At 43.9% G+C, this 72,089-nt stretch overlaps 1 protein-coding gene across 1 annotated transcript; it reads left to right on the top strand.

Moving 5' to 3' along the window:
• The first annotated feature begins 30,177 nt into the window (after window positions 1–30,177).
• On the top strand, window positions 30,178–64,182 carry LOC141105618 (killer cell lectin-like receptor subfamily B member 1B allele C). The gene is made up of 6 exons (XM_073595573.1): window positions 30,178–30,238; window positions 45,751–45,861; window positions 51,578–51,682; window positions 52,543–52,688; window positions 57,016–57,125; window positions 63,099–64,182. The coding sequence occupies exons 1-6, from the start codon at window positions 30,226–30,228 to the stop codon at window positions 63,217–63,219; spliced, it is 606 nt and encodes a 201-aa protein (XP_073451674.1). The 5' UTR covers window positions 30,178–30,225; the 3' UTR covers window positions 63,220–64,182.
• Window positions 64,183–72,089: the final 7,907 nt, after the last annotated feature.

The raw sequence follows: 72,089 nt of genomic DNA, 5'->3' as shown, positions 1-72,089 counted from the left end.
AACACAAGGGGTTGTCAAAGGTTCACTGAAGAACAACGAAGTCTTGGTACAAAATCTGAGTGAGCCTCATAAAAGTACTGGCGCTTGCATAATTTTATTTTTTATAATTATTTTCTCCATGGGGACTCTAAACCTTTTATCTGCTGTCAGGGCATCGTGAGTGTACTTGGGAGAATATCATACTAGGGCCGATTTTTGACTGGAGCCAGTTAACCTACCAGCATGTCTTTGGACTGTGGGAGGAAACTCATGAAAGCACAGGGAGAACATGCAAACTTCATGCAGATATTGCCCTGACTTGGATTCAAACTAAGGACCTCAGTGTCTTAAGGCAGTCATGTTAACCACTGAGCTACTATGCTGAACTCCTTTAGCATTTTTGGTTCTAAATTGCAACTTCTTTAGATGGTGTGATCCCCTACAACAGAAGAAATATACAGAAACTGATTGCAGTGGCTGGCAAGAGCAAAAAAAAGTCCCAAGAACAATTTTTAGGCCTTGTTTTCATTCTAGGGAAATACTAGGCATGGAGCCAGGAAAGCATTTGCCCCCATGGTCAGTACAAATAATACATGTTGAGCTGGTGGCCCTGCTTGAAGATCCTCTCTCTCCCTTCAGACCTCAATCAGACATTCAAAAGAAACTATGCTGAAACTATGCTGCCAAGATGAGTCCCACATCCCATATATAGCTAGATTACAGAAAATTCCCCAATGGGGGAATTATAAAGGAGACTTAACTGGTACCACAGGAAGACACATAAAGTTAAAATACAATGAATTTTGTTTAAAGAATATTAAAAAAGCATAATAAAAAGTGGGGGATCATATGTTTCCCCATAATACAATTGCTTCTTCCAAACAAATAATTTATAAAGCTGTATACATATATCTTTTTAACTGGTTCACGTCTATATACTGCGGCACAATGGCACCTCTGGGTGAAACCCCACATGGGTACGTTGTACCCTTTAGGAGCCATTAGGGGTGCCCGTGTGCGCCTGCTACACCGCGGGGGTCCCAATGGGCGCGGCCAGCGGGCACAATCGCCGCCGGCTACCCGCAATCGCGTGCACGAGCGCCATCATGGGGATTTGTGTCCCTGTTCTGTCAGGGGAGAGGAGACATATCGTTTGTTCCTACCAAGTAGGAACAACAATATGTCTCCTCCCCCAGTCAGTCCTATCCCCATACAGTTAGAAACACTAACGAGGGAACTCATTTAACCCCTTGATCCCCCCTAGTGTTAACCCCTTCCCTGTCAGTGACATTTACACAGTAATCAGTGCATTTTTATAGCTCTGATCACTGTATAAATGTCAATGGTCCCAAAAATTTGTCAAAAATGTCCGATCTGTTCGCTGCATGTCGTAGTCCCAATAAAAATCGCAGATCACCGCCATTACTAGTAAAAAAATAAATAAACAAAAATGCCATAAATCTATTCCCTATTTTGTAGACGCTATAACTTTTGCACAAACCAATCAATATACGCTTATTGTTAGTTAAAGCGACGCAGTGCCAAATTGTAAAAAGTGCTCTGGTCAGGGAGGGGGTAAAATCTTCCGGAGCTGAAGCGGTTAACAAGCACATTGATAGGTCAAAATTGCTTCTTCGGGACCCTTCATATGCTTCATAGAAGAGAAAAATTGTTTCAAGATTTTGGTATGCATATCTGATATATATTTTTTTGGTCAGGTTGTTCTTCTATGAAGCTATCAAGGGTACCGAAGAAGCAATTTTGCAGAACGCTGTCACCTATTTATGCGCTTGTTAAGAAGATATATGTATACAGCTTTATAAATTCTTTGTTGTTTGGAAGAAGCAATTGTATTATGGTCCCCTTTCTATTTCCCCTATTAGGGAATTTTCTGTACTTTAGACCTCAATCAGAGTGAGATCTTCGGTCAGCGACAGCTGCTCAGTGTTACATGTCTATCTGCTCCCTGCTCAAACCTGAGATCTTCTGGCATCGGTTCTGAGATATTATGCAAACAAATGCAGAAGGTTGCAAAGGAGGTCGAGCAAAACTGCAAAAATGTGCTGTAGTTATTTGTTAAAGTAAGCTGAATGATAAAATAATTTTTGTGATGATGGTGTAGAGCAGGGATTTTGCCACCCAAGTACCATGTTAAATAATGTGATATTCTTAAGTAAGAGTTTGGCCCCCTCTAGTGTCTCTTTCTTTTAATGCTATTAAGACTTTTGTTTGGTTTCTGTAAAGCCATGTTCCAAAGCATTGTGGGAGATGTAGTTAATGAGGAAGTGACTCATGTGCTTAAACTCAGTCTGGGATCTACTGATCCACAATGCCCAGTTCACCTACCCACAATGCCAGGTCACAGAACAGCCTGCTGGGTAGGCAAATAAAAGGGACAGCGCAGCCATCTTTCGGCCTCTTGGGACGCGATTCAAAACCTGCCTGCAGTGAGGCCTGTGTGTGACCAGGAGACTGCCACCTGTAAGGCACGGAGCGGAATCGTTTGGCCTCTGAGGAGTTCCAGAGCACAGTCAGCTGGACCAGCGTGCGGATGGACCGGAGAACCCAAGATTTCTAGAGGTTTCCTGCATTACAGTCATCAGCCATCAGAAGGAGCGGTGCGTTGTGACAGCGCCAGTTTGGATGGAACTGAGATATCAGGAAAGGAGCCTTGCAAACATCTGGGCCTGTTGTGGTGAGCGGGCACTTGCCCAGATCAATATAGTGTACTGTTGAGTAATTGTGTCAGCTATAGACTGCTGGTGAGACTTGTAGTGCCACAGAAGTGATCTCACTTATCCATAGGCTGCATACAGTGGAACTTCAGGGTTGACTTCCTTGCGCTATAAAGTTAATGCTGCATCACATCCACTGCTAAGGAGAAAATACTACAAGTGCCTTCTGTTTGCAAGTGCACAATTATCAGCGCATCACTTATACTATAGTCTGCTGTCTACTTGTTTCTCTGTTGGATTTACAAATAATGCAGTCTAAGACCATGAGCTAGCTGAAGATCAAGAAGACAAGGGACTTCATTTATCTTCTACAAAGCACCATAGTTCACGTTGCATTGGGAACATTGCATTACAATCTAGGGGGAGCCCTTGAGCACAGGATATTTATATTGTGTTGTACCACTGCATGTTCATAACACAGTGTATTTTCTCAGTAAACTTGTTACGTGGTTAATTGACAATTGGTGTGAGACTCTATCTATTGTTTCAACCGGTGAAGTGACGAGTTCCAAGGCTAGGGTAAATATACTATATAGTGTACCATTACTGTGTTTCTCTTTACCGCTAGGTCTCACACTAACATTAGCAAACAGGTGTGCCAGAGGGGTCAAGACTGTTCTTGGGATTGATAGGCAAAGTACAGGATTAAACATTCATCCGCAGCTCCTACGGGGGTGAGTGCTACAATGGCATGAAAGTTTATTTGGTATTTGATTTAGGTGAGTCCTCATCATTTCAAAATAACTACAGTCATCTAGTTTAGTGTGGGTACTTATTCACTTACAATTCATCCCATGCAATCTCCCTTTTTTGCGTATAATATATATATATATATATATAGGTGAATGTGTTACAGTAAGCCATGCTCTTTATTTTAAAACCCAATTTTCACTATGAACACCAGTCACTGTGGTACACTTCACATCCTGCTCTTAAGGCTTGTAGAAAACCATATCGACAGTGAAGGGTCAGTTTGTAACCAAGGGTATAGTCAACTCTGCGTTGTGTCTCAGATAGGAAACACCACCTCGGTTGTCACAGAGTTCTGCCCAGTTGCAAGCTGCCTAAGGCCTTCTCTTGCAACTCACAAAACACACTTTAACACAGACACGGTCAAAGGAGTTCTCACCCCCAGGATAAGCCTTTGCAGTCCATAGGCTGGCTTCTTCTGGTTTCCTCTACACACAATCCTGGTACCCCTTGGCCCCTAATAATTCAAGAAGAGCCTATGAGTGTAAACTTCAGCACTCAGTTTACCTTTTCCATGGAAAGAACAGACACCAATCATGCAAACCCTTACATTAAGAATGTCCACTTGGGTTTGGTTAAATTAAAGTTTACCTCAACCAGAAAACACATAGACATTCTAGTTGCAAGCACTGAAGCACTCAATAACTTCTCCAACGTAGTGGTAACACAATCCATTTCTAAGTGGCAAAGATTACTTTTACCTTTGAATATCCTGGTGCTCAATCAGTTCCTCTTAATTATAGTGCTTTCTCCTAATTCCTTCTGTCTCTCCCAATCCAAAGGTAATTTCATCCAAAGGGGCATTTACAGCCTGTGGTATAGCATAAATTCCAGCATATTTTACCTGTAAATTGCTATTTGCACCAACCTTGCAATATGACTAAATAACTGTACCCACCTGGTTGACAATCTTCTTCAATATTTATTTGTCATGGAAGTAGAATCAGCTGTTGGGGCTACTAGACCAGCAACCAGAGCAGACCTTTAATGCATTCTAGTGAACTCTACTTTAAGATACCAGTTATCAGTCCAGTTTGCTCCCAACTCTCATCTGCATGGAGGCAGATTGGAAAATCCCCCATAACATGTTGGATACCTTTTTTACTCCAGTGACAAAAAAATGATGTACTGGACTGTCAACCATACATATGGTACTCTCATAGGTGTGCGCAGCCTAGTGCATTAGGGTGTGCACCCCAAATCTCAAATACACATGAACACCACCTGCTATCGCAGAAAGGAGGCTCTGGTGGTGGGAGACAGTTGATTGGTAGCATATTACGTTATGCCCTAAATACGGCTGTAACGTTTTCCTACTATTGAACCTAGCCTTTAATATAATGGGGGCATTTACACTGGCCACTGGCTCCCCCAATTACCCACCTGGTGTTGTCCTTGGATAATGCTAATGCACATGGGGTGATTAGGGTGTGCCCAGGCACACCTGGCACACCCTGTGCGCACGCCTATGGGTACTCTCTTAATTTCTTCCAAACCTGCTGTCAATCCAGGAATCTCAGAGGGAAGACTCCCAACAAAAGCATCAACAGATGTATCTGCAAAACAAGTCTCCACTGTCACATTGACTGCCAAACATTGCCGGTAAATGTGGCCAGAGAGCTGTGGGGGAGGGGTTTTGGGGATTGGGAAAAAGTAAATGGTGTGGTATCTCTCCTCCACCATATTCACACCAGACCTTCTGGTGAGGAAGAGGCTTTTGTCCTCATAAACATAGGGACAATGTGCTTGCCAGGAAGGTGCCTTCATGTTGAGGGCATGTGGCCTGGTATGGTTCAAGAGGGGGGTACATGCTCACCTATTTTCTTTCTTAGCCAGGATTCATGCTTGGATAAGGGTCTGGTATAAATTTTAGTGGGAACTTTTCTCTTTTTTGTGTGGAGCTCCAGTTTAACATTCATACCAGACTTGAAGGATCTGGTATGGAATTTGGGGAAGACCTCAGACCTTTTTTTATCTAGGGTCCTCCATTTACATACTGTATATCTTAAAGTGATTTTAAAGGCAATCCTTTTTTATTTTATAACAAACATGTCATACTTACCTGCTCTGTGCAGAGGTTTTGCACAGAGCCACCCCAAACCTCCTCTTCTTGGGTCCTCCACCAGTTCTCCTGGCCCCTCCCTCCTGTCAAGTTCCCCCACAGCAAGCACCTTGCAATGGGAGCACTGGAGCAGGTTTGTCCATACACACACAGAGCCGTGGCTCAGCCCCCCCTCACTTCTCATTGGCATACTGGCTGTGATTGACAGCAGTGGGAGCCAATGGCTTCCACTGCTGACTCAGCCAACGAGGAGGTTCTTCATGCACATTGCGGGATGGCAATGGGGCTTAGGTAAGTATTCTGCTGAACAGAGTAGAATGAATGAAGTTGAAAAACCTGAAGACTTTAGAACCACTTTATTCTCATATATTTTAAGGGTCTGATATAGATAAAAGCAACCCCAGGCCGTTTGTGTACAAACAGAAGTAAGGGGCCAGGTGCTGTCATTTACTGGCAATTTAACCACTTGACAACTGGGCACTTAAACCCCCCTCGTGACCAGACCAATTTTCAGCTTTCAGCGCTCTCACACTTTGAATGACAATTACTCAGTCATGTAATACTGTACCCAAATGAATTTTGTGTCCTTTTTTTCATACAAATAGAGCTTTCTTTTGGGGGTATTTGATCACCAATGGGCTGTTTATTTTTTGCGCTATAAATGAAAAAAGACCGAAAATTTAGAAAAAAAAACGCATTTTTCTTTGTTTCTGTGATAAAATTTCGCAAATTATTAATTTTTCTCCAGAATCTACAAACTATGGTGCAAATCATAAAAAATTGATCACACCTGATGTACGGACAGCCTATCTCATTTCTTGAGACCCTAACATGTCAGGACAGTACAAATACCCCCCAAATTACCCCTTTTTTGAAAGTAGACATTCCAAGGTATTTAGTAAGATGCATGGTGAGGTTTTTGATGTTGTCATTTTTTCCCACAATTCTTTGAAAAATGAAGATTTTTTTTTTTCCCCCACAAAATTGTCATTATAATAGGTTATTTCTCTCACATGGCATATGTATACCACAAATAACACCCCAAAATACATTCTGCTACTCCTCCTGAGTATTACGATACCAAATGTGTGAGACTTTTTCACAGCCTAGCCACATAGAGAGCCCCAACATGCAGGGAGCACCATCAGGTGTTCTAGGAGCATAAATTACACATCTAATTTGTTGACTACCTATTACACTTTTGAAGGCCCTGGAGCACCAGGACAATGACATGTGACACTGACGTGGCACTGATGACAGATGGCACTGATACGTGGCACTGATACTGATGTGGCACTGATGACAGATGGCACCGATACGTGGCACTGATGACAGATGGCACTAATACATGGCACTGAAAACAGATGGCACTAATACGTGGCACTGACAGATGGCACTAATACGTGGCACTGATGACACGTGACACTGATGACAAATGGCACTAATATGTGGCACTGATGACACGTGGCACTGATGACAGATGGCACTAATATGTGGCACTGATGACAGATGGCACTAATACATGGCACTGATGACAGATGGCACTAATACGTGGCACTGATGACACTGATGACAGATGGCACTGATACGTGGCACTGATGACACGTGACACTGATGACAGATGGCACGTGACACTGACAGGTGGCACTGATGACAGATGGCACTATGTGGCACTGATGACAGATGGCACACATGCGTGGCACTGGGGACAGATGGCAGTGGGGACAGATGGCAGGGACATGACAGCAGGGACAGATGGCAGGGACAGATGGCAGGGACATGACAGCAGGGACAGATGACAGGGACAGATGGCAGGGACATGACAGCAGGGACAGATGGCAGGGACAGATGACAGAGACAGATGGCAGGGACAGATGGCAGGGACAGATGGCAGGGACAGATGTCAGTGAGGACACTTTATTTTTTCATTTTTTTTTTTTTTGTTTCACTTACCGCTGCAGCGGTTCACTCTCCCTTCTCACACGCTGTCTCTGTGTGAGGAGGGAGAGCCGCAGAACACCGGCGATGAGAGATGATCTCATATGTTTACATATGAGATCATCTCTCATTGGCACCGCCGATCACGCTGAAAACGGCCGCTAGGATTGGCCGTTTTCAGCGATCTGTGACTGGCTGTGTCCAAGGGACACGGCCAGCACAGAACTTCCTCGATGCGCGCCCGCGGGAGCGCGCAAAGCGGAAGTAAACAGGAGGCCGTCCAGGGACGGCCTTCCGGCAATTAGCGTCCGCGCTGTAGCCGTCTTTTTCGGCTATAGCACGGATGCCTAGTGGTTAAGTGGCATTTTTTTATTTGCCGATGTTTGTTAGTGTTGCTGTAGGTTGTATACATCGTACAGAGGTGCCACTTAACTGGTTCAGGGCATCCCCCAGGCACACTACTTAAAGTAATTTAGCATTTTTAATGCTGCCCTTTAGTCATGATCAAAATAATTATTATTATTAATATACAGGATTTATATAGTGCCAACAGTTTAGCAGTGCCTTACAAAATGAAAGCAAACAGTACAGTAATGCCGCGTACCCACGATCGGATTTTCCGACGGGAAATGTTGGCTAGAATGCTCTCACATTTTCCGACCAAACAAATGTGTGTTGTCTGACTTTCTGAGCGTGTGTACACAAGTCCGTCGCACAAAAGTCCAAAGTACAAACATGCTCGGAAGCAGAAGCGGTCGGTCTTGTAAACTAGCGTTCGCAATGGAGAATTAACATTCGTGATGCGGCTAATTATGAAATCTCCAAATGCAGCGCACAATTCTCTTCTCCTTTAATGGGATAATAATGAAGCTGCTTTGCTGGTGATACTGATGGAGTTATTGCAAAACATTTTCAAAGGCTTTTTTTTCTAGTGATATCAAGAATAATATTATTATTATTTTTTTTTTTTTTGGACAAGTTACCACAACACCATTATCCGTAGTTTTTAAGAACAAAGATACAACTATGTTGGTGTCCCTTGTTAATTTTACATTGTATTTTTTTAAATGTAACTGCCGACTCCCAAACTGTCATTTGAAGTAAAACACATAGCCAAGTATTATTCTACACAATTTTTTTATTGTGCATTAAAAAAGTAAAACAAATAAAATTAGACATGATATCTGCCAATAGAACTTAACCAAAAAGTGCATTCTATGTATCCAAAAATATAAAAAAATATACCAAATCAAATCATTATTATTCAACCAAAAAAATAATGTCAAAGCAATAACTCCAAGGCCAATTATAAATAACACGTTATCTCCTCCGATTCCCCAACATGTCTGGTTGACGAATGGCCGTTCAGAAACGAACTGAAAAGCACGAATCAACATTCACAAAACTTCTATTCTATTCTAATCTACGCTATTATATTGAGTCCATTCCCGGTATGACTTTGTAAGCATACTGACTCCATATTTTTTCTTCTGTGTTAGACCCAAGTGTCCCAACCTTTTAGGTGATCCTTGTGAGCATTGATATGTTGTGATGCTACTTCCCAATTCATGGCCATTTCATCTCCTTTGTCTGCTGTATTTGGATTTATTTTGAACCAAATTTTGTGAAGCCTTTGCTGGGCCACATGCACAAACGCTTTGAATCCAGAAAATATGTGGTAGAGCGGTACAAGACGTTTTCAGCCTCGCTTTTTGACAATCAATTTTGGCGTGTAAAAAGACACAAACTATGTGACTACCATTCATCTTTTATAACTGTTGATGTTTTGCCATGCTATAAAAACAGCCATTGTGCTATATATATCTTTATTTATTATGAATTATGTATTATTATTCTGATTTTCTTTTTTGTTAATAGAGAAAACCGCATATTTCAACTCAGCCCTTGAAGAAGGAATTAAATACTATACCTATTTTTCCGAAACATGTCGGGTATATTGTAAACACACTTTGGTTGACTTTATGCCTAGACCATGTGTGTATATCAGTAATCTTTCGCTGTTTGCCAATTGTGTCTTATATCACTGATTTTATAGGTACCGTATATACTCGAGTATTAGCCGAGTTTTTCAGCACATTTTTTGTGCTGAAAATGCCCCCGGCTTATACTCGAGTCAAGCCCTTTTCTGCAGCAGAGAATGACATTCTCCGAACCGAATTTGGGGCCCCGTATCTCTGGGCCACTTGGTGCTAGGAACCCCAAGTGTTGTAGTGGTAGTTCCACAGGGTTTGCACACCAAATTTGGGGTTCCTAGCACCAAGTGGCCCCGAGATACAGGACCCCAAAGTCGGTCAACTGTGTCCATCTGCAGCAATGTCATTTCGGGACCCTTTGGGTCCAGAGACCCCAAATTGTGGCTTCAGCTAAGGGGCATCTAGGACCCCCTAACTACCGAGTTTAAAGTTCGGGGGACCTATGGCTGCAAATGGGCACAGTGAGGCTGCAAATGGGCACTGTTGACCCTCTTTTCCACTTACAGTAGGTGCGCATTTCCCACCCTAGGCTTATACTCGAGTCAATACGTTTTCCCAGTTTTTTGTGGTAAAATTAGGTGCCTCGGCTTATATTCGGGTTGGCTTATACTCAAGTATATACAGTATTTTTGTATATCAAGTCTATGACTATATGTACTTTCAATAACAATTTTTTTTTTCTTTTTTCTCGTTCAAAAGTTTTTACTTTAGAAATATTTGTAGCACTGACCCCCGAAGGAGCTGCTGATTCATTTGGGCCTGTACTCTGCTTTCCTTTCCCCTTTGAATATCTCAGTCCCCTTGACACAGCTGTGGTGTAATAGTGTGCAGTCAAGACAAAACCTTAAAGGCAAGTTCACAGTACACAATGTAATATACCTGTTTGTCTTTACCTTGGCCTCCACTTCCTTGATGATGCAGAGGAAAACAACACTCACACAGTTGTACTTGATTAACCTTGTTTACTGTAATTGCTTTAAAAGTTAAACACTACAATGGTTGTACTGTCAGACCCACATAGTCTGACAGTCAACTGAACCCCACCTTACAAAGATATTATACAGATATAAAGTGTCTGAAATAACTTGTGAGTAATGTAATAAAGTAAATAGGATAACTGTGAGAGTGAATTGATCTCACTATGAGCACTATCCTATTCTATGCATGCTTTATAACTATACTAAATCAGAGATTAACTTGATAAAGTATAATACAATATTTACAGGGCTCCCATATTTAGTATCACATTAACCTTAATATGGTAAAGGAACACAAGGCCTTGTGTTTTATTAAATAGTCCTTCTTTTCTTCTTTCTCCTGCTAGCAAAAATAAAGTAAATTTGTAATCCAAGGGTTAATGACTCCTGATCAAAGTAGGCTGAAATATAGAAGCAAAGTTCTGGTGCAACAGCACTGTAACTATCTTTGATGCCAATGACACAGTACTAACTCCTCAATGAGGTACAGGCCCGAAGCCTAATATTAACTCAGTCTAATCCTCTTGACTTTGCTTGTGGGACTATGGGTCCCAGCAACTCTGTCTTGTACAGACGGATGTGTAAAAGTGCATCAAAAAACTTTTGGGCAACAGCCCTCTCACCCAACCAGGACAGTGTTGTCAGAAGGCTCTGCTCTGATGTACAGGGTTCTGTCTCCGGCCGACCGGCACTGCTGCGCTGCTCCGCTCCACACAAAAAGACGCTCCGACACACTCAGATGGCTCCGACAGGCTACTCTGGCACCTTCCCAGTCTTGCTCCGTTGTCAGCCCAGCTCTCTGGTGTGTCGCAGTATTGCTGCTCGGATCTCTCTTCCATGGAGGTAGGCCCTGCTGCGCTGGAGACCTCACACAGATCCTCCCAGGCTGGCCATGCGTGTCCAAGAGAGCTAAGATGGCCGCCCCCAGCCCTTTTATAGTCTTCCCACAATGCAGTTCTGTTCTCCTCATGTTCATGGGAGTTAATGGGCATTGTGGGTAGGTCAAGTTAATGTCCAAATGTAAACAAACAAAGCACTTCCATGTCAACTTCTTAAATGATGGAAAATAAAGATGCAGTCCATATTTTGGCCCTTAGATGGTGCCAGATGCTAAGCTACAACATAACATTAAGGTTTTTTATATATATATATATATATATATATATATATATATATATATATATGACCGCTACATATTGAATATCAACAAATACAGAATATTAGACAAAATTATTAGAGTATAATATTGAAGTACAGATGGTGCAAGAAAAAAATTATAATAGACTTCAGTTTTCATAGTGTTATTAAAAGAAAATGATAAATACTCTGTGTAATGTTAAGATATTAGATAATCTTGAGTGTAAAAATTGTTTATAACTGAAAAGTTAAAAAACTCTCTAAACCGGAGTAGGCATGAATATATCTATTTAGAGATTTTAATTTAACAAAACCTTGACCATAACTTCAAATATATGTTTATAACAAATACTGTATTGTAAGAAAAGACTGAGTTTGAGAAAGATAATAGTCCTTGAAGGAACAAGGAAAAAGAAAATGATAAAAGGAAATAAGGGCAAATGGGAGGGAAAGATGACAGAACTCCGAAGGCAGATTCTGCATATACATTCTGTTGCTATAATCCTTGAAAGAGTATCAATCACCATAACGAGAGTACTCGATTGCCAAAATTGTCTGGCATGTAGTATTTAATCCCATAAATTTTGTACTTTTTTACTGTAATTATACTCTCTGCATGATCTGACTTATTTCCCATGCCCGTACAATCCCTGGGGCATCTCCCTTTTGCAAATTTCTATTATGGGATGTGGCATGGGCTCTCAGCTCTGATTCTCAATAGAGGTTTCTCTTAAATAATTTTTTCTACAAAAATAACAAGCTGCAAATTTTCGGAACCTATTTACATTATGCCGAGGTGCTAACCATGCTGCAATGACACACATAGAGCATGTGAGAATTTTTGCTAATTTGCGTAATATTACCTTAAAGTGGTTGGTACCTTTCAAACCCCTTGGCAGCCCCTCTGTTTTATCCAGGGATAATGCACAGTGTAAGTGTTTTTTTTTATAAACAAAGCCTCTAAATACCATTTTTTCAGCTATATTTAGGCCGGTCACATGACTCCCGGATGCTCTGCTACTCTGATCCAGGGCTACAGTGGGAGGAGCTGAGATCTCCTTCTGACGTCAGCCTGGGAGATCACATGGCCCCTCAGCCCCTCCCGCTGTAGCCCTGGATCAGAGCAGCAGAGCGGCTGTCCTAAATATAGCTGATAAAAAGGTATTTATTTGTTTATTAAAAACCCCCCTGAGGCTAGGTTCACACTTATGTGAATTGGATGCAAGTTTCCCCACATCCAATTCCCATGACAGGAGATTGTGACCAGCTCTCTATGGAGCCGGCCCACATATCCCCGGGATGGCTGCGGAGCAGATTTGTACAGGAGTCCTGTGCGTCTTTGGCTCTGTTTCAGGTCCCAATTCAGGCAAAAATTTGGGCATGACTCGTCCCTGAAATGGAGAAGAGGGACGCACCGGACCCCGGCTGTGAGCCACATCCTGCAAATGTGTGAACCCAGCCTTATACAGTGCATTATTCCTGGATAAAAAAGAGGGGCTGCAAATTATTAAACTTTTTTAACTACGGATAGTGGCAGGAGGTTGGAGGGCGGGCGAGACACAGACACAGAGCTGACAGGCTGGGAGGGAGGGGAGAGGGGGACAGAGGAGAACTGCAAATGATGGAGGCATGTAAAGTGACCACGGCAATCAGGTCTCAGCAGCTATGATAAACCGTGGTCAGGACACAGAGGCGGACACAAAAAAGTTTCAGGATCAGCCAGGTTTTCTACAGCTTAGAGAGGGGCAGGTTGGACAGCACAAGCAAATTGCTGTTTAACCTGCTATAAGGGAACAGGAGATCACTTTTTTTTTAGGGTTACAAACACTTTAACCACTCCCCGCCCAAGGACATCATATGACATCCTGGACTTTCAGTGGGAATATCTGAATGATGCTTGCAGTTACAGGCATTATTCAGATATCCTTGTTTTCAGCCGGAAATTCTGTGCACCATAAGAAAAATCATAGCAGCAGTTTCCCAGCTGGTTGTTCTTACAGGCGACGGGAGGGGACATCCCCCCCCCTCCTGCCGTCATCCGGTGCTTCTCCGGGCTCTCCCGTGCCATCGGGGACCCGGAGAAAGAACCGGCCACTGCCGGATGACGAGCATAGGGATTTCCAGGGACCATATGGTCACCGGTCATCTCTATGACCGTCGGAGGCCCGGGCACGACGTTATGACGTCACGTCCGGGCCGCGAATGTAAACAAAGCCGCGATCGCGGCTGGTAAGCATGAGATTGTGGATTTTTTTTTCCGATCTCATGCTTTCCAGCCTGGAGGAGAGATTGTCTTATTGACCCTGTATCTCTCCATAAAGAGGACCTGTCACGAATGATTCCTATTACAAGGGATGTTTACATTCCTTGTAATAGGAATAAAAGTGATCCAAAAAAAATGTTGTAAAAGAAAAGTAAAAATAAAAAAATAAAGTAAAATAAAAAATATAATAAAAAAAAAAATAGTTTAAAACGCCCCTGTCCCCGGTAGCTCGTGCTCAGAAGCGAACGCACACGTTAGTTTTAAATTTTAAAGCGTCGCCTATGGAGCTTTTTAAGTACTGAAGTTTGGCGTCATTCCATGAGTGTGCGCAATTTTAAAGCGTGACATGTTGGGTATCTATTTACTCGGTGTAACATCATCTTTCACATTATATAAAAAAATTGGGCTAACTTTACTGTTTTGTTATTTTTTAAATCATGAAACTGTTTTTTTTTTTTTCAAAACACGTTTGAAAAATTGTTGCGCAAATACCGTGCGAGATAAAAGTTGCAATGACCGCCATTTTATTCCCTAGGATGTCTGCTAAAAGAATATATATAATGTTTGGGTGTTCTGAGTAATTTTCTAGCAAAAAAAAAAAGATTTTTACATGTTGGAGAGGAGTGCCAGAATAGGCCCGGTATGGAAGTGGTTAAATGTCATATAACAGAACAGAAAGAGGAAATTATTGAAATAAGAAAAGCAGAAGTTATAACCGGTGCATTATGAGAATCATCACACTTTGCACATGTTTAGCATAATGTAGTCAGCCTGTCATAAAAACAGCTTTTCATACAGAATTTTATAGAAACTTTAACAACAGGATATAAGCTTGCCAGTTGGGGAAGAGGTTCGGAATTTGCCACTACGATGGGTTCTTGGTGAATCTTGGGATTTGTGAATTGTGAACTTTTGGCTCAAAGCTTTGCAGGTTTCTCATAAGAAATAAGAGAGATAATACAGTGCATACCTTCGGCTATAACAGTGTGGTCTAATGGTCAGTGTGTGGGAACTGCCAGGACTCTTTCACACAGATCATAGTCCCTTCCACCTCTCTAAAAAAGGGATCCATGTTGGATGACTGTGGCCTCCTAAATGCCTGTTTTTTGTTTTTTTGTTGCTTTTTAGCTGACGTGGATTTTGTATTGAAATACCTCAATACCTCCAGTCAAGCGTTTGGTTCGTGGTTGCAGTGCCGTCCCTACGACTTCAAGTCTGACTGGGGAAACTTGATTTGCTGAGTTAAATTTGCTGCAGCTTGTTTATGCGCACCTTTTGCAGCTGAGTTAGGTTTTGGTGGAGTGCTCTCTGTTTCAAATACCACTTTATACATTGACATAACTCCTTAAGCTGCGTACACACGATCAGACTTTCCGTCTGGAATTGTGTGATGACAGGCTGTTGGCAGTAAATCCGACCGTGTGTACGCTCCATTGGATAACTGTTGTCGGATTTTCCATGGACAAATGTTGGATGGCAGGCTTTAAAATTTTCCGCGGACAAATGTCTGTTGTCAGATTTTCCCAGCGTGTGTACACAAGTCCGTCGGACAAAAGTCCAAAGTACAAACACGCATGCTTGGAAGAAAGGGCAAGCTGGAATCGGTCGGTCTTGTAAACTAGCGTTCGTAATGGAGAATTAACATTCGTGACGCGGCAAATGATGAAATCCGGAAATGCAGCGCACAATTCTCTTCTTCTTTAATGGGATAATAATGAAGCTGCTTTGCTGGTGATACTGATGGAGTTATTGCAAACTAATTTTCAAAGGCTTTTTTTTTCTAGTGATATCAAGAATAATATTATTATGTTTTTTTTTTTTTTTTTATTTGGGCAAGTTACCACAACACCATTATCTCGTAGTTTTTAAGATCAAAGATACAACTATGTTGGTGTCCCTTGTCAATTTTACATTGTATTTTATAATATAACTGCCGACTCCCAAACTGTCATTTGAAGTAAAACACACAGCCAAGTATTATTCTACACAATTTTTTTTATTGTGGATTAAAAAAAGAAGACAAATAAAATTAGACATGATATCTGCCAATAGAACTTAACCAAAAAGTGCATTCTATGCATCCAAAAATATAGAAAATATAACAAATCAAATCATTATTATTCAACCAAAAAATAATGTCAAATCAATTACTCCAAGGCCAATAATAAATAACACGTTATCTCCTCCGATTCCGCAACATGTCTGGTTGACGAACGGCCGTTCAGAAACAAACTGAAAAGCACGAAATGAAAAGCGTGAAATGAAAAGTGCGAATCAACACTCACCAAACTTCTACTAACACGAAATTTGCAGAAGGAGCCCAAAGGGTGGCACTAAAGAGCTGAAAAACCACGTAGTATGTCATTACGTTCATGTTTGTGGGCAAACAATTGTGTTCTGTGTGTATGCAAGACAAGTTTGGGCCAATGCCCTTCGAACAAAAGTCCACGGTTTTGTTGGCGGAAAATCCGATCGTGTTTACGAGGCTTTAGACCCAGTTTGTCCAGACAATATGGTCACCTGCTACCATCCACAGGCAGCTTACCTCTTCTAACACAGAGAAGTTGAATTCTCTAAATTTATACTTCCGCTAATTGTAATCAGTGTTCATTTTGTCGATTAAAATTATTTCCGTTGACTAAATTAACACTATTTTAGTTGACTAAAATACAGCACGACTCAAACTAAAACAATTCAGATGACGACTAAAATACAACTAAAACTAGAATGGCATTTTAGTCAAAACTAAATCTAAAATTGGCATCATAATTAACACTGCTCTGCTGGCCATTTCTAAATCGGCAACACAATTCCATCCAGAGCCTGTAATAGTAGCACATTAAAGTTTAAACATGTATTGCACTACTGCATGAGGATAAGTTGGGGGCATCTACTAAGCTTCTGAAAGAGAAAACAATTAAGAAAAAGGCTTTACTTATATTTTTTCTTAATATTTAAAGCGGACCTTCAGTCATTTTTTCATCTTCCATCTATTAAATCTTCTGCCCTTGTTGTTGTTTTAACTTTGGATAGTAAAACATTTTTTTCTGCCAGTAAATCCCTTATACAGCCCACTTCCTGTTTCTTGTCTGGTCATTAGCCTAGGCTTATGACATTAGTACAGCTCTCTCTCACTCTAGTGAGAGTTATCTAAGAAGGGAGGGGGAGATGAGTCATAAGAGAACCAATGAGGGCTGCAGAGCTGGAGGTGTGCCTCTGTGTGTCTGGGTAAATCCAGGAAGTGAACAGGCAGCAGTTTCCGCTGCCCACAGTTAAAATGGATGCAGCCAGACTTAGTGAAGGGAGATTTCTGCAGCTTATTTGGCAAGTACAGAATCACATTATATATAAAATAATATGCAAAGTGGTTGGAGGGAAGCTTCAGAATGGCAAAGATGGTTTTATTACAAATTAGCAGTTCCTCTTTAATGTTGCTAATATATTCAGGTAATATGTACAATGGCATTACAACCAATAGAGTTTACAGTTTTTTGTATTTTAACCACTTCCCGCCCGGCCTATAGCAGATTGACGGCCGGGCGGTGGTTCTGTTATCCTGACATCGCGTGAACCAGGAAGTGACGATAAATGGCTTTCCTCGGTTCGCGTTGACAGGGAGGGCCGATCGATGGCTCTCCCTGTCAGGGGGGAGGTCTGTGCTGATAATCAGCACAGCCCCCATCAGATGTGCCCATCAGCTGCCAATCAGTGCCCAACAGCTTCCAGTCAGTGCCCTTCAATAAAGTCTCTTAGTGCCAACCACAGTGTCAATCAGAGCCCACAACAGTGCCCAGCAGTAACACCTGTCAGTACCTGTACCTGTCATCTGTCATCAGTGCTGCCCATCAGTGCCATCTATTAGTGTCCAGCAGCGCCATCTGTCAGTGCTGCCTGTCAGTGCCGCCGGTCAGTGCCCATCAGTGCCACCTGTCAGTGCCCATCAGTGCCATCTATTAGTGTCCATTAGTGCCATCTGTCATTGCCAATCAGTGCCACCGATCAGTGCCAGTGCCCACCAGTGCCACCTATCAGTGGCCATCAGTGCCCTTTAGTGCTGCATATCAGTGCCGCCTATCAGTAGTTATCAATTCTCATATCAGTGCCTCCTCATCACTGCCCATCAGTGCCGCCTCATCAGCGCCCGTAAGTGAAGGAAAAAACTAAATTTTATGACAGAAACTAAGAAAACTTTTTTCTTTCAAAAATTTCGGTCATTTTAGTTTGTTTAGCAAAAAATAAAAACCCCAGAGGTGATCAAACACCACCAAAAGAAAGCTCTGTTTGTGGGAAGAAAATGATAAACATTTAGTTTGGGTACAGTGATGGATGACCGCGCAATTGTCATTCAAAGTGCGACAGCGCTGAAAGCTGAAAATTGGTCTGGGCAGGAAGGGGGGAAATCCCTGGTATTGAAGTGGTTCAAGTTGCACTTCTGTTTGTCAAAAATCAATATTTTTGTTACTTTATGAAACTTGGTTTTATTTATAAAGACATTATATATCACAACGGCTAAATCTTTGTCTGTAGAGCATGTTCAACCCTTAATACCAGAATAATCACGTTATTAGATTTTTACTACAGGAGTATAGAATGAGTTTGGAAATTCTAGAGAAATGTTTAAATAATGCATTACAATTTAACTAAACGTATTAGATTGTAGTCGACTAAAATATGACTAAAACAATTCAGATGACTAAAATACAAACAAAACTAAAATGGCATTTTAGTCAAAAGACTATGACTAAAACTTAAATCAAAATTTGCTGCCAAAATTAACACTGATTGCAACGAGGGACACCTGTGAGCAAAAGTATGTAGGCATAGGACACACCCTCTTGCCACGCCCCCTTAAAGGAGAATTATACAAAAAACTGATTAGTTAAACCCACAAGTGCTTTTTCTTTTTACCACCAATATTTCTTTATATTGGCTTTTGATATTTACAAATGCAGCAATTTAGAAATCGGATGAAAGGTTTAGCACTGAGAAATGCTTTTTGAAAGATAAATAGTGCATTTTATGTACAACTATAGAGATCAGACCAAAATGAGGGACAAATGAGGAGGAAAGAGGGACAGAGGGACATTGCTCCAAATCAGGGACAGTCCCTCGAAATCAGGGACAGTTGGGAGCTATGGTCTTTTGAGGTATAAGCAGACAATACATTTCCTAAGTCGTGTCTCGCAAATTACTAACACTGACTGAGGGAGCATAGAAGAAACAGGGCAGAGGCGCATGCGCGGAGCCCAGCGAGATGGCCGCTTAATCTCGGAGCTCCGTCCCGCTCCGTTCGTCTGACGCTCCCTGCACTGAGCGGCATCACCCGGGAGACACCACAGCGCTGCCAGCACACAAGGGTAACGTGCGGACAAACCCCAATGCCGGGGGGAACATCTAAACGGGGCTTAAAGGCACATTCTGTAGCCCCCTCAGAGGCGCCGGCAACATCTAAAATGGCGGCGGAACGGCCGCCTCATGAGGCAGCTGACATAGATGCTGGGACATCTCTCCCCTCTGCATGGCGGGACGCTCTGCAGGAAGAGGTTTGTGGCAGAGCTCCTATGCTCACATTAACAGACATCCCATCATCTCCAGCGAATACAGTGTCTCTCATAAATCAGACACTAGATGAGATGCTGCTGCCCCCCTCTGCTGCAGCCTCCCCTGGGCACAATATGGCTTACCAAGACAGAGAACCTCACAGCCCACAGCACCATGACATTTCCCTCATGTTTAACAGATTCGCAGAACTGCTGGACAGGGGATTAGCACAGACTGCAGCCAGGATTACTAATGATATTAAAACAGATCTTCAGCTACTAGGTTCACGAATTGAAACCATTGAAAACAGAGTGGATTCCACGATAGACAGGGTTAACCAGAATACTGATCGTATCCAAGATTTAAATGACCAACTAGAATACGCTATGGCCAAAATTGATGACCTTGAAAATAGGTCCAGAAGGCTCAATTTCAGAATCAGAGGACTGCCTGAGACCGTTACGGATATTCCGGAAGCAGTGCATTCCCTTATTAAAAGTCTCATTCCTGTTGTCAGAGCCCATAAAATGGAGCTTGATCGGGCTCACAGAGCGCTAGGACCTCCCCGGCCAGATGGTCTGCCCCGTGATGTTGTGGTCAAACCACATTATTATAACATTAAAGAAGAAATAATGCGGAAAGCTCGCTCTACCCCGCAAATTCAAATAATGGGCCATCTGGTCCAAATCTATGCGGATATTTCTCCATACACGATCCAGAAACGGCGAGCACTCAAACCCCTCCTAACAGTACTGACGCAGAAAAACATCAAGTACTGGTGGCTGTTTCCCGTTAGTCTGAAATTTGAGTTCAATAGCAAACCCTTCAGATTTTCCTCGTTCCAGGAAGGAGAACACCTTTTGCAAAAATTGGGCCTCATATCCACCAATCCGCCCTCGCCAATGCAGACTTCATCCACGAATCTGTCTAAGCGACCACCACCGTCCAGCCCACTCACATCTGTTTGGCAGAAGCCTAAAACCAAAAAGGCCAAGGAAGGCTTACCCCCCTGATATGATGAGCAGCCACACCTCTGTTTTCAATTACCTGTCCCAGGGCCTAGGTCCACCTCGCCCTTTGGGCATTAATGCCCACCTGGACTCACAAGTCAATTGATCCCCTGGAGCATCTATCCCTACCTCACCATCGGACCCTGTTGGTCCCCCGCATTCCTCCACTCTGCAAACAAAATGTTGGACTGTATCCTTGCCCTATCTGGGTTTCCCTCTACCTCAGCATCTGACACTATGAAGGTCCCTCTGTGCTTCCTGGACCTATTCCTTGGACCACTCACCGGGGATCTATTTTCACCCCTCTATCCTCTCTAACGCCAGATGGCCCCTATTGCTCCCTCTACTACAGCATCAGACACTATCAAGGCTCTTCTGGACTTCCTGGACCTATTCCATGGGCCACCCATTGGAAACCTACTTTCACCCTTCTCTCCTTTCTACCTTCAGAAGGCCCTTAATATTCTTTGTGGCGTGTGATATTATACAGCTGACTTTTGTGGCCCCTTTACTCCCAGGATGAGAACTGACTTTCTTCTGGCCCATAGACTGCCTCCTTCCTCACTTTTGGGAAGCTCCCACGTCACCGTTTACAACCTTTCCCTGGGAACATGGAGTTCCTTTCCCTATCCGGCAGATCCCATCCTCCTGCTCCACTTCTCCTGAAACCCCCAGCTGTGGTTTAGTCCACATTAGCTAGATCTTAATTGATGGTTTATATGTAATAGTTTTTTTTTTGGGTGATGCTCTCTGTTTAACATTAGTTCATTGTTATGTATTTGGGAGTACCACGAACGGAGCGGTACCGTTGCACCTCCTCCTGTACTTGGAGCTGCAGACTTTTTGCCCTCCTGGTCAGGCCTTCCCCCACTGGATGGGGGATACTGCTTTTTTCCCCCAGGGATGGGTGGTATTTTTCCACACCCACTCTGGTGGCCTATTCTTTATACTTCTCTTACCTCTCTCTTTTCTGTCTCTCTTTGCTGGTACTAATCATATCCTTCTTCTAGTGACGTGTGTGAGCTCGCACCTGCACGGGATCCTGGAGACTGCTCCCCTTGCCGACGCCGTCCCTCTGGACTCTGGTCATTTCACCGGGCGAAAGGTAAGTGATTGGAGATCATTGGCAATGGCCTCTACGCTGCTCTATGGCTGACCACATCACACCCAGACCCTCCCTGCGCATAGCGTATCATAATGTTCAGGGCATCAACTCGCCCGTTAAACGTAGGAAAATATTCCAGTCCTATCATGACCATAAAATAGACATACTGTTTCTTCAGGAAACACACTTCTCCAAGACATATTCTCCCTCCTTTATACACTCTAAATTCCCCAGGTTTTATCTAGCAAATTCTGACAACAAAACCAAAGGAGTGGGCATATTTTTTTCTCGCAATATCCAGTTCTCTTTTCTTTCTGAGTTTAAAGACCCAGAGGGCCGGTTCTTACTTGTGAAAGGTCTCATTGATGAACAGCTCTACTCATTTATCTCATACTATGCTCCAAATAGGGGACAATCAAAATTTTTCAAGACCCTCTTTCACACCCTGAACCCACTTACTGAGGGCCTGGTCATGTACGGAGGGGACTCTAACATTGCTTTTGATGCAGGGCTAGATAAGTCCCGCCCCCCAGGCAGGGACTGTGTCCGTCCCACCAGGCAGAGCCTCAATGTAGCCAGACAAATTTTTCACCAGGGGTTGGTGGATGTGTGGAGAGAGATGAATCCACATGCACGGGACTATACACACTTCTATAGCCCTCAAAATACCTATGCTATAATAGACCACTTCTTTCTACTATCGACCCATATCCCACTGGTGACTAAGTCTGTTATAAAAGACTCTGCCTGTTCGGACCACTCCTTGCTCCTTACATTGAACAGACCATCGGGACACCGACAGGGGTTTTGCTGGAGACTTAATGCCTCGATTCTTAGCAATCCCACACATGTACTTGAAACTGACAAAGGCCTACAGGAATACTTCTTGCTTAATGATATCCAAAATGTTTCCCTCATAACACTGTGGGCAGCGCATAAGGCCTTTATTCGGGGTAAGATTATCCAAATAGCCTCTAGGCTCCATAAAGGTCGTAAGGCTGATATTGAAAGGCTGGAGAAGGAGTTTTCGCTATTAAGTAAACTACACAAACGTTACCCATCCCCAGGTTCCGCTGGAAAACTTGATAGATACAGCACGTACAGCTCTAAACCTTGCCCTCACTGCCCTAGCTGAAAAAAGTCTACGCTGGCAAGAAGTCCGGTTTTATCACCAGAAAGACAAAATAGGCACTCTACTGGCAAAGAGGCTGACCCCTAAAATTCAACACCATACCTTACCCAAAATTAAGCTTCGAGATGGCACCCTTTCGCAAAACCCTCAAAAAATCTTGGAAGTTTTTCAGAACTTTTATAGCTCCTTGTATAATAGTGAAGGGTTGGTTTCCTCCCCTAACTTACGGGACACATTTCTTACTTCACTAAATATCCCCAAGATCACAGACCAACATAGGGACGATTTAGATTCACCAATATCAGCTGAGGAGGTGTCCCGAGTAATTAAAAACCTTTGAAACGACTCAGCCCCCGGCCCAGATGGCTTCTCAATTCCATACTACAAACATTTGTCCGCCACCTTATCCCCTTATCAGACACGCTTCTCAAACCATCTACGAGCGGGAAATAAGCTTGATAAGGACTTGAATTCCGCTTTCATTACAATCATCCCTAAACCTGGCAAGGACCCTAGTTGCTCCTCCAACTACCGCCCCATTTCAATAATTAACAATGACCTTAAAATCCTGACGAAAATTTTAGCGGATAGAATCTCCAACTTTATAAGCCTTTATATACATAAGGACCAGGTAGGCTTTATGCCTGGGAGACAGGGCCCAGATCAGATCAGGAGGGCAATCGATGTCATCTCTCTTCTAAGGTCAGGATGGGATGGGGGCGCCCCGCAAACAGGGTTCCTGTTATCCTTAGATCTTATGAAAGCTTTCGACTCCGTATCCTGGTCTTATCTGGATCCAATCCTGCAAAGATGGGGCTTTGGACATTCCTTTTTGAACATAATAGGAGCCCTCTTGTCATGAAGATCCTGCCAGTAATAAGCGATCCAGACGCAGGGGGACATGGGCACGCACGCGCGCACTACCGCTAGTGCCAGGCGGGCTATTTAAACCGGCCTGTCACACTCTATCCCCACTGTCTGCTCTACAGCGTTCCGTGTGCCTTAACCTGATCTGACCTGTGTACTCTGCTATCTGACCCGGCTTCCTGTTAGACCATCCTGCTATCCGCCTGCACCAGACCCTCTTGGCTTGCCTGACCATCCCTCTGTGTTGTCCCTGGTACCTCGGCTGATCGACCGATACCGACCTCCGGCTTGTTTGACCATCCCTCAGTCTGATACCTGTATCCAGTCTACTACCTGCTGCCTTGTTCCTGGTTCCAGTCCAGCGTTCCAGTCTACTACCTGCTGCCTTGTTCCTGGTTCCAGTCCAGCGTTCCAGTCTACTACCTGCTGCCTTGTTCCTGGTTCCAGTCCAGCGTTCCAGTCTACTACCTGCTGCCTTGTTCCTGGTTCCAGTTCAGCGTTCCAGTCTACTACCTGCTGCCTTGTTCCTGGTTCCAGTCCAGCGTTCCAGTCTACTACCTGCTGCTTTGTTCCAGGTTCCAGTCCAGCGTTCCAGGCTACTACCTGCTGCCTTGTTCCAGGTTCCTGTCCAGCATTCCAGGCTACTACCTGCTGCCTTGTTCCAGGTTCCAGTCCAGCGTTCCAGGCTACTACCTGCTGCTTTGTTCCTGGTTCCAGTCCTGCTTACTTACCTGCTTACCTACCTGCTTCCCTACCTGCTGTGGCTCCGGGTCCTCTCTGCATTCCAGCTTCCTCTTCAGCTTCTGGATCCAGAGGGTGCCACCACTCCTGAACTTCCGGTGACTGTCGATCCTGCCAAGCACCCATACCACTCCTCACTCCTGGCCTTCTGTCTCCATTCCAGAGGAACAGGAGTGGGAGCTGTAAGGGAGGTCCTTCTCTGCACTTCGGGCTCAAAACCTACCAGGTACATGACACCTCTATTCCAACCCAGAGGCAAAAATTAAATTACAGGGATATTACTCGGAATCCTTCTCAATCCGAAAAGGTACAAGGCAGGGGTGTCCCTTGTCTCCACTGATTTTTGCCATTGTCATTGAGACTCTAGCCATTGCTATTAGGGATAACCCTGACATCCATGGAGTGCGGTGTGGGCTCAATACTCACAAGTGTGCCCTTTTTGCGGACGATGTCCTACTCTTTATCACCTCGCCATTAACTTCCCTACCAAATATCTGCAGGGTGCTCGGTGACTTTGGCAAAATCTCTGGTCTTAAGGTGAACTACACAAAATCCCTAGCGCTAAATATAAACCTACTCCCCAGTATGGTCACACAACTCAGAAATAATTTCCAATTTCAGTGGACCGAGAAAGAATTCCCCTACCTAGGAATTAACTTGACGGATTCAGTCGACCACCTGTACGCCGCTAACTTCCCCCCAATGTTTCGTAAACTGGGAGATGACCTCACACGTTGGGATCACTTGGGACTATCATGGCTCGGCAGGGTCAACTCAGTTAAAATGACCCTATTACCACGCATTTTATACTTGTTCAGGTCACTACCCATCCCGATCCCTAGGGATCAACTCAGGCGATTTCAATCCAAGATAATCCGCTTTGTGTGGGGCACTAAGGGGCATAGGGTCGCCAAGAAGACCCTTTTTCAAACCAGGGATCAGGGAGAAATTGGATTGCCGAACCTTGTTTGGTACCATCAAGATGCTCAGTTATCTCAACTCTCTGTCATCTACTCTAAAATAGCACACCCAGACTGGGTACATATGGAGCGGCAGGCAATTCCCCAATACACCCTTGATTTTCTCCTCTGCTGCCCTTCCAAAGCTAGACCTGCCATCATGGCTCCTACACTGTCCCACTCATTGGCCCTATGGGATTCCCTCAAACAGAACCCGCTTCTAATTTCTCATTGGCACCCACTCTCACACATTTTTCGAAACCCCCTTTTTCCCCCGGGTATGGACATCAGGGCATTTCAGTGGTGGCTGGACAAGGGGCTCTACAGGATAGGACACTTTGTCAGTGCTGTGGGGCCCCTGACCTACGCCCACTGTTCTAGCAGGCTTGACATGCCCAGGACGGAAAGATTCAGATTCCACCAAATCTCTCACTTTCTCCACTCTCTAGGGTCCTCTACACCCACCCCTCTGACGGTTACAGCATATGAAATGTGGTGTGGTCAGGCAATGGAGCAGTGGGGAGGGATAACAGTGATATACCGATCGCTTGCCACGGCCGAATCTAAGTCTCTTTATATGGGGGAGTGGGAGAAAGACTTGGGACAAAGCTGGAGTCTAGGGGAGTGGCACAAAGCTTCCGCCTCAGCCTCTAAGGGCTTAATAAATACGACACTTATCGAGGCTAACCTAAAAGTTTTGATGCGGTGGTACCTTGTCCCACTAAGAATCGCTAAAATCTATCCGAATGCATCTCCCCTGTGCTTCCGAAATTGCGGTCACATTGGGTCGATGCTACACACCTGGTGGGACTGCCCCAAGATCAGAGGACTCTGGAATAGAGTATTCCACGTCATTAGGAAACAACTTACGGAGAGACCCATCCCTCAGACTCCTCAATTAGCTCTCCTTAAGTTCCCTTGCCCGGGGACACCGAAATTGGCCCAACGCCTCATTATGTTTATCCTTCTTGGAACCAAACTAACAATCGCCCGAGCCTGGAAACGCGCTTCAGTTTCTTTTACCTTGGTTAAAAGGAAAATTTCATGGATAATGACTCAGGAAAAGACAACAAGCATCCTATTGGATACTGTTGCCAAACATGATGCTGTTTGGGAGCCCTGGACTAGATTCATATCCTTGCCACCTGCTACTTCTCCCTCTCCTGGATCGGTATAGGGGAGCGGGCTTCACACCGTCACTGAAGATTATACTATTGCCTCTTCTTGTCATTTCTTCTCTTATCTCTTTTTCCTTCTTTTCTTCTCCTTATTTCCTCACCTTTTTAGGTCTTTCTGATGACCTTTGCTTACTGTTCGATTGTTTTTTGCTTAGTTGCCTTACACGGCCGAAGCACAGGATTCTTTTTAGGAACACGACTGCGCCCCCCATCTGTCGTGGGTCAGAGATACACCATGACAGGATGTCCTCTGAGACCATAGTTTGATTGGTGCCCTGACTTTAGAATTATCACCTTCTGGCCAATGGGCACCTACATAAACGACCCCCTCTGGTGCGCGATAGGCAGCGGGGGCGCATTGGCTTTGCCATCACATGGAATGTACCTGTGTCCTTTTAATGTGGACACAGTCCTCGTCACACCTGTGGTTTACGTTACAATTAATACAATTTATTTTCAGCTGGTTAGGTCTCCTGATCTGACTCTAGGACGACCACCCCACATACACTTTGCAATCAACACTGGTCTATTTTGAAACTGTCTTTTATTAAAATATGTATCACTCCTATCTCCTAATCTACCACCTTTAGGGGGGGCTGACCCCCTCTCCCGACACAGCTAGATCCCTTGAGGGGTGCCGGGGGGGGGGGTTGTCTTGTCCTCCTCCTTTTTATGAGGTTGAGATAGACACTCTTCCAGGAACATGTGGGATTTTCATATACTGTATAGTACTTGGCAGCTGTTATTATTTTTTATTAATATTCTTTTCTGTCTCCACATGTTTTTCTGTACCTATGTTGAAATGCTGTCTTTGAAACATTTAATAAAAATCTAATGAAAGAGAGAAGAAACAGGGCAGATCTAGCTAGAACTGAACTAGCATTAAGCTGGAGGGGAGGACAGAGGGAGATATCACATCATAATATATATTACAGTAAATAAGTTGCAGTGGGCCAACAGAACCACTAGAGGTCAGCATATAGAATATCATCATTACAGAATAACAAGGACCTGATACTGCTGAATACAACACACAAAAAATACATATAAGTGGAGCTAGACATGGGCAGGGGAAGCTAAAAAACAAGATCAACCACCTGATGTTACCACCCCTTGTGAATTCAGACTTAGGGAGAGATGACAATTCTGTGTAGGGAGTAATACTTTTTTATTACATTTCCACATGGTACATGCCCCCCCCCCCCCCCCCCCCCCCCGCACCCCATGATAGTGCCTGGCTTCCATACAATCTGTTTTAAAACAGCTTGCTCTTTAGCCCTACAATTTAAAATTAGCAAACAGGTTCATGATCCAAACACAGGCATATTTGCTCTTCTTTGTTGCCATCTAAAGACCAATGTGCAACATTATGCAATTTCAAATGAAAATTTACCTAACAACACATAGTCCCTAAAGTGAGGTGAATTCCAAACGTAGTTGTCGCTGGGACAGGAGTCACAATTGGAAGATTTCCCTTTACCTCATGACATCTGTAGGACTTTCCCTTACTTTCCGTTTCATTGATAATGGTCACTATGACAAATAGAGAGAAAAATACCCCAGAAGACACACAAACAACAACAGAAGCTAATAAAAAAATATGGCCCTACATACACCTAAATGTTTATGTAAACTTTAAAAATTGTTTGAGGGGGCCCATTTTGATAAGGACAAGGGCCTCTTCTCTACAACCCTGGCCATGCAGTTTTTGGGGGTGCGGGGGGAACTTTTTAAAATCTGGAGGCCCCTTTTAGGATAAAAGGGTCCCCAGAAATCTGCTGCCACCCCCTAAGTGAATGAGTAAAGGGGTACATATTACCCCTTCTCAGTCACAAAAAGTTTCCATTCTAAATAAACATACACAAGTGTTTGACGAGTCCGTTTATATAAAAGGGGGCGGGGATGTGATGACATCACTGAGCAAATATGGACGTGACCATAGTTGGTCTATGGCCGCGGCCATGTTTGGTCACCACCCCTACCCATGCTCACATGACCTAGAACTTCCAGTCACATAAATGAATGGGGCCAGTGACTTCACTGGTTGTTAAGGACTTGGCCATGCGGGAAGGCGTCATGTATAATGCTGTATCATGTATAAATAATGCTGGAGTAAATTGGATCGTGCTTTATTGGGGTTTTTGCCTTCCACTAATTATTGGAAAATAAATGTCCACAAGTGTTGTAATAATTAATCCTGGTGAGTATCACCGCCATTCACCATCTTGAAAAGTGAATCCCTGCATCACCACCACCACCAGGGGCTGAAAGACTCGCTTACCAGCTCACATGGACCTCCAATGCGGGAAGAACCTCACAAGTCGAAAAAAAAGGCCCTGGCTATAGAGCCACAAGCGCTAGTGACTTCTTGTGGTGAGAGGTCCATGTGAGTTGGTAAGCGAGTCTTTCAGCCTCTGGTGGTGGTGTTGATGCACCATGATATATTATATAGGGACTGTGTTTATATTTCGCAGGAGAGTTTCCCACTGAACAAGTTAGTGTTTGGACTGAACTTTAAGCTCTTTTTTATTCTCCACTCCTTCAGTCTCTCTTCTTGAGTATTGTCTGCTGGACAACACCTTCACTTCTGTTGGCTGGTGGAGGCACTCTTCTTGGGTGGTGTCCTGGTTGCAAGGCAACAGGCTTGCTCCATCTGCCTATCTTCTTCTCCCCTCACTAGCTGGTGGCACCGTTGCACTTCACCTCAACATCACAAGCTCAGGGCTCTGGACTTGTAATGGAGTATGACTTCCTACCTCCTGTACCTGTGCCTTGCCTTGCCTTGCCTTGTATTGCTATTGCTGCTTGACCCTTGCCTGAATATCAAATATTCCACTGATTGCAGCTTTACCTGACCCCTTGCCTGAATATGGTTTATTCTCCTTGCTGCCACCTGCCCTGATACTTGCCTGAACAGGGATTATTCTATTGATTACAGCCTTGCCTGACCCTTGTCTGGATACTGATTATTCTATTGAGTGCCTCCAGCCCTGACCCTGGCATGGACGTGCATTATTCCATTGATTACCTCCTGACCTGACCCCTTGTCTGTATATGGATTATTTGATTGATTGCTGCCTGCGCTGACCCAATGCCTGGCAAACAGAAATGCTACTTATTGCCACCTGCCCTGACCCTTGCTTGGATAATAGACTCTGCCTGATGCTAGCCACCTCTGATCACTGCATTCTTGGCATCCAACCAATCTCTAGTCCTGGTTGCTCTGCCATACTGTGCCTGCCTTGAACTTTTCCGCATTTTAAAGGCATATGACACAATATATGAACTCTTTACCCTTGGGGTTGCTAGGGACTGTGTCCTCGTTCTGTGAATATGGCACTTTGTCTTAAGTCCTAGGGGAAGCCAAGTATCGATTAACCTTACAGGAAGTGAGGAACGGAACCCTGGAGATCTAGAGGATAAAGCACAGTACATTGTTCAAACACTGATGCATTTTACTCTATAGAGCTTTATCAAAACATTGCCTTTGATCATTGTTTTTTTGTACCTTTTTGCATATCACTAAATATACCATTCACCATATCAATATACCATGTATAACAGCAATCTATATGTTAGCTCTCTAATGTGTCTTCTATACATCATATGACCGGGGGCATATCTTTAAAAAATAATTGGGGACAGAAAATAGGTATAAATATAATTGGCCTCCTATAGTGAGCAGAGTCCTTGTCTCAGATAAACTCTGATAACACACCTGAGTGACATATATTAAATAAATTGTTGCTGAAATAGCTCACACAGGAAGCCAACCGGACAGAAAATGAGGCCACGGCTCTCTTGTTTATTAGTAAAACAGAAGTGGTTTTTGGTAAGTAAACGACACCGAGAAGGACATGGACACTCATGGTAAGTGGCATATTGGCATATTATGAAGAAAAATAGCGCATATCAGAAAATCAGTGTTGAGGGTATCTTTTGTTCACCAAATCAATATACTATGGGTTGGGTGGCCAGTTTAGATGACTAATGATGGCTGCAAAATCGCAGGAATGGGATGAGGGTTTGATTGAATACTTTGGTTGTACTGACACAAGGCATTGCAGAACTACATAATCTTCTTGGAAGTGGATGTGCATGAGTGCTACTAAGAAGAAAGGAGCGCAAAAGAAAGATTTTGGCCTCCCATTCCCTTAATGTGTATGTTTCATAGTTGGGTTGTAAAATAGACACAAGTCCATTGACTTACACCCCAATGATGAATTTCCTATTTTTTAGTCCCATTTGGTCTGTTAAATATATTATTGGTGAGAAAAGAGGAAAGCGCCACTAAGTGTAGTAGATTTTGTTTATTTTGCCCCCATGATGGGCTACTCAAAAGATAGATAAAAAACAGGCTCATCTGGTACAGTGGTGCTGGGTGCAATCTCAGTCTATCATCCGGAATGCTTCAGCTACATGGGGAAAGCCTGCTGGGGCGTACTCTGGGGAGACTGAATGGTCCAAGTGGAGCACAGCATTGAATGTATTTTCTTACAGCTGTTTAAAAAAAAAAAATGATCCTGCCAGAAATCTTCCTTTTCTTCCAGGACCCCTCTGCTCCATGCTATGTGGATGAAGGGAAGGTAGTGTGTGTAGTACTGTCCTAGGGTGACAACACTACTTCCTCATAGATGCAGTGCAGTGAAGGAGCATTGTCACCCCAGGAAATGTGTTACCGTCAAGATCATTGGGTGAAAATAAAGAAGAGGACAGATAAACAGTGATATATTTCCAATTTTGGGTCCAGATACTTTAAGCTGCAACATTTTTTTATTTTTGGGGGTCTTCAGGTCTTTTGGTTGCTCCAAATTTACAGAAAGAGCTTGCCTTACGGACATTACACCTGGTGGATCCCATTGGGCTGCTGGCAGTCAGTCTCTACCAATAACCTAAGGGAAATACATACATTTTTGGGGATCCAGACACTTTAAGCTGCACCATATTTAATTTTAGGTCTTTAAGCCTTTTTGATACTCCAGGTTTAGAGGAGGGACTTGCAAAGTGCCTTATGGATGTCACACATGGTGGATCCCATTGGGCTGCCAACAGTCACTATCTACAAACAACCTAAGCATAATACAATACATTTTTGCGGGTCCAGACATTTTAATCCACTATACATTTGTGTTTTGAATCCTAGACACTTTAATTGAGCTGCAACATATTTAATTTTAAGCCTTTTGGCTGCTCCAGGTTTAGAGGAGGTACTTGTAAAGTGCATTAAGGACATCACACATAGTGGATCCCATCGGGCTGCTGGCAGTCACTATCCACCAATAGTCTAAGGGAAATTCATTCTTTTTTTGGGGTCCAGACACTTTAAGCAGCACCATTTTTAATGTTGGGTCTTTAAGCTTTTTTGCTACTCCAGGTTTAGAGGAGATACTTGCAAAGTGCCCTACAGATGTCACACATGGGGGATCCCATTGGGCTGCCAACAGTCACTATCTACTGTACAAATAATCTAATCTAACATTACTTTTTGTGAGTACCGACTTTTTAAGCAGCCACACATTTAGGTTTTGGATCCTAGACACTTCAAGCTGCAACATATTAAAATTTGAGGTCTTTAAATTGGAGTTCCACCCAAAAATGGAACTTACACTATAAGTGCTGGTGACCCCCTGACATGCCACATTTGGCATGTCATTTTTTTTTTGGGGGGGGGGGTACCTAGTTTAGACAGGTACCACGCTCCCACTTCCTCTCCTGGTGCCGCACCCCCCAGTGGAAGTTCACCTCTTCCCCCTTCCTAGCTGCAATCTTCTGGGATACGTCACAGGTCCCAGAAGATTGGCCAGCCATTCATAGTGCACAGCGCGGCTCGCGCCAGGCTGTGAAGCTACAGCCAGGTGCCCACACTTGGAATGCCGGCGCCATGGGGAGGAGGGGGAGAGAAGTGAGGCTTTGGGTGGCCGCATCGCTGGACCGCAGGACAGGCGAGTGTCTTTTTTTTAAAAGTTAGCAGCTACACTTTTTGTAGCTGCTGACTTTTAAATCAGTGGAACTCCGCTTTAAGCCTTTTGGCTCTTCCAAGTTTAGAGGAGGGACTTACAAAGTACCTTATGGACGTCATACATGGCAGATCCCATTGGGCTGCCAGCAGTTACTATCTTCCAATAACCCAAGAGCAATACATTTCATTTTTTGAGGTTTAGACACTTTAAGCTGCAATATATTTAGTTTTTGGGACTTTAAACAATTTGGCTACTCTAAGTTTAGAGGAGGGACATGCAAATGGCCTTAAAGTAGAACTAAAAGCAGAAAGAATAAGGGAAGGGTGTAACCATGTCAGCTTTTTTGCCATCTGTTTACCAATGGGGAGATATCACTTCACTTCCTGTCCCATAGCCAAAACAGGAAGTGAGACGAAATCCCTCCAAACTGAGGAAATCACAGGGTGTCACCAGGGTCACTGAACTAGAGAGCCTATTGGACGATTTCCCCTCTATTATTTTGGTGTCAACCGAAAATTTTGGATTTTCTTTCATTTTCAATGGTAACACTAAATAGAACAAAAAAGAGGGTGATTTTCCATTAACAGGGGCACAGACAGCAATAGAAACCTGAAAGGGGTTGTAATCCCGCTCCACTCTATCCAAAACGAAAAACAAAATGCCTTTAGTTTTACTTTAAATAGTAACTTTTGTTGAGAAAAAAACATTCCCTCGTGGGTGATTGATGTACATTGCAAGGATTATAACAACCTTTGTTGCAGATTCCTACCTTTTGTTATTCTGAAGAAATCCCTGTTTGTTCCTCTTTGCCTCTGTGCTGAGTGGGTCTAATGGGATTGGTTTCATAACTATCAGTCAGCTGTGGCAGCAGCAGAGCACAAGTGAGGAAATCGGCTGGGCCTGCATCCCTTTAGATGTGTTCCTATTGGGAGTATCTCACCAAAAATGAAATTTTTGTTGCAGGGGATGCCTGAAATCTGACTTGTATCTTAGGCATCTTCTGGGAAAATCAGTGAGCCAATCACACAAGCAGGAAATGATGTTTCTGGGGCGTGGTCAGTACACACTTTGTGTACAGAACAACTCCAGGTAGCCATATTGCATTGCATTTATAGAAAATTACAGTGGCTGCAGATTGAAAAGGAAAGGTATGTCAGAATGTTTATACTGAAATATTAAAAAAGTATTGTATTTATGAAATTATGCAAAATCTGTGTTTTGGGAGATTTTAAATTTTTCCACAAATCAAACAAATTAATTCAAGTTTGTTTATCCGTGCTATTTTGAAGACAAGTGATAACAACGATATGCTAAAAATATATATTTATTAACCAAAAATTTAGTGTAAAATAATATCAGGTATATTTCGTGATAATACAAAAATGTATATATACTTTCAAATATCAAGTATTTTAAATTAATTTATTTGCTCTTTTAAATTAATTGCCCGCCGATCGGCAGGCAAAGACTTGTAATCTAGCTTTGCCTATGTAAACAAGGCAGAGTTCAGTTCTGATGGGGGGGGGGATGGATGGATTTTGTGTTCTATGCAAAGCAGGGAATAAAATCCATCACTTCCCCACCACTCATATTAAACACAAACACTGGCTAGGCACACATTTAACCCTTTGATCGCCCCTACTGTTTACCCCCTTCCCAGCCAGTGTCATTAGTACAGTGACAGTGCATATTTATAGCACTGATTACTGTATTAGTGTCACTGGTTCCTGCAAAGTGTCAAAAGTGTCAGATTGTCCACCGCAAAATCACAGTCCTGTTATAATTTGCCAATTTCCGCCATTACTTGTATAAAAATACAAAAATAAATAAAAATTCTAGTATGTATCCCCTATTTTGTAGACGCTATAATGTTCGCGTCAACCAATCAATATACGCTTATGGGGATTTTTTTAGCAAAAATATGTAGCAGAATATATTTTCACATACATTTATGAAGATGTTTTTTTATTGGATGTTTTTTATAGCAGAAAGTAAAAATATATATATATATACATTTTATTTTTATTTTCTTATTTTTTTAAATTGTCTGTCTTTTTTTGTTTATATCATAAAAAATAAAAAAGGTAGAGGTGGTCAAATACCACCAAAAGGAAGCTCTATTTGTGGGGAAAAGGGGACATACATTTTATTTGGGTACAGTGTTGCATGACGGGGGGGGGGGGGGGGGGGGGGGTAAATCTTCCGGAGGTTGAAAATGATTAAAAAGTACATTAAAAAGAAGAACCCTCTGTTCCCATGGACTCGGAATTCAAGGCCCTCATTTTAACAAACTCATTTCCTCTTTGGATGATTTGATAAATATACATCGATGTTATCTTACTGAAAAAAACACACAAAGAGGTTTTATTTATGTCTGCTGGATTAACCTTCTCACAACGGAAAGAAAAACTTATAGTCTGGTGACCTCAAACGGAAAATGCCAACCTTTGTCTTCCTGTATAAACAGCGGATATGGAACATTTCCTGCTGCCTTTGTTTTGTATTATTCCATTTATGAAAGAAACCAGTCACTAATGATGTAGACTCACATGACAACACCCCATGACAATGAATACACCATAACTATTTAAAGACCCTGCAATCTGTTTTCATGAAATTGTTACTGTGTTTTTCTGCCTCAATGTATCATCCCCCATGAGATCCCGAATCTCTCCTCCCCCCCCCCCCCCTCACTTCCCTTTGTTTGGAACAAGAAGTGTGCGTTGATTGCAGTCATGTGCACTGCTCTATACACTCTATAACCCCTGGCAAAAATTATGGAATCGCCAGTCCCTGAGGATGTTCCTTCAGTTGTTTATTGTTATAGAAAAAAAAGCAGATCACAGACATGGCCAAAAACTAAAGGCATTTCAAATGGCAACTTTCTGGCTTTAAGAAACACTAAAAGAAATCAAGAAAAATAATTGTGGTGGCCAGTAACAGTTAGATTTACAGAACAAGCACAGGGAATAAATTATGGAATCACTCAATTCTGAGGAAAAAATTATGGAATCATGAAAAACAAACAAACAAAATAACACTCCAACACATCACTAGTACTTTGTTGCACCACCTCTGGCTTTTATAACTGTTTGCAGTCTCTGAGGCATTGACTTAATGAGTGATAAACAGAACTCTTCATCAATCTGGCTCCAGCCTTCTCTGATTGCTGTTGCCAAATCATCTTTGCAGGTTGGAGCCTTGTCATGGACCATTTTCTTTAACTTCCACCACAGATTTTCAATTGGATTGAGATCCGGACTGTTTGCAGGCCATGATATAGACCTTATGTGTCTTTCTTCAAGGAATTTTTTCACAGTTTTTGCTCTATGGCAAGATGCATTATCATCTTGATAAATGATTTCATCATCCACAAACATCCTTTCAATAGATGGGATAAAAAAAGTGTCCAAAATGTCAATGTAAACCTGTGCATTTATTGAAGATTTAATGGCAGCCATCTGTCATCTGCAGTCGTCTGCATAAATCTCATTGGAACTGCACCAAACAAAAGTTCCAGCATCATCACCTTGCCCAATGCAGATTTGAGATTCATCACTGAATATGACTTTCATCCAATCATCCACAGTCCACGATTGCCTTTCCTTAGCCCATTGTAACCTTGTTTTTTTGTGTTTAGATGTTAGAGATGGCTTTCTTTTAGCTTTTCTGTATGTAAATCCCATTTCCTTTAGGCGGTTTCTTACAGTTCGGTCACAGATGTTGACTCCAGTTTTCTCCCGTTTGTTCCTCATTTGTTTTGTTGTACATTTTCTGTTTGCAAGGCATATTGCTTTAAGTTTTCTGTCTTGACGCTTTGATGTCTTCCTTGGTCTACCAGTATGCTTGCCTTTAACCACCTTCCCATGTTGTTTGTATTTGGTCCATGTTTTAGACACAGGCGACTGTGAACAACCAACATCTTGTGCAACACTGAGTGATGATTTACCCTCTTTACCTACATACTAACAAGCAGATTTCATCTGATGCAGGTGTTAGTGTTTGTAATGAAAATTTACAGGGTGATTCCATCATTTTTTCCTCAGAGTTGAGTGATTCCATCATTTATTCCCTGTGCTTGTTCTATAAATCTAACTGTTACTGGCCACCACAATTATTTTTCTTGATTTCTTTTAGTGTTTCTTAAAGCCAGAAAGTTGCCATTTGAAATGCCTTTAGTTTTTGGCCACGTCTGTGATCTGCTTTTTTTCTACAACAATAAACAACTGAAGGAACATCCTCAGGGACTGGTGATTCCATAATTTTTGCCAGGGGTTGTATAAATCCCATAGTCCATCTCAGGAGCAAGCAAGAGAGGGTGGCCATGTTCCTCCATACAGTACATTGGGACCAAGGCAGGGTGGCTACACTCCTAAAAAACCACATATAGTGGGACCAGGCAGGGTGGCTACAATTCTAAATACAGTGGTTGCGTTCTTGCCTACAGTGGGCTCAAGGCAAGGTGGCTGTGTTCATATATACGGGGAACCAAAAGGGTGCCTATATTCCTACAAACAGTAGGACCAAGGCAGGGTGGCTACACTCCTAAAAAACCACATATAGTGGGACCAGGCAGGGTGGCTACAATTCTAAATACAGTGGTTGCGTTCTTGCCTACAGTGGGCTCAAGGCAAGGTGGCTGTGTTCATATATACGGGGAACCAAAAGGGTGCCTATATTCCTACAAACAGTAGGACCAAGGCGGGGTGGCTACATTCCTACATACAGTGGGACCAAGGTGGGGTGGCTACATTCCTACATACAGTAGAACCAAGGCAGAGTGGCTATGTTCCTACATACATTGAGACCAAGGAAGGGTGGCTACGTTCCTACATAAAGTGGGATCAAGGCAGGGTGGCTACAAGCCTACATACAGGGGGACCAAGGTTGGGTGCCTATGATCCTACATACAGTGGGACCAAAGCAAGGTGGCTACGATCCTACATACAGTTGGGCCAGGCAGGGTGGCTACAATCCTACATATAGTGGGACCATGGAGAATGAATATGGGTGAAAGGGAATACCAGAGATGCAGGGAAGATGGAAATTAGAACTGTGTACAGGAACAAGGAGAGTAGATGTAAGGCAGTGGGACGCAGGGTACAGAATGCAGGGCTAGAACAAGATCAGGATCAGGATAAATGATAACAGCATCAGACTTAGCACAGCAAGCAAATAAAAACATTAACGCAATTTGTATCCGCAGAAGAGGGCCTTGCAGCAGCCAGCATCGGGTGAAGACTGATTTGAGACACCCACTGGTGGACACTGGAACTACAACTTTCCACCCAAGGAAACCACAGTGCCACCAGCAGGTGATTCAGGTCCTGACAATATGTCTGGCATTTGGGTGTTAAAGCCTGTCCTCTTTGCTGTCACATATATGCGCTACATTGGCGGTAACAGATTAAGCCCCCATTCATACTTGAGCATGCACATTTTCAGGTGATTTTTGCACTGTCTTTGCAAGTCAGAACTGGCATTTTTGGCCACTTTCAGGCTTGAGCATTTTCGCTTTAGCGAGAAAAAAAAACAAGCATTAGGTGTCTTTTTAGGCTTTTTAAGCGCTCCCATTGAAGTCTATCGGGCCAAAAGAGGCATGACTGAGCCCCAAAGAAGCTCATGTACTATTTTCGATCTTCAAGCAACAAGCTTTAAGCAGCATGACGCTCAGGTATGTGCAGGCGCCATTGCATATAATGGGAATATTGATGCTGAGCATTGAAGTACTTCGAGAAACACACTTCTAATATCTCAGCTGGAATGAGGTCTAATAAAGTGAGAACAGAGAAGAGTACATTCATTGGCTACAATGAGAAAAGATAAATTACCTAACTAATAAATGTTTCTATAGCGTTTATCAATCTGGTGATGGCAGAGGTAGGGGGTGAGGCTGCCATCCTGGGCACACTCAGTGGAATATCGTACAATACTTTGCTAAAGAGGAAATTATGTAAAATTATGTAAAAATACAAAGGAGAAGGAGAAAAAAATGTAGTATTTATTAAAAATGAAAAACAATAATTATGAACTTACATGTACAAGGTATTGAAAAACATATCAAAAAGTCTCCAGCAGGTGGCGACCTTCCAGGTGGTCAATAGTAGTTTAATTGGCTCCTGTCTAAACTGGAGTAAGCTGGGAGGAAACTGAGGGGGAAAGCCACACAAATGCCGGGAGAACATGCAAACTCCATGCTGATAGTGTACTCATTAGAGATGCACCAATACCATTTTTTTACAGCAAGTGTGAGTACCGGTACTTTCTTATCAGTACTTGCCGATACCAATTACCGATAACTACTGGCAACAGTTTTGTTTACACTTCAGCTGTCGCCAATGGTACACAGCTTTGAAAAGTTATTTACAAAATAAATATATATATATATATATATATATATATATATATATATATATATATATATGTGTGTATATGTATATGTATATATATATATACATTTTTTTTTTTTTAATGTTGTGCTTTTTTCAATGTGAATCGTGTAAATATATGTTAAATGTCTAAATATAGTAACAAACAAAGCAAATAAAAACAAAAGTTAGTAATTAATAAATAGTAATTAATAAAAAAAAAAATCCGCAGGAAAATAATAATTAAATGGAGAAGGAGAATATGAAGTTAATTAACCACTTGCCGCCCGCCATATAGCAAAATGACGGTGGCAAAGTGGTTTAAATATCCTGACCGGACATCATATAACGTCCAGCAGGATATCAAGCCACTGCGCGCCCCCAGGGGCACGCATCGTGGCGATCGTTGTTGCGGCGTGTCAGTCTGATCTGACGGAGACTCTTTACCACGTGATCAGCCGAGGCTTTTCCTCACTCGCGTCTGTCAGGCACGAGTAGAGGAGAGCTGATCGGCTGCTTCTCTGACAGGGGGGGTCTGTGCTGATTGATTATCAACGCAGCCCCCCCAGGATGCCCACACTGGACAACCAGGGACACCACTAGGACCACCAGGGATGCCACCCTAGACCACCAGGGATGAATCAGAATCAGTGCCCACAATGGATGCCAATCAGTGCCCACAATGGGCATCACTGATTGGCAGGCATTATTGTTTGGCACTGATTGGCATCCATCCGTACAATCAATTATTGTACATCAGTGCCACCTATCAGTGCCCATCCGTGCCACCTATCAGTGCCCATCCATGCAGCCTATCAGTGCCGATCTGTGCCGCCTATCGGTGCCCATCTGTGCCGCCTATCAGTGCCCATCCGTGCCGCCTTTAAGTGCTACCTATGTGTACCCATCAGTGCTGCATATCAGTGCCACCTATCAGTGCCCATCAGTGCCGCATATTAGTGCCCATCATCAGTGCCACCTCATTGGTGCCACCTCATCGGTGCCCATCAGTGCCGCTTTATCAGTGCCTGTCAGTGCAGCCCCATCAGTGCCCATCAGTAAAGGAGAAAACTTACTTATTTACAAATTTTTGTAACAGAAACAAAGAAAAAATTTTTTTTTGCAAAATTTTCGGTCTTTTTTTTATTTGTTTAGAAGAAAATAAAAATCCCAGAGGTGATCAAATACCCCCCAAAAGAAAGCTCTATTTGTGGGAACAAAATGATAAAAACGTAGTTTGTGTACAGTGTAGCATGACCGCGCAATTGTCATTCAAAGTGTGACAGCGATGAAAGGTGAAAATTGGTCTGGGCAGGAAGGGGATGTAAGTGCCCGGTATTGAAGTGGTTAAGGCTGATTAGAGTAAATTAAGGGCTAATAAGGGGTTAAACATTTAACCAATTCCTGACCACCCTATAGCTGTTTTACTGCTACAGGGTGCACTGTGCAGAATCACATATACTGTAAATACGTCATCCTGAACTTCCGGGTATCAGACACAAGCCGCCGGCGGCTGGCTCCCCGCTGTGATTGTAGACAAGTGGGAGCTGATCAGCGAGTCCCGCAGACCCGATGTCCGCCGACACCCGCCGATCGTTCAGGACACAGGCAAAACGGCGGTCTGTCTCTGTAAACAAGGCAGATTGCCATTCTGTCAGTAGGGAAGGCATTAATCCTGTGTTCCTGCAAACATGGATCCATGCCTTCCCCTAGTAAAAGCACCTCCCACACTACACTAATACACTGGCTAGGCACACATTTAACCCTTTGATCCATCTAGATGTTAACCCCCTTCCCAGCCAGTGTCATTAGTACAGTGACAGTGCATATCTTTAGCACTGATCACTGTATTAGTGTCACTGGTCCCCACGCCGGGGGGGGGAGGGGGGGGTTTGGAGGTGTTTACGGCTGGGAGGGGGGTGTCTGGGCGGTTGGTGATTTGGGGTTTCAGTATAAATTAATAACTCACAGAGCCAGTAATAAATTATTAATCACAGAGCCAGTAATACATTATTACTCACAGAGCCAGCATAAAATTATTACTCACAGAGCCAGGTATAAAAAAAGATCCTAGTTACCATTAAGGAAAGGAGCACGCTCTTGCCCTGGAGTATCAGATCTAACCCCTTCACAGATGGGAAGAGAAGTGGGCGTGAACTGCTTTCCCTATATGCAGCCGTAGCACCTCATCGGCTTTCAGGTGCAGCCACCGGTCACCTACCCGCCTCCCGCACTTGAAAGCCAGCAAGGTGCTGCGGCCGAATATAGGGGAGGTGGTGGCCTCATCTTCTCTGTCCCTCCTTCTCTCCTTGCGTTCTGGTTGCCAGGTGACCGGTGGCTGCGGGGCACACGCGCGAACTGCGTCTTTCAGCCATGCATATCGTCCCGCGGCCGGCCCTGCCAGCTTCTTTTAAGACAAGCGGCCTGGCAGCCCAGTATGCCCGGTCTGCCCTATGACCAGTCCGGGCCTGCACAGAGCTGAAGAAAGTATTTAATACATTTGCCTCCTCTTGTCCCCAGTCACCCACTACATATTATTTTGTAAAGGGCCTAGATGCTCAGACCTGGACTTTTTACTATTCATTTTTTTTTAAGAACTTTTTAGGTTTGTCCTGCTATCTTGTGCAATTTGTCCTTCATTTTGAATTTCGTTTGCGGCCTCGATTTCCTTTTTACATATTCTGTTATTTTCTTTGTAACATTTAAACGATGATAGTGTTCCTTCATTTTTATCTTTTATAACCACTTCAGCCCCGGAAGGATTTACTTCCTGACCAGAGCACTTTGCGCGATATGGCACTGCGTCGCTTTAACTGACAATTGCGCGGCCGTGCGACGTTGCACCCAAACAAAATTGACGATTACGATCGTCTGTTTACATCACGTGATCAGCTGTCATTGCAGATTAATGCCCAATATTGTGAACAAGCCCTTACTCAATATTGCAGTTCCACTATAGCAGCCCCTCTCCGATATAATATAGGAACACTCCGGAGCAAATACATCATCTAACATTGTATAAATGTGTATTCCCGCTAAGCTCCGCCCCCTACCACCAATCCCGATATCACGTTGTCTTCCATTCCTGGAAAATTTTGAAAGACGCTTTCCTTGGACATTTCCAGCTTGAAGTTTTACAGATCTTCTTCATGCACACACACTGGCTTATTGCAGCCAATCAGAATTCACCTTTCACTGTTTGGCCTCTATTAACCACTTCAGCTCCGGAAGATTTACCCCCCCTTCCTGATCAGGCCATTTTTTGCAATACTGCACTGCGTTACTGTAACTAACAATTGCGCGGTTGTGCAACACTGTACCCAAATACATATTTTCCCCACAAATAGAGCTCTCTTTTGGTGGTATTGTATCACCTCTGCGGTTTTTATTTATTGCGCTATAATAAAAAAAAAGAGCGACAATTTTGAAACAAAAGCAATATTTTTTACTTTTTGCTATAATAAATATCCCCCAAAAAGATATAAAAAAATATTTTTTTCCTCAGTTTAGGTCGATACGTATTCTTCTACATATTTTTGGTAAAAAAAAAATCGCAATAAGCGTATATTGATTGGTTTGCGCAAAAGTTATAGCGTCTACAAAATAGGGGATAGATTTATGGTATTTTTATTATTAAATTTTTTTTATTAGTAATGGCGGCGATCTGCGATTTTTATTGTGACTGCGGCATTATGGCGGACACATCGGACACTTATGACACTATTTTGGAACTATTGTCATTTATAAAGCGATCGGTGCTATAAAAATGCACTGATTACTGTGTAAATGACACTGGCAGGGAAGGGGTTAACCACTAGGGGGCGATTAAATGTGTCCTAGGGAGTGATTCTAACTTAGGGGGGGGATGGGGTACTACTCACATGATAGCGATCACTGCTTCCGATGGCAGGGAGCAGTGATCTTTGTCATGTCACTAAGCAAAACAGGGAAAGGCCTTGTTTATAAAGGCATCTCCTCGTTCTTCTGCTCCGTGACACAATCGAGTCCGTGGGACCCGCGTTCACAGTCACGGAGCACGCGGCGGCGCGCACATCCACAACGCCGCTTCTTAAAGGGGAGGTACCTGGACGCCCTTTTGCCCACCCGTGCCATTCTGCCAATGTATATCGGCGTCCGGCGGTCGGGAAGGGGTTAAAAGCTCTTTTCTTATTATTTATAGCTTTTTTTAACATTGGCCGTGAGCCACATACAGTAGGTTTTATTTTTAGCCTTTTTAAACTTAGTGCCCATGGGAATATGTTTTGCAGTGTGTTCTCATACAGTCTTTTTAAAGAATTCCCTTTTCTGTTCTGTGTTCATCGATGCCAATATTCCCTCCCAGTCTAATGCCGCGTACACACGGTTGGACTTTCCGACGGGAAATGTTGGATGTGAGCTGGTTGTCGGAAAGTCCGACCGCGTGTACGCTCCATCGAACATTTGCTGTCGGAATTTCCGGCCACAAATGTTTGAGAGCAGGTTCTCAAATTTTCCGCCAACTTCACTTTGTTGTCGGAAATTCTGATCGTGTGTACACAAGTCCGTCGCACAAAAGTTCCACGCATGCTCGGAATCAAGCAGAAGGAGCCGCACTGGCTATTGAACTTCATTTTTCTCGGCTCGTCGTACGTCACTTGCAAGACAAGTTGGAGCCAACAACCTTCGGAAAAAAATCCACGGTTTTGTTGGCGGAAAGTCCGATTGTCTGTACACGGCATAAGAATTGGAGAGCAGTCCTCATTGTCAGGCTTTTTTTTTCTTTTTTTTTTTTACAGTTGCCAGGACTTTGTTTACACTTCAGCTATCAAAGGGGAACCCCACTGACAGCTGAATGTGTCTTTGATTGTTAAGGACGCAGCACAGAGCTCCTTAACAACCTGTAATTGCCAGGGGTTTTTTTGGGGGGTTTTTTTTGCATTTCAATCGGGGAATCCCTCTGACAGCTGAAAGAGCTGAGCCTGAAATTATCGGTTTCAGTTATCGGAGCATTTGCACGAGAACCAATACTTGTGCAAATGTTTTAGTATCACCACCAATACCGATATCAGTATCGGTGCAACCCTAGTACTCATTGCAAATATACAAAGAAAGTAACAAAACAACTCCCATATGTTTAATTAACTGTTTCCTGGGGGTCAGCTTTAAGAGTTTTTCTTAAGTTTAAGTACAAAGAGATTTAAAGAGACCCTGTCATCAGGCTTTTCATTTCAACAACAATCTTCTCCAGTGACGGCCCGTCCATAAGGGGCGCACGGGCGCTGCCACCCCCCCCCCCCCCCCAATCTACATGCGGGGCGCCAGATGCAACAATTTCAATGGAGTTTTCTTTTTTAACCCTTTCATGACTAAGCCTATTTTTGAAATTTGGTGTTTACAAGTTAAAATCCGTATTTTTTGCTAGAAAATTACTTAGAGTTCCCAAACATTATATATATTTTTTTAGCAGAGAATCTAGAGAATAAAATGGCAATTGTTGCAATATTTTTTATCACACGGTATTTGTGCAGCGGTGTTTTAAACGCAAATTTTTGGAAAAGGGACACTTTCATGAATTTTAAAAATCCAAACAGTAAAGTTACCCCAATTTTTTTGTATAATGTGAAAGATGATGTTACGCTGAGTAAATAGATACCAAACATGTCACCCGACAAACTACGGTACCTATGAATTTCCATAGGCGACGCTTTAAAAATTTTTTACGGTTACCAGGTTTGAGTTACAGAGGAGGTCTAGGGCTAGAATTATTGCTCTTGCTCTGACGATCGCGGCGATACATCACATGTGTGATTTGAACACCGTTTACATATGCGTGCGCGACTTCCGTATGCGTTTTCTTCGCTGCGCGAGCACGCGGGGGCAGGGGCACTTTAAAAAATTTTTTTTTTTTTATTTATTTTATTTATTTTTTTACTTTATAAATTGTGTTTTTAAAAAAAAATTTTTTTTTTACTTTTATTGCTGTCACAAGGAATGTAAACATCCCTTGTGACAGTAATATGTGGTGACAGGTACTCTTTATGGAGGGATCTGGGGGTCTAAAAGATCCCCCATCCCTCCTTTACACTTCAAAGTATTCAGATCGCCGAAAACGGCGATTCTGAATACTGTGTACTTTTTTAAATTCGGCGCCATTGGCAGCCAAGTAAACGGGAAGTGACGTCATGACGTTGCTTCCGCGTTTACAACGAGAAGGCTGGACAGCTTCGTTCCAGCCCACCCCCAGCCGCCGAAGGTACCCAATTGGACACCGGGCCTCCCGATCGCACGGGAGGCCCGGTAACAGCGGCGGGAGGTGGCGGGAGGGGGGGGTGTCCCCTCCCGCTCCTCCGGTATAACAACCGAGCGGCTTTTAGCTGCATCAGTTGTTATACTCGGGTAGCCGATCGCCCGCTGTAAACAACGGTACCGGGATGATGCCTGCAGCTGCGGGCATCACCCCTGTATAACCCCGGAAAGCCGAGTACGCATATGTGCGTACGGTCGGCGGGAAGGGGTTAAGCACATGATTAGAGCCTGAGGCTCTAATTTGCTTTAAAAAAAGGGTGGTGTTTGGGACGCAGAGCACTGCATCCTGAGCCCACCCAGTTTTGTGACAATAGCGGTTAATCGTCGCCGCCTTCTCGTCCGTCTAGCACTAGGGGGTTCTTGTGATGATGGCTGCCTTCCCGTCCGCCATCCGTCTCCCATTGTGCTTGGGGGCGATCACCCCTTTCCCATCCGTCTCCCCCCGCGGGGGGGTGGGGCTGGGTGGCATTAGTTAGTTTGCTCCCCAGAATTATCTAGCATCAGCTGCCTCTGATCTTCTCATAAGATTGAATGCGCATTTCACATTATAGTTATATACAAATTTTCCTTGCACATGATTGGGTATTCTTTGCAATGTGAAGCTTTACCTCATTTACTAAGCTCTGGAGCAACTGCACTTTGCAAAGTACACTATTTGCCTTTAGTAAACCCCAAAACCTAATATGTTTGAACTGCCAGCTGCCTATTAATGTTAATATTTTGATCAAGAATCCTTCTTCAATCAGTATATTTTCTCTTGATTACTCAGGAGAGGAAGGAGTTAACAGACGGACATTCTGCGTCCCATATTGGAAGCTTGTCATCATTGTCCTCTTTTCTGGAACCGTCATCATCCTGATCCGCCTCACAGAAGCTCTGTGTAAGTGAGATGCCATTGGAAGTGATGGAAAAGTTATCTTCTGATAGTTGTCCACATTGAAAGAAATTACCAGATTTGGCCATTAGATGGCAGAAGTATCAGAGAAATTCCCTTTGATCGTTACTGCCATCTAGTGGCCAAATGCTATATTTTCTGTATATGATACAGAAGTGCTTAGCCAACACATTTCAAGGGGGTCTATTATAGGCACCCACTTTATTAAAGCTATTTATATTACATTATTACATTTAACCACTTTCACCCCTTTCCTGCCCAGGCCAATTTTCAGCTTTCAGCGCTGTCACTTTTTGAATGACAATTGCGCGGTCAAGTAACGCTGTACCCAAATGGCATTTTTATCATTTTTTTTTTCACACAAATAGAGCTTTATTTTGGTGGTATTTAATCACTACTAGGTTTTTCATTTTTTGAAAAAAAAAAAAAAACCTTAAAATTAAAAAAAACAAAAAAAACAGTTTAATAGTTTGTTATAAAAATTTGCAAACAAGTAATTTTTTTCCTTCATTGATGTGCGCTGATAAGGCTGCACTGATGGGCACTGATGAGGCGGCAGTGGTGGCCACTGATGAGGCAGCACTAAAGGGCTGCACGGATAGGCAGCACTGATAGGCAGCACTAATGGGCGCTGATAGGCAGCACTGATAGGTGACACTGGTAGGCAGGACTGATGATGGGCACTGACTGGCAGCACTGGTGGGCACTGATAGGCAGCACTGGTATGCACTGGTAGGTGGCACTGGTGGGCATTGATAGGAAGCACTGATAGGTGACACTGGTAGGTGGCACTGATAGGTGGCAGATGATGGACACTGACTGGCAGCACTGGTGGGCATTGATAGGTGGCACTGGTGGGCACTGATAGGCAGCACTGGTATGCACTGGTAGGTGGCTCTGATAGGTGGCAGATGATGGACACTGACTGGCAGCACTGGTGGGCATTGATAGGTGGCACTGGTGGGCACTGATAGGCAGCACTGGTGGGCATTGATAGGTGGCACTGGTGGGCATTGATAGGTGGCACTGGTGGTCACTGATAGGCAGCACTGGTATGCACTGGTAGGTGGCACTGGTTGGCATTGATAGGTGGCACTGGTGGGCACTGATAGGCAGCACTGGTGGGCACTGATAGGTGGCACTGGTGGGCACTGATGGGGAGGCACTGATGGACATGGACATCCACAAGGTGTGCATTGAAAATCTGAATCACCCCTAAGAAAAGGACACAAGGAGATGAAGAGTGGCGCTACCCCCTAATGTGGGCTTGAGGCGAGTACTAACACCCCCTCTAATGAAGTGGAGTAAACCCTAGATCACAGTGTAAGAAGTGATATACAATAAACAAAACATACAGTCAAAAATGATAAGGCAAGGCTAGAAGGACATGTGAGGTGAGTGGTGATGACCACACAAATGAGCACCAGCTATTGGTACAATACACATGGATAGGAACTAATGCATATCAAACATAATCTAGCATGACACTAGAAGCAGGTGAAAGGAGTAGTGTGTGAATGACTACAATGACTCCTAGTGACACCCCGTGGTAAGTGAATAAAACCCGGTATCGTAATACCAGAAAAAACACACCCAAAAAAAATCTAAATTCAATAAGATATTAAATGAATAAACTGTGAAAAAAATAAAAAATAAATTAAAAAATATAAAAATATAAAACTATATGTGAAATAAAAAAATGGAAACATTGAAAAAACTTTAAAAAAGAACACATAAATTGTGAGGTAATGTATAGAAAAGTTCCAAAAGTGCAGGTGTCTCCAATCCACAAAATGCTGTTGACCCGTGTCCACCACACCTCAGTGACGTGATTCCACTCCCTTGTGAATTGCAAACTCACCAGCTGATAAGGCCTCCCACTCTCGTGTTTGGCCGGCAAAAAACCTCAACCCAATCACATGGGGTTCTTTGCACCTAGCAGTGGATACCATTGGTCGCATGATAACCCCCATGATAGTGGATTGAGGTTTTTGCCGGTCAAACACGAGAGTGTGAGGCCTTATCAGCTGGTGAGTTTGCAATTCACAAGGGAGTGGAATCACGTCACTGAGGTGTGGTGGACACGGGTCAACAGCATTTTGTGGATTGGAGACACCTGCACTTTTGGAACTTTTCTCTACATTACCTCACAATTTATGTGGAATTTTTTAAAGTTTTTTTCAATTTTTCCATTTTTTTATTTCACATATAGTTTTATAGTTTTATATTTTTTTATTTTTTTTTCACAGTTTATTCATTTAATATCTTATTGATTTTTTATTTTTTTGGGTGTCTTTTTTCTGGTATTACGATACCGGGTTTTATTCACTTACCACGGGGTGTCACTAGGAGTCATTGTAGTCATTCACACACAACTCCTTTCACCTGCTTCTAGTGTCATGCTAGATTATGTTTGATATGCATTAGTTCCTATCCATGTGTATTGCACCAATAGCTGGTGCTCATTTGTGTGGTCATCACCACTCACCTCACATGTCCTTCTAGCCTTGCCTTATCATTTTTGACTGTATGTTTTGTTTGTTTATTGTGTATCACTTCTTGCACTCCTGTACCTTTTGTATTGAACTGTACTGTAATTGTGTTGTCCCCTTATACATTGTAAAGTGCTGCGTAAACTGTTGGCGCTATATAAATCTTGTATAATAATAATAATAATAATACACTGTGATCTAGGGTTTACCCTACTTCATTAGAGGGGGTGTTAGCACTCGCCTCAAGCCCACATTAGGGGGGTAGCGCCACTCTTCATCTCCTTGTGTCCTTTTCTTAGGGGTGATTCAGATTCTCCATGTATATTCTTTAAAGTGGCAGCTATTATTGGGTCATTCTTCACCATACAGAGCGCAGTGGTGGTAGGACGGGGTTTGGCGGCTTTTTTCTTGTCCACCTACAAGGTGGGCATTGATAGGCAGCACTCATATGCACTGATAGGTGGCACTGGTGGGCATTGATAGGCAGCACTAATATGCACTGGTAGGTGGCACTGGTGGGCATTGATAGGCAGCACTCATATGCACTGGTAGGTGGCACTGGTGGGCACTGCTTAGCAGCAGTGTGGGACCGATGTCCCTCAGACTGTCAGCATGAGGGGAAAAAAAGCCGATTAGGATCGTCTGTTTACATCACGTGATCAGCTGTCATTGCAGATTAATGCCCAATATTGTGAACAAGCCCTTACTCAATATTGCAGTTCCACTATAGCAGCCCCTCTCTGATATAATATAGGAACACTCCGGAGCAAATACATCATCTAACATTGTATAAATGCGTATTCCCGCTAAGCCCCGCCCCCTACCACCAATCCCGAAATCACATTGTCTTCCATTCCTGGGAAATTTTGAAAGACGCTTTCCTTGGACATTTCCAGCTTTTTTACGGATCTTCTTCATGCACACTCACTGGCTTATTGCAGCCAATCAGAATTCACCTTTCACTGTTTAGCCTCTATTAACCACTTCAGCTCCGGAAGATTTACCCCCCCCTTTCCTGATCAGGCCATTTTTTGCAATACTGCACTGCGTTACTTTAACTGACAATTGCGCGGTCATGCAACACTGTACCCAAATACAATAGATGTCCTTTTTCCCCACAAATAGAGATTTCTTTTGATGGTATTTGATCACCTCTTCGGTTTTTATTTTTTGCGCTATAAACAAAAAAAGAGCGGCAATTTAAAAATATATATATACATTTTTTGCTTTTTGCTATAAAACGTCCAATAAAAAAATGTAAAAAAATTGAATTTCTTCATCAATTTAGGCCAATATGTATTCTGCTCCTTATTATTGGTAACATAAATCCCAATAAGCGCATATTGATTGGTTTGCGCAAACGTTATAGTGTCTACAAACTATGGGATAAATGTATTTCTTTTTTTTTTACTAGTAGTGGTGGTGATACATTATATATATATATATATATATATATATATATATATATATATATATATATATATATATATAATTTTTCAGACACCCTAGAGAATAAGATGGCGGTCGTTTCGTTGCAATACTTTATGTCACACCGTATTTGCGCACCGGCCTTACAAGTGTATTTTTTGGGGGGGGATACAATTTTTTTAATTTAAAAAAATAGACAACAGTAAAGTTGGTCCAATTTTTTTTATATTGGGAAATATAATGTTACGCCGAGTAAACTGATACCCAACATGTCACGCTTCAAAATTGCGCCCGCTCGTGGAATGGCGAAAAACTTTGACCCTTAAAAATCCCCATAGGCGACGTTTAAAAATTTCCACGGGTTACTAGTTTTGAGGAGGTCTAGGGCTAGAGTTATTGCTCTTGCTCTACCGATCGCGGCGATACCTCACATGTGTGGTTTGAACACTGTTTTCATATGCAGACACGACTTCTGTATGCGTTCACTTCTGCGTGCGAGCACGGCGGGACGGGGCTCTTTTAATTTTTTTTTTTTTTTACTTTTTATTTCTTATTTTCATACTGTTCTTTAAAAAAAATTTAAACATCCCTTGTAATAGAAAGAAAGCATGACAGGACCTATTTAATGTGAGATCTGGGGTTACTAAAATGCCTTTACAAAAAAAAAAATTCCCCTTTAAGAGCATTGGGTGGAAGTGATGTTTGACGTGGCTTTCGCCATCCAATGTTATGGAGCTAAGTAGGGGCCATCTATCCCTCACTTGGCTCCAGGCTGATGGATCCGGTAAACTGCGGAGCCTACTTTTATCTGAAAGCGGACCGCCTGCTGTCGAAGAGCTATCTGCTGCCATAACATCGGTATTCCACTTCAAACAGCCGACGTACAACGAGGGCGGGCGGTCCGTAAGTAGTTAAATATGGCCATGATTAGGGCCTAGATGGCCAAAACGTGTAGGATTTCTATGTAGACTTAGCATTTATTGTGAAGGGACAATGTACAGCTACATACACTACTACGCGTTTCGTCCAAGTAGGCTGTAATCGTATCTTAAAGCATGAGCCATGATTAAAGCCTAATTGGCTGAAGTGCGTAGGATTTCAATGTGGCTGTACATTGTCCCTTCACAATAAATGGACACTCTACAACAGCTCTTCACCTGGGTGCCGGCTTTTCTTTTTGGGTTACATATGTGTGGCGGATTGCAGAGGCCATTCCTCCTGAGCACTGGTGACTTTTATTGGGCTGATTGGGGTGAGGAGGTAGCAGCGCTGCACATTTGGTTTTTGCAAACTTTAATTTAACTGAAAAATATAGTTACACGGCTCTTCCACACACACCGGCGGACCGGATTTGTTTCTGCTACAGTTTAGCAATACTCAGGTCCTGTCCTTCCTCCATCCTGTGATAAACAGTGAATAGTGAAGTAGCAGACGGATGAGCTCAACTCTCTCTGTCACTCTGCTCCCTCCTCCTATCAGTATGCCCTTTTCATTGCAGTACAACAGGTTGTCTCCTTGTGCTGCTTCTCCCTCCCCCAGACTGAGCTCTGCTGTTAAGGGACTGCAATAGGCTAATAATGGGTCTTATTCAAGTAATTACACTGCTTGTATTTGTTTTTTAAATGAAGTATCAATAAATACAGAGCAACATTCACCTTTAAAAAAAGAAATCAGATTGGTTAATATGGGTCACTGCAATACCATGAGAGATGACCCTGTACCATTCCGAATTGCATGATCCGGTGACTTCACCTTCTCTTCTCTCTCTCTCTGTTTTTCAGTATTTCAGGACAAGCGGCAATGCGGTGCGATAAATTTGGAGGACTCTGTGAAGCTGAATGAGGTGAAGAAAGAGCTCTGCGTCCCTTCTGAAGATGGACCTAGAGGTAGAGGATTGCATTGTTTTGTATCGCTGGTCACAGATTATTGATATTACTTGGTGTCAGAAATTTCCTTTTCATTGTATTGCATAGTATATTCCATAGGCGTGAGCACGGGGTGTGCAGGATGTGCCTGGGTACACCCTAATCACCCCGTGATCTGTAGACTGACCATACACACACCCCCCCCCCCCCCCACTTCCTCTCATGTCCCCCTCCCAATTATAAAAAAAATTATATTGTAAAAATAATTTTTAAAAATGTCAATTGTAAAAAATAATGAAAAAATATAAAGTGAGTGATCGATATCCAATCATGTACTGTGTTCATTCAAAACTGAAAATTTTTTTACTCTGCTTCAATTTGTGAATGAACAGGAAACCGCTCAGCACAGAGCACTTCTTATTCATTCACTGTCCAGCGCAGCTGAGGCTGCAGAGAAAGGGATTGGGGGAATCGCTGTCCTCAGTCCCTTTCTTTGTCTCAAAAGTGAGACATCAGGGAAGACATCACACTCCTGATATTTCACCATAGCTCCCCAACCGGGCTACTAAAAAAATTGTAAAAATAAATGATAAAAAATAATATTGTAAAAATAATTTAATAAAATAAGTACATGGTGAAAAAAAATGAAACAATTAAATAATAATTAAAAAAAAAACTACTGACACAGTCACTGTCCACTGCTCTACTAATATATTTAAAAATGTTTGCCTACATTTATTTATAAGAGTGTGTGTGTAATATATATATATATACACTGTATATACATGCATGTGTGTTGGAGCTTTGGCGTGCACACTCTAATACAATAGGCTGCGCACACCTATGATATATTTTAATAACTATGTCCCTCTATGTTGCAGAGTGTGCCTTGTGTCCCAGCGGCTGGTTGTGGGATAGAGACAGCTGTTACACTCATTTAAAAGCCATCATGATGTGGCAGGAGAGCCAGAACCAATGTGAGATGATGGGAGCCCACCTACTGGTCATGGAGGACTGGGAGCAGCAGGTAAGAGATCTGACCAAGATCTGTAATTCATTGATCAAATAGAACCTGTCAACTTGCCCATTTTAGCAATGGGAGGTTCTCTTGCAAAGTGTGGGGTACATTTGTATGGCGCCCCCCGGAGTCAATACTTTGTAGAACCGCCTTTCGCTGCAATTACAGCTCATTTTGGGGATGTCTCTACCACTTTGCACATCTATAGAGGGACATTTTTGCCAATTCTTCTTTGCAAAATATCTCAAGCTCTGTCAGATTGGATGTAGAGCGTCTGTGAACAGCAATTTTCAAGTCTTGCCACAGATTCTCAATTGGATTTAGGTCTGGACTTTGCCTGGGCCATTCTAACACATGAATATGCTTTGAGCTCCGGCTGTATGTTTAGGGTCGTTGTCCTGCTGGAAGGTGAACCTCCTCCCCAGTCTCAAGTCTTTTGCAGACTCTAACAGGTTTTCTTCTAAGATTGTCCTGTATTTGGCTCCATCCATCTTCCCATCAACTCTGACCATCTTCCCTGTCCCTGCTGAATAAAAGCATTCCCACAACATGATGCTGCCACCACCATGTTTCATGGTGGGGATGGGGTGTTCAGGGTGATGTGCAGTGTTAGTTTTCAAATTGTAATTATACTATCCAATGTTGGGAAATGCCCCAATGCATTTCGACCTTAAAGGTTATGGTCTTCTTCAGGGGGTTCTTCTTCAGAAATGTAGGAATCCCCTGAAGAAGACCATAACCTTTAAGGTCGAAATGCATTTGGGCATTTCCCAACATCGGATATTATAATTACAATTTATCAATACTGTGAGGCAATACCCTCTGATGTACTTTGTTTACCAGTTATATCACATGGTATCCTCCACAGTTTGATTCTCCTCTCTGTCCAAACTGTCTCGCATTGTGTATACTAGAGCTCATATTTTAACTTTTGAACTACAGTGATGTCCAATTGTCCTTTGATACATAAAATTAATAATTTTGATGAACTCTTTTGACTCATATTTCCTGCTAAAAAACCCCACGGGGAATTCTCAATTTTTTTCAAACATGTTGAAAACCATTTATTATTTTCCTTCCCCTTCACAATTATGTGCCACTTTGTGTTGGTCTATCACATAAAATCCCAATAAAATACATTTACGTTTTTGGTTGTAACATGACAAAATGTGGAAAATTTCAAGGGGTATGAATACTTTTTTAAGGCACTGTACAATGCTTCCCCATCATCTTGTTCTTCTGTTGGGGTTCTTGGAAATACCCTTCACCTTATGAGGAGTGAGTCATTAAAGCTGAAGATTAGGTATGGCAATTGTTAAATTGGTTCAGCTTGCACCAATGTAACCATGTATATCCACTTGCCACCAATCGATGTACCGGTACGCCGCTTGACTTCAAGTGGTTGTACTGGGATGATATGCAGCTGCAGGCATCAACCCGATATCTTTTTTTTTTTTTTTTTAGAACCGACGCTCCCCTTGCTTGTAAAAGCAATCAGAGCAGCTAACTAACTGCTCAATTGCTGTTACAAAAGCGGGCGAGGATGACCCAAGCAATCAGCTGGCGCCTCTGGGATCAGCTTTGATTGGGTCTCCATAGCAGTAACCCAGAAGTGATGAACTGACATCCAGTGGGGGTGCGTCCATAAAGGGCGCAGGAGCGCCGCCCCCTTTCTCCTGGCTCCCGTCTATCACCATAGATAGATTCATGCATTGCATGAATTTATCTATGGTCGCTGCTGACACCCCCTATTCAGGTGTCCAGCCCCTTTTCCGGCGCCTGGCACCTGAATTACAGCGACGGAGGTGATTTTTGGAAGCACCTGATTAGAGCCGTAGGCTCTGTGCATTCGCTGTTTACTCAGCTGTGTGTTAGCAAAGCAAAGGAATTCACTTTGTTAACACTGAACCTCCTCTTAGCCAATCAGGTGCTTGGGTCTGTTACCTGTCACCTGATTGGCTGAAACTTCAGGCGCTGTGATTGGACGCCTGATAGAGAGGACGGAAGAAGACATCGAGGAGGAGTGCAGGACACCGCCGATGACCTGCTGCGAGACAGGTAAGTGCCGGGCCATGCACACTGGCAGCATTTGATGGGTACAGTAGCTGCATCTGATGGGCACAGTGGCTGCGTTTGATGGCACAGTGGCAGCATTTAATTGCACAGTGGCTGTGTGTTTTTTTTTTAGTTTGTTTGCACCCCCCCCCCCCAAAAAAAAATTTTGAGCTCCAACCGCCACTGCTGACATCACTTCCGGTTTACCCGGATGTCTTCTGCGTCATTCTGAAAAAAATAAAAGCATTAAAAAACACGGATCTTGGTGTTTTGAATGCTTTTAAGGGCAGAGGGAGAATTTGGGGTCTTTTTTTTTTACCCCAGATCCCTCCATAAAGAATACCTGTCACATGCCTATTGCTGTCACAAAAGATGCTTATATTCCTTGTGACAGCAATAAAAGTGAAAAAAAAATTAAAGCAACAGTTTAAAAATAAAAATAAAAAATTAAAGAAATTAATAATTAATAATCAAAGGCGAACGCACACGTCGGTCCCGCACACGCAAACAACGATCGTCCCACACATGTGAGGTATCACTGTGAACATCAGATCATGGACAGTAATTCTAGCAGCAGACCTCCTCTGTAAATCCAAAGTGGTAACCTGTAAAGACTTTTAAAGCGTCGCCTATGGATAGTAAAATGTACGTTGTTTGGCGCCGTTGCACAGGTGTGCGCAATTTTAAAACATGACGTGTTTGGTATCTATTTACTCAGCATAGCATTATCTTTTTATATTTTACAAAAAAATTGGGTTATGTATTGTGTTTTTTTTTTTCATGAAAATTCAAAAAGTGTTTGTTTTTTCTTCCCAAAAATTGCATTTGAAAAACAACTGCTCGAATACCGTGTGAAATAAAAAATTGCAAAACGCACCAATTTATTCTCTAGAGCTTTTGCTTAACCGCTTACTGGCCAGCCGCCGTCATTATACTGCGGCAGGTCGGCTCTCCTGCGGGAACCGCCGTAGCTGTACGGTGGTCCATGCATGGGATGAAGCAGGCGCGTCCCCGTGGGTCCAGCAGACTCGATGTCCACCGGCGACTCGCGATTGCGGTGTACAGAGGCAGAACGGGGATCTGCCAATGTAAACAAGTCGATTCCCCGTTCTGACAGATGACATGTCAGAGATCTTCTGTTCCCAGTGATCAGGAACAGTCATGTCCCAGGCAGCCCATCCCCTCCACAGTTAGAACACACCCAGGGAACACAACCTCTTGATCACCCCCCCTAGTGTTAACTACTTCCCTGCCAGTGTCATTTATAGCACTGATCAATGTAATAATGTCACTGGTCCCCAAAAAGTGTGATTTGGGGTCAGATGTGTCCTCCGCAATGTCGCAGTACCGCTAAAAATTGCAGATCGCTGAAATTACTAGTAAAAACAATAAAAGATTAAAAAAAGTCCCTAAATCTATCCCATAGTTTATAGACGCGATAACTTTTGAGCAAACCGATCAATATACGCCTATTGCGATTTTTTTTTTTTAACAAAAATATGCCTAAACTGATTAATAAATTAGCATATATATATATAGATATAGATATCTATCTATAGATATAGATATCTATATCTATATCTATAGATATAGATATCTATATATATAGATATCTATATCTATAGATATAGATATCTATATATATATATAGATATCTATATATATATCTATATCTATCTATCTATCTATCTATCTATCTATCTATCTATCTATCTATATATATATACACATTTTTTATATGTACTATAGCAGAAAGTAGAAAAAAAATGTTTTTCAAAATTGTCAGTTTTTTTTTTTTTGTTTATAGCGCAAGAAATAAAGACCGCAGAGGTGATCAATTACCACCAAAAAAGAAACTCTATTTGTGGGGAAAAAGGAGATCAATTTTATTTGGGTACAGCGTCACACGACCGCGCAATTGTCAGTTAAAGCGACGCAGCGCCGTATCACAAAAAATGGCCTGGTCAGGAAGTGGGCTAAATCCTTTCTGGGGATGAAGTGGTTAAAATATATATATATAAGACATTTTCTAGCAAATAATTGAAATTGTTACATGTGAACAAAAAAGGTGCCAGAAACGTTCTGGAGCTGTAGTGGATATACAGTATCATACCTTTGGGACTCTCATAGAAGCTGAACACATGTTCTACCACTAGAGGGAGCCAGACACTCTGTCTTGTATCTGATGTAATGTTATGTAATAAATGATTCATGATAATTCATAATTAGTGATGTCATGTTCTTCAATAGATCATTTATGCTGAGATTTTTTTTTAAACAGTTGTTCATAAACAGAACTATGAAGCCAACTAAGGAGAAGTTTTGGATCGGGCTTCTTCCTCTGACGAACGGATGGAAATGGGTGAACGGGCAAAAATTAAATGCCAGCATGTAAGTCACACTCTAATATTTAAATCTGACCTCCAGACACCCGGCTAGACACACCGATATAATACATCTATGAGGTCTGTTTTACCTGCCAAAGGTGTTGCAGTTCTGTCCATCCAGTCCTTGGATTTACACAGCTCTGTCACACAGTACAGCCCTGTCTGTCCAGGCAGGGGACCTGATTATTTTTAGGTTGCGGTTAAGTAATGCTTACAGATCTTCTCCCTCCCCCAGCTTTTGACTTGACTGGGAAAGAAGAAGAAGCATATTTATGAACTTATCTCTCTGTCACCCTGCTCTCTCCTTCTATCAGGATATCCCTTTTTTTTTAGCACATGGGCACTGCTCATACCTGACTGGCTCTTTGTGCTGCTTCCCCCTCTCCCAGTCTGAGCTCTACAGTTCAGTGAGTGCTAACACCAGACTTAAATTCAGGTACTTGCACCACTTGCATCCAAAAATTCATTTAAAGCTGTACTCTGGTCAGGTATAAAAAATACAAATGAATGCAGCTTTGTAATGTAGCTTTGCATATTGAAAAAAAAAGGCTGATTTTGTTTTTTTATCATTTATCAAGCTTTTTCTTTTTATCTTTTAGCTACGTAGCTGAGTCTATCTCTAAGGGGTCTATTTATAATAATATCACTGTGCGAATGACTGAAGCATTTGTCAAGCTACTACTAATAGTAACGGTAATCTGCCTAATATGTTTAGTTTTTAAAATCTTTGGCTCCCTCTAGTGGCTATATGTGCAGTGTTTACCTGAATTATGAATTTAAGAAACAAATGCTGCATTTTGGCCACTAGGTGGCACTGGCGATCATAACAAATAAATTATTAGGCAAATTGGGGTGATTATTCATTACGGCTGGGCAAATGACTGAGACAATCAGACAGCGAATTACTGTTTACTTTTCAGTAGTTATTGAATCCTTACATCTCGCCTGGCCCATTCCTCCTGTCTCTATTCGGGGTCGAGTGTATACAATTATTATTATTATCATTGTACAGGATTTATATAGCACCAACAATTTGCACAGCGCCTTACAAAATAAAGGGAGACCGTACAGTTACAATATAATTCAGGACAGGCGGGTTAGGAGGACCCTGGTCATGAGATCTTATACACTAAAAGGAGGGGCAAGTGATGCAAAACTATGGGCGGATGAGTTGATGGGGAAATGTAAACCTCAGTTTTCAGGTGGAGGCAGGATAGGATTCCCTGATGAGATGAGTTTTCAGGGATCACCTAAAGGCAGACATAGTAGGGGATGGATGGACAGATTTGGGTAGAGAAGTCCAGAGTACAGGGCAGTGGTGTATATAGGTTTTGTGCTGCCCTAGGCCTGACTAAATTCATGCACTCCCTAATTTAAATATGACCCACCCCTTCCTGTCGAAGCCACACCCCTTCCTATTTAAGACCCACCCTACCATCTGTAAACCACACCCCTTCCAGACCCCCGACCCTCCATCTCTCCCTAGCAGCAAAAATACCCCCTTTCAGCACAAATCCTCACCCTCATATAACCCCTTCCAGTACAAATCCCCCTTCTCAGCACAAACCCTTGCCTCAATCTCCCCTTTCCCAGCACAAATCCCCCCTCTTAGCACAAATCCTCCCCATCTCTCTCTCTCTCAGCACAAATCCTCCCCCATCTCCCCCTCCCAGCATACATTCCATCTCTCATCACAAATCCTCCCCCATCTCCCCCTCCCAGCATAAATCCCCCCACCATCACAAATCCTCCCCATATCTCTCTCCCAGCATAAATCCTCCCCATCTCCCCCTCCCAGCATAAATCCCCCCACCATCACAAATCCTCCCCATATCTCTCTCCCAGCATAAATCCTCCCCATCTCCCCCTCCCAGCATAAATCCCCCTCTCATCACAAATCCTCCCCCATCTCCCCCTCTCAGCATAAATCCCCCTCTCATCACAAATCCTCCCCCATCTCCCCCTCCCAGCATAAATCCCCCCACCATCACAAATCCTCCCCATATCTCTCTCCCAGCATAAATCCTCCCCATCTCCCCCTCCCAGCATAAATCCCCCTCTTATCACAAATCCTCCCCATCTCTCTCTCCCAGCATAAATCCTCCCCATCTCCCCCTCCCAGCATAAATCCCCCTCTCATCACAAATCCTCCCCATCTCCCCCTCCCAGCATAAATCCCCCTCTTATCACAAATCCTCCCCATCTCTCTCTCCCAGCATAAATCCTCCCCATCTCCCCCTCCCAGCATAAATCCCCCTCTCATCACAAATCCTCCCCATCTCCCCCTCCCAGCATAAATACCCCTCTCATCACAAATCCTCCCCATCTCTCTCTCCCAGCATAAATCCTCCCCATCTCCCCCTCCCAGCATAAATCCTCCCCATCTCCCCCTCCCAGCATAAATTCCATCTCTCATCACAAATCCTCCCCCATCTCCCCCTCCCAACATATATTCCATCTCTCATCACAAATCCTCCCCCATCTCCCCCTCCCAGCATAAATCCCCCTCTCATCACAAATCCTCCCCCATCTCCCCCTCCCAGCATAAATCCCCCCACCATCACAAATCCTCCCCCATCTCCCCCTCCCAGCATAAATCCCCCCACCATCACAAATCCTCCCCCATCTCCTCCTCCCAGCATAAATCTTCACTTTCAGGAAAAAAAACCTCATCTCAAACCTGTGCCTCCTTCTCTCCCCTCCCAGTACAACCCCCCCCCCCCCCCCAGCTCCTTCTCCTGTTCTGTAAGAGCAGCCTCCTATGCTGGGACTTGTAGTGCCCTCTGTGGGAGGCTGAGATATGGCAGCCTCCTATGCTGGGACTTGTAGTGCACTCTGGGGGGGGGGGGGGCTAGGGCTTGTAGTGCCCTAGACTACAGGGGACTGAAGAATGGCAGCCCACTCTGCTGAGACTTGTAGTGCCCTCTGTGGGGTACTGAGGATTTCTCAGTCCCCCACAGTCTAAGGCACTACAAGTCCCAGCATAGGAGGCTGCCAAATCTCAGCCCCCCCAGAGTGCACTACAAGTCCCAGCATAGGAGGCTGCCAGCCATATCTCAGCCCCCCCCCCCAGAGTGCACTACAAGTCCCAGCATAGGAGGCTGCCATATCTCAGCCCCCCCCCCCAGAGTGCAGTACAAGTCCCAGCATAGGAGGCTGCCCATATCTCAGCCCCCCCCCCCCCCCCAGAGTGCACTACAAGCTACAAGTCCCAGCATAGGAGGCTGCCATATCTCAGCCCCCCCCAGAGTGCACTACAAGTCCCAGCATAGGAGGCTGCCATATCTCAGCCCCCCCCAGAGTGCACTACAAGTCCCAGCATAGGAGGCTGCCCATATCTCAGCCCCCCCCCCCCAGAGTGCACTACAAGTCCCAGCATAGGAGGCTGCCATATTTCAGCCCCCCCAGAGTGCACTACAAGTCCCAGCATAGGAGGCTGCCATATCTCAGCCCCCCCCAGAGTGCACTACAAGTCCCAGCATAGGAGGCTGCCATATCTCAGCCCCCCCAGAGTGCACTACAAGTCCCAGCATAGGAGGCTACCATATCTCAGCCCCCCACAGAGTGCACTACAAGTCCCAGGATAGGAGGCTGCCATATCTCAGCCCCCCCACAGAGTGCACTACAAGTCCCAGGATAGGAGGCTGCCATATCTCAGCCCCCCCACAGAGTGCACTACAAGTCCCAGGATAGGAGGCTGCCATATCTCAGCTCCCCCATAGAGTGCATTACAAGCCCCAGCAAAACGGGCTGCCACCAGACCTCCAAACACAGCATGAGGAGAATGCACAGCTTTCCACTCATTCCTTGGCTGCCATACACTCTTCTCCACTCTCCTACCTGAGTCTGGGCTGCATGTCACGCTGCATGGTGAAGCAGTGGGCAGGATTTCCTGAAGTCTGAAGACTTGTCCAGGCTCCCAGTCCCCGGCGCAGCACAGAGCACACAAGGCTGAAGATCACTCTGGTCAGGCACCTCAGTGGCTGTGGGCGGCGGATGCGGCCGCCGACACCACGTGTGTGCACACAGGAGGCTGCATCTAAGCGGGAGGAGGCTGCGGGAACCGGGACTCGGGAGGACAGGATGGGGGAAGTTTTTGTGCAGGGGGGGGCGGCTGTTCTGCCGCCCCCCGCAGAGTGCCGCCCTAGGCCTGGGCCTTGTCGGCCTAGGCCAAGACACAGCACTGGTACAGGGGGAGACTCTGGAGAGGCTCTGGAGGTGAGCATGGGGGAGGTGATGAGGAATCTAGAGAAAATGAGGTTCTGGAACAAAAATCGGGTTGTGGTGGTCCAGAGGATGGAAGAGACTCTAGAGAAGTTCTAGAGGTGAGTATGGGGGAAGGGGTGATGAGGAAACCAGAGAGCATGAGGTCTTGGAACAGAAATTGAGGTAGGGTGGTCCAGAGGATGGGAGAGGCTCTGGAGAAGTTCTATGGGTAAGCATAGGGCGATTGTGATGAGGAAGCTAGAGAGCGGGAGATCTTGGAACAGAAATTAGGTTAGGGTGGTCCAGAGGATGGGGGAGGCTCTGGAGAATTTCTTAAGGTGAGCATGGGAGGAGGTGATGAGGAAACTAGAGAACAGGAGGTCTTGCAAACAGAAATCGAGGTGTGGTGGTCCAGAGGATGGGAGAGACTCTGGAAAAGTTCTGGGAGTGAGCATGGGGTGAGGTCATGAGGAATCTAGTGGGCATGAGGTCTTGGAACAGAATTTGGTGTAGGGTGGTCTAGAGGAAGGGAGGGGCTCTGAAGAAGTCTTGGAGGTGAGTGTAAAGGGAAGGTGATGAGGAAACTATGGTGCAGGAGATCTTGGAACAGAAATTGGGGTAGGATGGTTCAGAGGATGGGAGAGGCTCTAAAGAAGTTCTGGAGATCACCATAGGGGGGGGGAGGTGATGAGGAAGCTAGAGGGCAGGAGATCTTGGGGCAGAAATTTGGGACAGGATTGTCTAGAGGATGGGATAGGCTCTGAAGATGTCCTGAAGGTGAGCATGGGAGGAGCTAAATAGCAAGAGGTCTTGGGAGAAGCAGAGAGGACAGTTTGTCCTCTTGGAACTTGGAACAGCATTGGTGATGTAGCCCAGGGCAGAGTTGTGGATGGCATTGTATGTCGTTGTTAGTATTTTCAAGTTCATTCGCTGGGCAAGCAGAAGCCAGTGGATGGATCAGCAGAAACAATGAGAATACAGTGGTTGGATAGGTGGATGAATCTAGCAGCAGCATTCATAATAGATGGAAGGAGGGACAGCCTGTGCAGAGTTAAGCCAATGAGGAGGGAGTTGCAATAGTCATACCAAGAGATAACAAGGGAATGAATTAGTATCTTGTTGGTTAAGAAGGAGCACATTTTGGAGATGTCACAGAGGTGAAGGAGGTGAGATTTAGACAGGAATTGGATGTGGGGCCGAAAGGATGATGAAGTCTAGGATTTTACCCAGAACTCTGTTACAAGGGTAGGGACTGATGAGCATTTTATTGATCTAGATGAAAAAGTGAAAGGAAATACAGTATTATAAGCTCAATTTTGGATAGACTGAATTTTAGGAAGTGGTGTGAAATCCATACCATGTCAGTTGGTAAACTAGTGCATGCTGAGGAAACGGAAGGCGTGAGTCGAGGAGTAGACAGATGTAACTATTTCTAGGTTGTTGGTTGTTGATCCAGGGAATATACATTTGCATTCCGGGGTATCAGGAAGGAATGGAGAAACCATGTGTATAGGGATCTGTATATGGAGATTTTCCGTTTCTTTTTTCCTTTTTTGGTTGACCTACAGAGACTTGAGTCCATCTTGAGTTTCAGCCTAACCATGTAACTATGTAAGAGATATAATTGGGTGTCTCCATCATAGAGATGGTATTGGAATCCATGGAAGGTCATTCGATGACCCGGGGTGGACATGTAGATAGAGAATACTAGAATATCTTACAGCTGTGATCATCGGTGAACGTGTCTCATGATGTCTATGTTCTCCTTCAGGTTACAGATAAAGTTGCCCTCTCCGGGGACCTGCGTGGTGATGGATAAGATGGAATTCTACTCGGCTACCTGTGACAGTCTCCGGGAAGGCATCTGCCAGAAGAAGGCTGTGAAGTTCTGAATGGGTCAGATCTATGGGACTTGGCTTCACCGAGGGGTGATGACCGGAAACTTGGCCTTGGCACCTTGGCACAGAGCAGTACTTGCACTTGAATTCTCCCATAGGAAGAGCAACCCTTAGGAAGACACTCAGGGACTGTTTACCAAAAATCTCCAACAAATATAGATGTGTTACCCACAACAGCCAATCAAATTCATTGCTCATTTGAAAACTTGAAGGGCAAATCCAAGGAAAGCATTTGAAATGGACCTATCATCAGATTTATATTTTATAAATGCATGCATGTAAGTAAGGTAAGGTGTAAATGTAACACATCTAGGGATGACAGTACTCCCCCCTGACAATGCCCCAATCTGCTTTTCTCTTTAGAGGAACGGCACCATCTTTATTCAGGCATCATCCACTATCTACTTCCTCTTTAGAGATGACACAATCATGTAAATCCTTGTGTCTGTACAGTCCTTGGCTTTGTTCACAAATCCATGATACCGATCAGCCCCTGCTGCAGCCTCCCACCTTGTGACTTGCTAAAAGGTTACAATGTTGTAGTGTGAGCACTGGGGAAGGGGAGACTGGGGAAATGCTTCTTTCTGCCTGTAGCAGACTGGGGACAGAGACTGGGGAAATGCTTCCTTCTGTCTGCAGCAGACTGGGGACAGAGACTGGGGAAATGCTTCCTACTGCCTGTAGCAGACTGGGGACAGAGACTCAGAAAATGCTTCCTACTGCCTGTAGCAGACTGATGACAGAGACTGAGGAAATGCCTCCCACTACCTGCAGCAAATTGATGACATGACCTCAGCCTAGGCAAAGTTGCTGGACTGGAGCTCAAGGACTGATTGAAGGGAAACTGTAAAAAAGTCTACTGAGGCCGTATATTGTGACAGCTCAGGAATGTATCCATGCAGACTTACTAAAATGTTAATTTTAAAAAGCAAATAAAACATTCTGTATATCAGAGAACTGCGATTTTAAAGTCATGTGATCATTGAACCCGGCTAAGTTGCCGGGGTATATAAAACCACATTTCAGAGTTGGCATTTCTGCAGGACCTGTGGCACTGCCCCGCCTCCTGCTCACTTTTTATACTGTAAGGGAATGACAGGGCGCCTTTGCTGGACACTATGCGCTCGCTATCCTGCAGTCCCACCTAAACAATCCTCAGTCGCTTCCATCTGACAGATCAGGCAAACCGATCGCAAGTCTGATTGCAACTTTCAGCTAGTGTGTGAATACTTACCTGAGCCCGATCTCCATCCAGCGATACACAAGAGCAGCGGCTCTCTCAGCGATCTCTCTCCCTATTGGCTCAGACACAGCAGTGGGAGCCATTGGCTTCTGCTGCTGTCAAAAACAGCCAGTGAGGAAGGATCAGGGGGGCGGGGCCAAGCCGCGTTGTGTGTGTCTATGGAGCCAGCTCGGGAGCGAGCACACATAGCAAGTGGGGTACTCGGCGGGGGGACCCAGAAAAAGAGAATCGGGGCTGTTCTGTGCAATACCATTACACAGAGCAGGGAAGTATAACATGTTTGTTTTTTTATTTTAAAAAAAGAAAAAGCCTGCCTTTACAGCTCGGTCACATTGAATGCGGCTTTGAAATCGTCCAACTTCACTTGAAATCGCACGATTTCTGAGCCGCAACTTCATGCCCAGATGTCAATGCAGTCGCACCTGAACTTGCAAAAAAGCAGTGCAAGAACTGCTTTCAAAACCGGAGTGGAATCGGAGTCGCATCGATTTGACTGCTTCCACTGCAGACAATAGGGCGCGACTTGTCGTGTCAGTGGAAACGATCAAATCGCATGACAAGTCGCACTGGTGTGACCGGGAGCTTACAATGACTTTAATGCCTGTCAAGTGCCCCTGTAAAGCGATTACCGGAATGTAACTTTTTGGGGGGTACTTTACCGGGGCATTTGACAGGCATTAGGTCCAGTCCACACCACATGCAGTCAAGTGCGTTTTTTTTTTTTCTGCATCAAAAACACATGGATAGTGAGTTATATGGTTTCCAATGACATAGTTCACACCAGTGCGGTCAGTTCCAGGGCCTTCCAGTTCCAGAAAAAAAGAAGTAGCATTTTTCCTGCACTGGACTGAACAGGAACGCACTGAAACACATCAAAACACATCAAAAACGCATCATAAACTCACCGGATCCCAGTACGCATTAAAAACGCGCATGCAAAAACGCATCAAGAACGGACCCGGAGTGCGTTTTTGTGGTGTTAACCAGCATTTAAAGTAATTGTAAAGGCAAGTTTTTATTTTTTTTTAAATAAAATATTTTTTGGCATCACTTACGACCCGCAATACGTATGTATACATTGTGGTTTGCAATTGGTTAATCGGGGGGTTACGGCTGAAGCTATCAGCCATAAACCCAGTATTGTTTTTTTTTCAGCTGGCTTTCGTTTGAAAGTGTTCCAAGCGGCTCACGAGCCGCTGGAGTGCTTTCAGAAGCAGTGGGAGGGGAAGTCGTTGTTTGCACCCACCAATCGCCAGTGTTACTCGGGATTGCTGTTTTCGCCGGTTTGCCCGAGAAATGGTCCGACGGTGAGGCCGGCTTCTCAAATAGGTGATCAAAGAGGGGATCCTCTTTGATCGCCTCTGTGGCCTTGGAGGACTGACGTCATGATGTGCCTTCTGGCCCAGGCAAGACGTAAAAATGCTTTTTTTTTTTTTTTAAAGCAAAAGATCAAAAAAAAATTGATCTTTTACTTTTTAAGGTAAAGAATAGATTTGGGGTCTTTTTGACCCCAGATCTCTCCATAAAGAGGACCTGTCATCCTTATTTCTATTACAGGGGATGTTTACATTGCTTGTAATAGGAATAAAATTAATAGTAATAAAATAATAATAATAATAATAAATAAAGGGACAGTGTAAAAATAAAAAATAAGAAGTAAAACAAATAGGAAAATAAAGTGAAGCGCCCCCATCCCTCTGTCCTTATGGGCAAAAGCAAACGCATACGTAAGTCGCGCATTCATATGTAAACGGTGTTTGCACCACACATGTGAGGTATCCCTGCGAACATTGGATATATATTGTGTTTTGATTTTCCTTAATTCATTAAAATGTATTTCTTACAAAAAAAAATGCATTTGAAAAACTGCTGCGCAAATACCGCGTGTCATAAATCATTTCATTGATTGCTATTTTATTCCCTAGGGTCTCTGCTAAAAAAAAAAAAAAATGTATAATGTTTGGGGGGGGGGGGGGGGTTCTAAGTAATTTTCTAGCAAAAAATACAGATTTAAACTTGTAAACAAAGAGTGCGAGAAAAAGCCTGGTCATTAATCACTTAAGGACCGAGCCTTCTGTCACACTGTATTTGCACAGCAGTCTTAGAAGCGCACTTTTTTTGGAAAAAATACACTTTTGGAATTTAAAAATAAGAAAACAGTAAAGATAGCCCATTTTTTTTTTATATTGTGAAAGATAATGTTACGCCGAGTAAATTGACGCCAAACATGTCACACTTCAAAATTGCGCCCGCTCGTGGAATGGCGACAAACTTTTACCCTTAAAAATCTCCATAGGCGACGTTTAAAAAATTCTACAGGTTGCATGTTTTGAGTTACAGAGGAGGTCTAGGGCTAGAATTATTGCTCTCACTCTAATGATCGCGGCGATACCTCACATGTGTGGTTTGAACACCATTTTCATATGAGGGCGCTACTCACGTATGCGATCGCATCTGCACGTGAGCTCGTCGGGACAGGGCGCGTTTAAAAAAAAAAAATTCTTATTTATTTGACCTTTTATTTTTTATTTTTACACTGTTCTTTAAAAAAAAATGTGTCACTTTTATTCCTATTACAATGAATGTAAACATCCCTTGTAATAGAAAAAAAGCATGACAGGTCCTCTTAGATATGAGATCTGGGGTCAAAAAGACTTCAGATCTCATATTTACACTAACATGCAATACATTTTTTTTTTTAAATATCCCTTTAAGAGCTATGGGCGGAAGTGACGTTTTGACGTCGCTTCCGCCCTGCAATTGTATGGAGACGGATGGAGGCCATCTTCCCCCTTACTCGTCTCCATACCCAGCCAGTAGAAGGACGCGATCGCCTCCGCCGCTGCCGACGGCTCCGTTAAGCGGCGGAGGGCACTGGAGCGGGAGGGGGGGGGCCCTCTCTCGCCGCCGATAAAAGTGATCTTGCGGCGAGTCCACCGCAGAGACCACTATTATCGGAAACCAGACCGCTGGCTGATGAAGAGGATACCAGGGTTATGGCAGCTAGCTGCTGCCATAATAAGGATATTCCACTTCAAAGTTAGGACGTATATCGGCGTGCGGCGGTCATAAAAAAAAGTCATAAAAAAAATAACAAACAATAACATAACGACAAAAATATATAAAAAAAAAAAAAAATAAGAAAAAATAAAAGATGAGATAAGAGATTATCCCCTCACTGTTTATTGTGGTTACAAAGCAGCTGGTGACACACAAATATTATTGGTTACATAGTTTCACTTCCTGTTTTTGATTGACACGAGTTACACCCATGTTTATGTAATGTGGTGCCAAGCCCGTCCAATGATCACAGCTGCATTGCTTTGCGGGTTCATATGCACTAAATAAATACAGTGCTGTGCAAAAGTTTTAGGCAGGTGTGAAGAAAATGCTGTAAAATAAAAATGCTTTCAGAAATAAATATTTAAAAACATTTTTTTTTATCAATTTACAAAATTCAAAGCGAGCAAACAGAAGAAAAATCTAAATCAAAACAAAATATTTGGCGTGATCACCCTTTGGCATCAAACCAGCATCAATTCTTACACACTTGCACAAAGCCAGGGATTTTGTAGGATTAGAGTCAGGTGTATGATTAACTAATTATACCAAGCAGGTGCTAATGATCATCAATTTCATATGTAGGTTGAAACTCAATGGGGTTGATTTACTAAAACGGTAGAGTGCAAAATCTGGTGCAGCTCTGCCTGGTAGCCAATCAGCTTCTAACTTCAGCTTGTTCAATTAACCACTTGCTGCCCGCTCACCGTCAAATTGACGGCGGGGCGGTGCGGCCCCCATTCTGGGACGACGTCATATGATGTTGTCCCAAAATTGCCGCTCTTGCGCGGGGGGCGCGCAGTGTGGCGATCAGGGCGGCGCCGTGTTGCTAGGTCACGGCGCGACTCCGATCTCTGAAAAGAGCCGCATCAGCAGCTCTTTATCCATGTGATTTGCTGTGTCCAATGACAGCCGGTCACGTGAAAACATGGAGATGCCGGTAATCGGCTCTCCTCGCCTCACACTGACAGAGTGTGTGGCGAGGAGAGCCGATCAGCAGCATCTCCTCACAGGGGGACAACAAACATGTAATCAGGGCACTGATCACATTATAACGCCACCAGTTTCACCAATCAGTGCCCACCATTTCCCACCAGTGCCAGAAATCAGTGCCCATTAGTGATGCCAGTCAGTGCTGGCTATCAGTGCTGCCCATCTCTTCTGTCCATCAATGCCCATCAGTGTCGCTCATCAGTGCCACCTATCAATGCCCATCAGTGCCCAGTGCCACCTATCCGTGTCGCCTATTAGTGTCCACCAGTGCTGCCTTTCAGTGTCACCTATCAGTGCCCATCAGTGCCCCCTATCAATGCCCACAAGTGTGGCATATTAGTGCCACCTCATCAGTGCCCACCAGTTAAGCCTATCAGTGCCCATCAGTGCCACCTCATCAGCACACATCAGTGAAGTAGAAAAATTACTTATTTACAAAATTTACTGACATTTTTACAGATTTTTTGTACAAAATAAAAAACCCAGCAGTGATTAAATACCACCAAAAGAAAGCTCTATTGGTGTGAAGAAAATTTCATATGATTACAGTGTAAAATGACCGTGCAATTGTCATTCAAAGTGCGACAGCACTGAAAGCTGAAAAATGGCCTGGGCAGGAAGGGGGTGTAAGTGCCTGGCAGGCAAGTGGTTAAGCCTTGACAATGAGCCCCCCCCCCCCCCCCGGCTCACATCGGTGCGTTTTGACATGCGACTTGACAGGTCAAATCACAGCCTATCACCGGAAATGGCAACGTCTCAATTGGTGCGACGCCTGCACTACTTTTGGTGACTTTGGAGGCAACGTCAATAGACGTCTATGCATGAACCCCGCATAGATGTCTGTCAAGTCGCCCCTGAAGATGGGCTGAAATGTGGCTTTCAAATCGTGTGAGTTCAAATGAAGTCGCACGATTTTCAATGTGAGCGAGGGCTAAAACCTAGAAGCTGATTGGTGTCTATGCACAGCTGCACCAGATTTTGCACTCTCCAAGTTTAGTGAATTGACCCCAATGTCATTACCTGAAACAGAAACAGCTGTGTAGGAGGCTCAAACTGGGTGAGGAACAGCCAAACTCTGCTACTAAGCCTAGGTTCACACCTATGCGTGAGCTGAGGGTGTGGGAATAGCAGCGATTCCCACACACACCCGCAGTGAAAACGTGCTGCTCTTAGGAGATCCACGGGGCCAGCGGCGGCTGGTGCTCCATCAGTGGGGGGGCAGCAGACATACCTGACCACAGACATTGCCCCCCGCCCCCACTGCTCCAGCCCCCATCTCTCGAGCCTGCCACCGCACACACCATACCCACATCCCCCATCCCCACCCCCCCTCCACTCGGCTTACTCGCGTCAGCCCTGCACTTGCCCCATACAGGTCATGGCTGCAGAGGTGGCTTCCCCCCTCTGTCTCCTCTGTGTCCCGGCTGTTGCTGCTTCTCCTCCCGGCCAATCGGGTCTTTGGACTCCTGGCCAATGGGGTCTTATTACTCCCGGCCAATGGGGTCTCAGGACCCGCTTCCTGATTCCGCGGGAGGAGAAACAGGAAGACATTAGCAAATATTAATTCGCTAATGTCACACAACAGGGTGGGCTCTGCGCCCCAAGCCCACCCTTTTGAAGCCAATTTTGAAGCCTCAGGCTCTAATCACATGCTTCTAAGAAAAAAAAATTCATGCAACCGACGCCCTGCATGTAGATTAGGGGTCAGACACATGGATTGGGGGGGCGGCACCCGTGCACCCCTAATGAGCAGCCGTCATTGCACGGGGCTGCCATTATTTTTGAATGGCACCCCCATGGATCTCAGCCCACAGCGGGTTTTTGGAATATGTGAACCGCAGGGAAATCGCATGGTCAAAAAGACCATGTGATTTCCCTGGGGGCCACATTTTTGAAAAAGTGCATGCACCTTTTTTTTTGCGAAAACGCAGGCGCGGCAGCCCATTTAAATAAATGGGCTGCCGTACCTGCACAAACGTGGGCCGCGTGGCTTGCACTAGTGTGAACTGAGGGTGAGGAACGCAGTTTCATGTCACAGGTCATCAGGGCCGCCATCAGGGGGGTACAGCTGTTAGAATTGTAAGGGGCCCGCCCAGGCCAGAAGTAGGCAGGACGGGTGAAGGGGATCCGTGCTGGGCAGTATAGAAACGGTCTCACAGTTTCTGCAGTTCTCGTGTCATTGATTTTTGCCACCTCTGGCTACTATGTGCATGTGCACCCCTCGTGTGACAGTGATCTGCCTGTACTATGCTTCTCAGCAACATGTCAGCTTTGTAAAAACGAGCTGGGAGCAGGTAGGAAGCTACAAGTAGGCTGCCATATATACAGATGTGTTTGTGTGTATGGGGGGGGGGCTGCCATATATACAAGTGTGTGTGTGTGTGTATGGGGGGGCTCCATATATACAGGTGTGTGTGTGTGTATGGGGGCTGATATATATACAGATGTGTGTGCGGGGGGGGGGGGCTGACATATATACAGATGTGTGTGTATGGGGGGCTGACATATATACAGGTGTGTATGTGTATGGGGGGGCTGACATATATACAGGTGTGTGTGGGGGGGGGGGCTGACAAATATACAGGTGTGGGGGGGTGCTGACATATATACAGGTGAGTGTGTGTATGGAGGGCTGACATATATACAGGTGTGTGTATGGGGGGGGGGGCTGACATATATACAGGTGTGTGTATGGGGGGGGGGGCTGACATATATACAGGTGTGTGTATGGGGGGGCTGACATAAATACAGGTGTGTGTGTGTATGGAGGGCTGACATATATACAGGTGTGTGTATAGGGGGGGTGCTGACATAAATACAGGTGTGTGTATGGAGGGCTGACATATATACAGGCTTGGGTGGCGGACAAATATACAGGTGTGTGGGGGGGGGGCTGACAAATATATAGGTTTGGGGGGGGCTGACATATATACAGGATTGAGGGGGGCTAAGTGCGCACAGGTGGAGTGGCTGGTATGCGGATTCTATAGGATGGCCCATAGGCAAGCCCTGGCGAATTTTGGTGGTCAGGCTCGGGGGGGGGGGGGGGGGGGCAGGTCTAAAGCTGTGTAAGGGGCCCAAAAATTTCTGATGGCTGCCCTGCAGGTCATACACTATGGTAAGACTGAGCACACCTGCCTAAAACTATACATGGTAGTGTACATACTGTAGATACATAATTTTTTTCTGAAAATATGGCCATTTTTATTTTTTTTAGCATAAGCTGGCCATACACTGTTGGAATTTCGGGAAGTTTGGTATATATGTAGCACTATGTCTCCCACTGACACCAATGATGGGGCACAATACCAAAGATAGGACGTTTCCTACCCCCACTGTCCGTGGTCCGGCCCCCCTAAAGTCTATTCTGGCCCTTTGCTTAGAGGCCTGTAGTAGAGGATCACAGATATTGTATATATATAGCTGGTTGAAGCTGCAACAATGTAATTACTTACAAATATCCATACCTGGAATTCTTCATTCATTTATCATTTATTGTATTTAAAATGTATAAAGCAAATCACAAAATGAAGATAAAAAGTTGAGGTAACACATGCCCTTCCCCCAC

This window comes from Aquarana catesbeiana, linkage group LG08, assembly GCF_042186555.1.
Source record: "Aquarana catesbeiana isolate 2022-GZ linkage group LG08, ASM4218655v1, whole genome shotgun sequence".
NCBI classification, from domain to species: domain Eukaryota; kingdom Metazoa; phylum Chordata; class Amphibia; order Anura; family Ranidae; genus Aquarana; species Aquarana catesbeiana.
This window is presented reverse-complemented; position numbering and strand designations above follow the sequence as displayed.

Excerpts from the sequence above, each read along its gene's own strand:
- LOC141105618 (XM_073595573.1), top strand. Across the intron at positions 45,862-51,577 it reads CCGCCTCACAGAAGCTCTGT|TATTTCAGGACAAGCGGCAA; the intron begins GTAAGTGAGATG and ends TCTGTTTTTCAG. Across the intron at positions 57,126-63,098 it reads CAAAAATTAAATGCCAGCAT|GTTACAGATAAAGTTGCCCT; the intron begins GTAAGTCACACT and ends GTTCTCCTTCAG.